At 42.3% G+C, this 58,530-nt stretch overlaps 2 protein-coding genes across 2 annotated transcripts; one reads left to right on the forward strand and one right to left on the reverse strand.

The window, feature by feature from the left end:
- The first annotated feature begins 2,194 nt into the window (after positions 1-2,194).
- LOC137293944 (phospholipase B1, membrane-associated-like) lies at positions 2,195-14,897 on the forward strand. The gene is made up of 13 exons (XM_067824829.1): positions 2,195-2,339; positions 5,868-5,980; positions 6,145-6,208; positions 7,851-7,909; positions 8,319-8,386; positions 8,959-9,002; positions 9,422-9,530; positions 9,928-10,060; positions 10,776-10,933; positions 11,530-11,710; positions 12,078-12,173; positions 12,780-12,845; positions 13,595-14,897. Exons 1-13 carry the CDS (start codon positions 2,255-2,257, stop codon positions 13,640-13,642), a joined length of 1,224 nt encoding a protein of 407 aa, XP_067680930.1. The 5' UTR covers positions 2,195-2,254; the 3' UTR covers positions 13,643-14,897.
- Positions 14,898-18,100: 3,203 nt separating this feature from the next.
- Positions 18,101-57,957, reverse strand: LOC137293578 (zinc finger CCCH domain-containing protein 14-like). Its single transcript, XM_067824214.1, has 16 exons — positions 57,807-57,957; positions 56,044-56,086; positions 55,374-55,488; positions 54,359-54,399; positions 49,412-49,654; positions 48,779-49,062; positions 44,737-44,897; positions 43,949-44,070; positions 42,865-43,074; positions 41,546-41,888; positions 26,286-26,458; positions 25,490-25,610; positions 25,148-25,287; positions 23,586-23,725; positions 22,404-22,516; positions 18,101-21,696 (listed from the first exon to the last, which is right to left on the reverse strand). Exons 1-16 carry the CDS (start codon positions 57,843-57,845, stop codon positions 21,663-21,665), a joined length of 2,322 nt encoding a protein of 773 aa, XP_067680315.1. The 5' UTR covers positions 57,846-57,957; the 3' UTR covers positions 18,101-21,662.
- Positions 57,958-58,530: the final 573 nt, after the last annotated feature.

Below are 58,530 nucleotides of genomic sequence, written 5' to 3' on the forward strand. Positions count from 1 at the left end.
ACCATATTAGCACGATTGTGTTACCGACCCTTTGATCTTGGTCGTACACATTAACTTGTGTTTCCACGCGTAAGTTAGAATGGGTAAGTTGAGTTGAAATAGGCCTTGATGTCGTAACTATTAATATCTCGCGTATATGACAAAGTGCATGCGTGTGTATGCGTGGCTGCTTGCACTTGACCAGACGGACGAACAAGTACCACATACTGACGTCCTTTTGTGTGACGTGACGGGAGATGGAACCCGCGATCTTCAGTTCTCCGGCGGACGCTCTAAGCACAACACCGCTGAGGCGGTCCGGTGAAAATGGAAGTTAAACCACCGAGGTAACGGATACCTTTCTACCTCCTGTTTCACATGGGGTGACGTGTGTATGGACATGTCAACCATTTTATTACATAAATACAACATTAATATCACGTAAGGAGCTTACAATATATAACCATAACATTTACAGGTGTTCCCTTATTTCTTTCGCTGAGTATACCCTGTGCCGGAACCGTGAGACAAGTGCTAATACAATGACGAGGACAAGAGAATCATTCTGCCCTCGTACCATGACACAGTTTATATACATAGGCATGATGGCCGATATCACATGCTGTCACTCAAGATCCTATAATTATAACCGACTAAACCTACTTGAGTATGATCAGCTGATCAGCGTTAGGTAAAGCCGCGTGTAGCAGTAGACTGACACAGTTTCAGCTGGCCGATCATTAGATACCCGAGCAAATACTTGTCTTTATCTCCGTGGCAGCTGCCATGATGTTATTATTTAGTACAGATGTGTGATTTCGGGTCAAACTGTTGTGTAACTGGAAATAGTCAGTTTGTGCAAGGCATTTATAACATTTTTCGCAGTGATATTTTAAGTATTAGAATATTCCCCCGACAATACACCAAAGAAACTTTGCAGATACGGAAAGTGTCATCACTAGTGCGATTGTAACATTTTTTCTTTGGATTTTGAGACAGCAAGAAATCGTGAAACAGACCGTTACTCACGCTTTCAGCCAATAGCTTGTCTGTCCCAGACTCGATTTATCGTAGGTCAGTGTAATATAACTGGAAATTTGATGAGTTGTCGGCGCTCACTTCTTCTGTAAGAGATGCTGTATCCCCTTAAACCTTTAGCAACCTTATCCGTGAAGATCAGGGTTAGAAATGATCTTCAACAAGCCAAGCTTGTCGTAAGAGGCACCTAAAGGCCAGATAGTCGTAAGTTAGTGTTAACGTGTGGCACTTACGACTATCTTAGAGCTAAGAAACCTTCGAAAATCTAGGCCCTGGGACCGGATTCACAAAACCCTCGTAAGCCTAAGATCTCGTAACTTTTCTCGTAGCTCTTGTACCTGGCATACTGTAACATGGGAGGTGCAAATGCTACGAGAAACGTTACGAGATCTTAGGCTTACGAGAGTTTTGTGAAACGGGGCCCAGGGCACTTACGACTGTCATAGCGGTAAGAGAGCTTCGGAATTCTATACCCTGCTGATTTTGTTGACACATGTCATCGTATCATAGTTGTTTAGATCGACGCTCATGCTGTTGTTCATCTGTCTGGTCCAGATTCGATTACGTGCAGACGATTATTGTATAACTTTCCCCATGTACACTGTCCATGACTGTGCAGGAAAAGAAATTACAAAACGTAAACGTATTTTTCATTGCATCATTAATCTCAATCATGATTCTGATTGGATAAACCGAGGTATCCATTTTGCTACTGAAACCAGTTTCTACATTCAGTCTTGTCATATTAATGCGTGCGTATGAACTACATCGACAGCCTATATATTGAACCTATCGAGAGAATACATTAAAGAGGAAATGTTCTACTGAGTATATATATATATTACAAGTACAACAATATACAGGTACAATTTATACACACACCAACATCAATACTGAGTGTAACACTGTCATCAATGTTCACACCTGTTCGAGTCTATATTGTATCGCATAGAGCGTGAGATCGGGCTATGAAATGAACACCACACTTGTTACCAGTCATCATTTTTTGCTTTGAAAGATGAATGGGTTTTCTAATTGTACCAATTATACACATAAAATATTCGTTTCCTTGAGTCACGTTCAAAACAACGCGTGACGAAACACTTGCAAAACCATTGACCGTCTCCCTTGAGAGCACCGCATTGAATCGCATGCCTCTGACAGATCACATGATGCCGATAGCTGGGTCATGTGATCTGTAGTCTTGTTTTGTAAATACGACCGCATTTGGTATCTCATGAGAGAGGTATATCATGTGGATGAGAAGAACGGACTGATGATGATATGGCCACACATTCTCCTCGCAGCCGGACTTGTAACAGGTAAACAGTGACTAATACGTCGTTCTTATTGTTTTATAGTTCTTAAAAAATCGCCCTGCACTTGTTGACAGAGGGTCACGTGTCCCATCGCGATGATTCTGCAGTGTCGAGCAAGACCAATTCAATTCATTGATTCCCTTTGTCCAATACTTTCGAGTTGTTTGTGTATTTTAATTATGACCTGCTTGTGAATATTTGACCGACAAAGATCTAGGGTCGCCTTTGAGGGTCACGTGGGACAGATAACCATGACCGAGTAATATCGTGTACCTGGTTATAAATAGATCCGATCTTTGGACGGGTGTTCCTGTCAACTGGGGTGCATTTATGGGGGTTACTGTCGTACAGTGTACACCTTAGGTCACACAACATAAATTGTACACTCTCTGTACGTCCGCGGCTGAAATCTGTACACAACCGCTGGTCAACCTCACACAAGACTGTACATCACAAGCTGTAATATCGTCAGGGAACTATACACAGCTAGCTACCGTACTTTAAGTGAGTGAGTGAGTTTAGTTTTACGCCACATTCAGCAATATTCCAGCTGTAAGGTTGCGGTCTATACACAATGGAGTCTGAATCAGGCAATCCAGTGATCAACAGCATGAGCATTGATCTGCGCAATTCTAAGCATTGATTTCCCCTGTCTCGTACTTTCGAGCTTTTTGTGTATTTTAATTACGACCTGCTTGTTAATATTCGGCCAGCTAACCGACTAAAATGTAGGGTAGCCTTTGTGTGACTCTCGAGGACAGATAACCGAGCAATATTGTGTACCTGTTTAAAAATAGATCTGGGGTGCATTTATGGGGTCACAGCTGTACAGGTCACACAACATAAATTGTACACTCTTTATGCATCCTCGGCAGAAATCTGTACACAACCGCTGGTCAACCTCACACAAGACAGTACATCACAAGCTGTAATATCGTCAGGGAACTATACACAGCTACCGTACTTTAAGTGAGTGAGTGAGTTTAGTTTTACGCCACATTCAGCAATATTCCAGCTGTAAGGCGGCGGTCTATACACAATTGAGTCTGGATCAGGCAAGCCAGTGATCAACAGCATGAGCATTGATCTGCGCAATTCTAAGCATTGATTTCCCCTGTCTCGTACTTTCGAGCTTTTTGTGTATTTTAATTACGACCTGCTTGTTAATATTCGGCCAGCTAACCGACTAAAATATAGGGTAGCCTTTGTGTGACTCTCGAGGACAGATAACCGAGCAATATTGTGTACCTGTTCTGGGGTGCATTTATGGGGTCACAGCTGTACAGGTCACACAACATAAATTGTACACTCTCTATGCATCCTCGGCAAAAATCTGTACACAACCGCTGGTCAACCTCACACAAGACTGTACATCATAAGCTGTAATATCGTCAGGGAACTATGCACAACCACCGTTCTTAAAGAGTGAGTGAGTTTAGTTTTACGCCACACTCAGCAACATTCCATCTCTATGGCAACGGTCTATATAATGGAGTCTGGATCAGACAATCCAGTGATCAACAGCATGAGCATCGACCTGCGCAACTGGGAATCGATGGCATTTGTCAACCAAGTCACCGAACCTGACCACCCCACCCCGTTAGTCGCATCTTACAACCATGGATTACTGAAGATCAATATCCTAACCCGGACGGTCACGGGCCATGTACTTAAAGGCTGTACACACTCGGTGGAAATATATACACAGCTAAATAAACTGTAAATAACCGTTCTGCACCATCACCGTACAAGAACCTTGACATTCGCTACTCTATGTATAGGAGAAAAGACGCCTCCGAGGTTTTGGTAGACAATGTAAAACCAGATGGGGAGGGAAATCCCGATGGGAGGACAATGTAGAACCGGAGGGTGAGGGAAATCCCGAGTCGGAGCACCGAGGGATTTCCTGACCCCGATGTTTTTACATTGTCTACCACAACCGAGGAGAAGAGTTTTCTCTAACATATATGCCGTCAGCGTTGGATAATTACAATGTAGATGATCATTTAATGAAACTGCATAACAATAACTGAAGCGCGCGTAAAATCAATTTAATGACAGCAACTATAAGTAGTTAATTTAACCCAGTTACCTCCGTCGTAAGGGTGGCCGTGCGGTACAGCGCCTGCCTTCGAGTTTGAGACTTGTGGTTCCTATCTCGCCAGTGAAAACATCGTACTTTGAGATTAATCATGAACGATGTTTTTTCAGTTGCTTTCAAATTCTCATCTATCATTTGAATGCTGATGTTCATATAAAATTAAGAAAAGTAAAACCTGGGAAGCAGTCTTAGTAACCTCAAATGTGGTTATTCTGGGAAAACAAGAGATGACCTAAGATATAGTGAGAAACACACGTGAGGTTTATATTGTGAATCAAATGACGCAGACTCAAGACTGGAATTAATACGGTCACAGGTGGGCTTGTTCGCCGCTGAGACAGAAGGAGGGTTGATATTAAATTCCGCACTATCATGACGAAGACACTTTATCCCCTCAGTCTATGAAAGGGGTTGACCGGGGAATGTCTAGGCTTTTTTTTCATTAGGTGTGAGGGGGGCCCCCCAGGACCACATCTTAAGTCGTTATGTCATAAGTTGGGACATATATGCCGCATTTCTGCTATTGCAAACACCTTATCTAACTGACGCCAAGTATTACGCTACGCCTCCAAAATACAAGCGACACTCGAAATACACCGGTATACCCAAGGTAACAGTTTCCTGTTCTGCACCGCGACATGTTAATGATTGTAATTGACTGATTCCTGCAAACGTATCCAGTGTATGATTGTTGAGTCTGAGGTCTGGTGTTCAAAGAGTGTCAGCATGAAACAGGCGCCAAGACGAAAACTAGCGTGAAACTAATAGACATATGAGGGGGAAATACGGTACTTCTAAAACACTCACTGCATCGAAGACTGATTTCCCCGCTAACCTGAGGGATCCAACTGCAAACCTTATGCTGCACCTGAACTGCATCATTATGCTGAAAAGCATGGTGCCAACAGCAAAGTTTGGGTGTAAAGTTTGGTTGAATTTTTCACTGTTTTTTTTTATCATTTACTGAACTCATTACAAAAACCCTTTCAACGTTTTGAACATGTTTTTCAATACACCAGTTCATGTGTAAACAGTACCTTTAAACAGTATGAAATATTTTGCAAAATTTAGTTGAGGACAGTTGCCTGAAGTAAGTGGCTATATTTCCACCAGTGAGGCTAAAGTTTATGGGAAGAATATACGTTACGACGGTTTGTAAATAATCAAGTCTGGAGCAGACAGTCCATGTGGCATGTGCCAACCAAGTCAGTGAGACTAACAACCTGATCCCGTTAGTCAGCTGTTATGACAAGTATGGGTACAGAAAGCTATACTAACCCTGGCCTACAGGGCTTGGAAGACAGGAAACCTGACCACGTTGTGAAGATGTTGATTTTTGAAGTCTAAGTACACCTTGTCACAATATTATTCGTTACACTCCTGTACTGAGTCTCTGTTAGTAGGTTTATTTAGATTGTTGATTTTTGCAGCGTGTCAAGGGAGCTATGACGACTACAGGGCGTGGCTCTCCAAGGCAGCAAACAACGTCACCGTACAAAAAGACTTCAGAAAACACCTGCATCTCTTCAAGGATGACACTCAGGTAACTCTACCTAAACATACCGGAGGTAGATTCATCTCGGCACATTAAGGATTAAAAGTTTTTAGAGACTTTTCGTTTAATATATGGTGTTATTTTATATAGTTATAGTTAATTTGTGTTATCAAATATAAACTTGAATGTAATCAACTGTTAATAATTCGCAGGATTATGGAACACCTGCGTTTCCATGTACACCCACCCCGGGGTCAGACACCATACCCACTTCAGGTAAGAAAGGTAGCAAAATCCCACAACTCCAGGTAAGGTATAACAATGAACTAATCGTACAGGTCCGTCTTCTGAATTCAGCCAATATTAATATACATGAAAAATGCTTATATAGAATGTGCTTTCGATATATTAACAGAACTAATATTCCATATTTTCACAACAATCACAAAGAATGGCCTCATAATGCAAATTAAAGTTCCGTATAAGTTATATAGTACACTGATATATTAATATATAGTATTCCCAGAAATTATTGAGAATCATGTTGCGTCATGTAACTCATTACGTTTATTAACTTCTGGCGTTTTACTTACATAAACATGTTAAAACATCATCCTTTTACAGTCTCAGTCTTGTTTTAGTACTTTGTTAGACATCCTCGCTCAGCAATGCATGCCTGAATACGCCTAGGCACACTAGTATGACTACCCATCAAAGTTTGTAGGTAATCGTGTGACAGGGTATCCCAATATTGGACCACCTCGGCCTTCATATCTTCAATATTTCTCAGTCCCTTTTGGTTTATTCTGTCCTTCATGACTCCCCACACATTCTCAATTGGGTTTAGGTCTGGGCTGTAACTGGGCCAGTCTAAAACTTGAACATTTTCGCCCGACAACCACTGTTTTGTGTAGCGCGCAGTGTGTTTTGGGTCATTATCATGCTGGAAAATCCAATCATCTTCATACAATGTTTGTGCTGTCGGAAGAAGGTGACCATTTAGAATGTCAACGTATCTTTCTTTTGTCAAGTTTCCCGTGAAAACACACAATGGCGTCACTCCGCGAGCCGATATGCCACCCCACATGTGAAATTTCGGGCTATGTTTTGGTCGCTGGTAGATAGGCTTGACAGTATCTTTGGTCCAAATTTTCACACTATTAGGGAAAAGCCAAACAGAACTTTCATCCGAAAAGAAAACATTATCCCAATCTTGATTTTCATGAGCCCGACACCAGTTTAAACGGTTTTCCTTTTGTGCATCTTTCATCAACGGCGAGGGAATTCCACGTTTTTTCACCCAATTAAGTCTCTGTAATTCCTGCCTAACTGTTTCATTGCATACCTGAGGACTTCCTCTGCTAATCAACACTTTTCAGTTTGCCCCTACTCACAATCTGCCCAAGTCTTCGGCGATCCACAACACTGAATTTCCTAGGCCGACCTGCCCCTGCTTTGTGCTCTATCCCGGTTCCTGTTTGAATATTCTTCAAAGTTCTGTATACTGTAGACAGAGGAATACCATGTCTACAAGCTAACACTTTAGCCTCACCCCTTTCAAAATCATCTAGAATGAGCTTTCTTTTCTCTCTTGCTGTAAATTCTGCCATGTCATCACAGGAAGCCGTCTGCTCAAACAAGGGAGATAACTCTTGACGTAATGAGCTGCCTTCTAAGCCCTCAAGAGTTGTCTCCCTTATTTAGTATGCTTAGTGCATAGTGAAAGCCCTTTTTCCAATCTTAGCATCATTAGAAAAAAAACCCAAAGATTTTCTCAATAATTTCTGGGAACACTGTATAATGTTAATATTTGTATAATGGGATAAAATTGCATTAAATATTGGAATTTCCAAAATACAATCATTTCATGCTTGTTTGTGTATAAATTCTGTTTCATTATGTACTGGTATTGTATCAGTTCACAGACTGACTCCAGCTGATGTCCAAGTGGTCGCGGCTATGGGAGACTCCATCACGGTATGTGAACATGCCGGTCATATATTCTTGGACACCATACTACCTGTAGGAGATATAGTAAGAATGGACCCGTGAAGGTATGGTTTAGAGTTGGTCCTCAGTAACCCATGCTTGTCGGAAGAGGCAACTAACGGGATCAGGTGGTCAGACTCGATGACCTGGTTGAATCATGTCAATCGTATCCCAACAGCATAGATCGATGCTCTTGTTGATCACTAGATTGTCTAATCCAGACTCGGGTATTTACTGACCGCCGCTACATAACTGGAATATTACTGGCTGCGAGGATAAAAAACAAAATAACAAGAAGCAAGAACAGTATTAGACAAATAACTGTTGAATAAGACCGGTATGTCCGTTTTGTGTCTCGTCATATATTTCCAGTCACACGCCGTATTATGTGTTGCAGGCAGGGACGGGAATTACAGCCTGCACCATTATTGGACTGCTATGGCAGGACCGGGGACTGTCTTGGAGGTTGGAAACTTTCACTAACATACATGCTTTTTCTCGGTGCAGTTTGTGTTTCCCCAATGACAGTGGGGTAGCCTAGTGGTTAAAGCGTCAGCTCGTCGCGCTGAACACCCGTTTCGATCCCCCACATAGTTACAATGGTGAAGCTCATTTCTGATGTCCCCCGCCGTGATATTGCTACAACGGCATAAAACCATATTCAGTCAACCATTGTCTTCCCCTTGTTCGGTTCCTGAAATGCATAAACAAACAAAATCGATTGTAACTCCGAAGCTAACAGTCATCGCAAAAAATCAGTTGACTGGAAAATAGATCGTGTTGGATTATCTGTTGAGTTACTATTACTTTACATTTAACGTCCCAGTGATAGTTCGACACATTTCGCAATTTTATTGAATACAAACTTTGTCAATAGTAACTAATTCAACAAGAAGTGGCCATTGTTATAGGTCAATCCTTGTTTAAGTAGTTGTGTCTGTTCTCTTGTACTACACAACCTGTCACATACTGGCAAAGTTGATATAGTAGATGTAGTGAGTAATTATATGCAATAACATGTTGGTGTTTTGTTGCAGCATCGGCGGCGATGGCGACTACAACTACCAACCCACTATTCCAAGTACGACCTCATCACCTTTCTCTCATACAACAGCGCTTTAAGATTTCCTATATATTATAGTTCTAGTTGCTTGGGATACATCGTGTGTCGAACAATAACAGACAATCTCCTGTGTTGTACGGCAGCTGCTGACATGATACAGTATTTAACGGTGCTCAGTGTTGTACTATACTGGAGAATTTACCGTGCTATTGAATTTAGAGTGAGTGAGTTTGGTTTTACGCCGCTTTTAGCAATATTCCAGTGATATCAAGGCTGGGGACACCAGAAAATGGGCCTCACACATTGTACCCATGTGGGGAGTCGAACCCGGGTCTTCGGCGTGACGAGCGAACCACTAGGCTACCCCACCGCCCCTGTTGAATTTACAACAACTGGAGGTATGTCTACTGCCACTCATATATAAACGTGTTCTTCAGATATTGTGAGAAAGTTCAACCCCAACGTGAAAGGGTTCTCCGTGAAGAGCGGTACAGCGAGGAGCAGAAACGCTCACCTCGACGTAGCTGTACCAGGAGCCAAATCAGAGTAAGAGAGTATGTGCGTGTGCGTGTGCGTGTGCGTGTGCGTGTGCGCGAGAGAGCGAAAATGGTCATGAGAGGTGAGGTAGTTGCGACTGTGAAATGATAATCCAAGTTTAAAAAAATGATTTTTTCCCTGAACATTTTGTTAAGTGTCATTAAAAAAGTCGAAAATTTGATAAAATAAAAGGCTCGTACATATGTTTTATCCAAATTTAAGTAATATATTAGCGGATGGTTGAACACATGATGGACTTATGATACTTATTTTAACAGTCAACATGCAGTCAAGAATATTTTTTTCCCTTAAGCACCGAAAAAATAGAATTATAGTCGACAGTTGTCAATGATCAAGTAAAGCTTTTGTCTGGACTGTGTTTATTCACGTATACCTGTATACAAAGGGATATGGTGGAACAAGCACAGTCTCTAGTAGAACGACTGAAGTCAGAACCAGGGGTCGACTTCAAGAACGACTGGAAGCTCATCACCATCTTCATCGGCGGCAATGATCTGTGCGACTTCTGTGATGATAAGGTGAGCATAATTCCGGGCTATTCACACATTAAGAGAGTGAATGAGAGAGTGAGTGAGGTTGTAGGCCGCAATCAGCAATATATGTAGATCCTAGAGGTCCGTATGCCATAGGTTCTCAGCAAGCCATACTTAAACTCGTATTACAAAAAATACCACTGTAAAAAAGGGCAGTGAATTTCATTTGTGTAGCAACAATAACACGCCCTCTGAGTCACAGTATAAGGAAAGGAATGAAGTCCAAATTATTAAATTAAATGTTGGTATCGTTTCTTTTGCCCGTTAGTTCATTGTAGACCCGGAATCTCGACTAGATGAACACATCACCTTTCGACAACGTTTATGTTGACACTCCAACCAATAAACTTCCTAGTACTTGAATGGCTGGGATTTAGCTAGAGAAAATACGGTAAGTTGACGTGGAATTGTTAGGATCAACGAACTCTGGGATATACGTCAAGGGAAATAAGGTTACTTGACGTGGAGTGGTTGGGATACAACGAACGCTGAGATTTAACCTGAGCGGAGACTTGACGCAGGCAGGCAGAGAAGCATTCCTGAACCACGAACACCCAAAACTACGAACCCCAGATGTGGGACGGAATGATGGCGTTATGCTTCACGGGATCATCTCCTGAAGCCTTCAAACCAAACCCTCTGACATTAACGTGACGCGAGTTTCCACATGAGTAGACAGTGGGTTGTTTATTTTCCACAGGGGCGCTACAACGCCAGCAACTACGTCCAGCGTGTACAGAATGCTCTTGACATCCTCCACTCCAACATCCCCCGCGCCTTCGTCAACCTGATGGAGGTGAACCACGTGGACGAGATGAAGAAACTCAACATTGGCCTTGTCTGTTCAGTAGCTCACCTGTAAGATAATTGACATTAGAAAGCCCATTCGTAACTACTCGCCTCTTTCCGTGACCTGCAAGAACGCCATCCGGCTTGCCGGAATGACACGAGTAGCTGCTTGTGGAAAACCATCCTGGAATCTACCGCCCATAAACGATTAGCATAAAATGTAATTTTTTAATGTGAAGAAATTGCGTCAGTACTAGACACAGTTGCATAATTGGTGGGTCTGTATAGAATTATCATTACTTACACAAAGTATGCAATTCCCAGTTTGTTGTTAATTAATAATCTACCGCAGAGAACAGAGGACACATTCACACATTTATTATATCCTACGTGCCTGGTTTTAGTTCAAAGTAGTTTTCCGGTATTCAAGGTTTATATGTCTTGCTTGATAACAGAAGCTACACCGAACCATCGCTCTCACTGTCATACAGAAGTTGTTCATGTATACTGGTCAAAATAAGTTAGGGCTATCGGTATTTTTATGACTGGTATTTTATTAGTATGTCAATGAATAAATACACCTTTATTCATGATTTCAAAGTTGTCAGTATCCCAAACTGTCCAGTAGCTCACCTGTAAGATAATATGTTGTTATCCTTCTTCAGATTTATATGCCGTTGTGGTGCCTACCCTGGCAGCGAAGAGGCGTCACAGCAACTCCATCAGGCAACGGACGACTACGACATCGAGCTGGAGAAGCTGGTGGCCAGTGGACGATACGACGACAGGGACGACTTTACAGTGGTCATACAGCCGTTCTTCAGAGACACGATGCTACCTTTAAAGGTACGCATTGTGAATCTTTAAATCGAATATACACTTCACAATATCCAATATCCAGAAACAATCATCTGTTAGTTTCATTGTGATTATTCAGTTGGCAGTACAGTTTTCATGATCCTCAGGTATTTGTAGACAAAGACAAAGATCAGATCTGATATTGCAACAAGTGAATCATTTATTTAAGGGACGCAACTCTGTAGATATAGATGCGGGGTCCCGTTAGTGAATAGTGTTTTTGTCTAGACCTCAACAATTGTTCATGTGAGATGAGTGCACCTTCCGCCTGATTAGTTTTTGCAGCTCTTCCTGTACCCAAGTTTTGTTTACTGTTGATGCTAGTTGCAAGAATGTTGCTATTCAATGTTTTCAGGACGGCAAGCCTGATCTCACCTTCTTTTCCCCGGACTGTTTCCACTTCAGTAGACGCGCTCACGCCGCTGCCGCCATCGCTTTGTGGAATAACATGGTATTCTACCACATGACTTCCCCACACGTATCACCCGTGAAGATCCGGGTTAAAACTGATCTTCAGCAACTCATGTTTGTCGTAATAGGCAACTAACTTGATCGGGTGGTCACGTTTGCTGGTGTGCTTGACACGGGTCATCGTATCCCAGTTGCGTCGATCAGTGCTCATGATACTGATCACTTGACTGTCTTGTGCAGACTCAGCAATTTACCGACCTCCGTAATATACCTGGAATGTTGCTGATAGAGGCGTGAACGACAAACAAAATCCTACATGTAACAGAAACTCCTTTACGAATCCATTCACATTTGCTGTTGTTTCAGTGGCAGCCATTTGTAAATGTGTATTTAACCTTGCAAGTATTCTGCTAGATTAACGTTGGTCTCTGAAAACACAGATTTTTTAAAGACATAATTTTAACTAAATTGGGAAAATGGGAAATAAGGAACCTGGAGGGAATCTAGACTTCCTTCATTGAAGACTATAGCATTACGGTGGCTAGAACGGGTGGAAATAAAAATAATATGGTCTAGGACTATGAATGGCTTAGTTCTGGCATCTACGGTGACTATAAGCCGATAATCGCTCCTTTTTCGTTTTAAGCTCGAACCAGTCGGCGAGAAAAGAAGGAGCTGGTCGCCCGGTCAGTCGCCCAACTGTCCTACTCCGGTAGGTAGCTGTCACACTCTGAGTGTGTTGTGAGTGAATTGTGTAAATCACAACATTTCTTTCTGAAGTCGGAGAGGGAAAGACGGCACGTAATCGTTTGCCTCATAGGTGCGACCAAATTCATAGGTTACTGTACTGTTGTAAATTCATACTTCAGGAGAGTCTTGTGGTCGAACCCTTTACAAGAGCCCTGTGATGATTATCGTATCCAAATGTAGTTGATCGATGCCCATGACGTTCATCACAGGATTGTCTGCTCCAGACTCGATTATTTACATACCACTGCCATATAGCTGGAACATTGTTGAGTGCAGCGTTAAACAAAGAAACAAAACTTAGCTGATCCTGTCCTGGACGTAACCGCATTGCACAAGGAGTGTTTTGCAGTCCAGTTATGTTTATGTACTACAGTACTAAACGACTGCGACCAAGTACACTTTGGCTCTTCAGGAACTGACACGCAGATGTTTAGAGGGAACACTGATATTTGCTATATATTCCAGTGAGTGCGCTTAACACGTCTTTGGTCAGTTTTGCAAGTTTTGCAAAGCCCGAAGTATCCCAGGTGCTACACATTCACCACTCCGGTGCAAACAGCAAACCCAGGAACATAATTTGGGCTGGATTTGAACCAACGATGATAGAGCATTTTGTTCCCTGCGGGGCCTTTAAGGCGCTGTGAATAAATACATGACCACTAGCGTTTATAAAGTAAGTTGTCTCGTCAATGTGTTATGGTACTATTTCAGGACAACCCCTACTTGTTCACAAACAAAAACAGCCACGACAGAAGGTGAGGGTCTGCACACCCACCCACCCATCTCCCTGGATCCGGTTTTACAGCACAGAAAACAGATTTACTAATCATGTACAATCATTCCTTACAACCCATGTTCAGGTCGTGCCCTTCCACAAAACGTCTGATATGAGCACAACCAAGCACAGCGAATGTTCTCTTGATTTGCAATATACCTCCCTAACAACACCCACGTGTGACCCACATCAAACGTTCACTCGTGCCATTCCGGGACACGTCGCTCTTTCCGGAAAGGGGCGAGTGTGGACGGCTGACTAAACATCTTCACCACAGCGTCAGCAACGAAAAACGTAACAAAACGTACAAGTCTTTCAATTATTATCCAGCATTACTCAAATACTGTCAACCGAAATGATCCCTGTAAATCATGCCTTTACCTATTCCAATGCAATAACTGAAGTGACTCAGAGCTAACGTCCATCGTATGAATTTGTTGTATATCCACAGCAAGAAGCGTGAAACATGTTGCACATGTTTACTTGTTAGACTCGAAAACATGTTGCACATATTTACTTGGTAGACTCGAAAGCATGTTCCACATGTTTATTTGTAAGCCACGAGAACATGGTGCACGTGTTAACTTGTAAACAATGAAAACGTGATGCATGTGTTTAGTTTGTCGTTATGAAAACGTTGCACGTTTTTCCGTGTAAGCAATGAAAATGTGTTGCACGTGTTAACTTGTAAACAATGAAAACGTGATGCATGTGTTTAGTTTGTCGTTATGAAAACGTTGCACGTTTTTCCGTGTAAGCAATGAAAATGTGTTGCACGTGTTAACTTGTAAACAATGAAAACATAATGTTTACAAGTTTTCTTTGTCGTTATGAAAACGTTGCACGTTTTTACGTGTAAGCAATGAAAATATGTTGCACGTGTTAACTTGTAAACAATTAAAACATGATGCATGTGTTTACTATGTCTTTATGAAAACATGTTGCATTTACTTACTTCTTAGCATAGTTGAACGATCACAATTATAAGAAACATTCTCGATATTGTATTGATCATCCTTCGAGTGTTATGGAATCTACCTCTCACACCATGTGCAGATTCTTGGTTTGCTCGTGGTGAACTGCATGTGGTATGCGCAACTGACAATGAATAGGACGTCTCCTGTCCGATTACCATTCTAGTCTAAGGAATGCTAAATGACCTTTGTTATTTTATTTGTAAATTAGACATGTTTGTAACTATAATTTATTTTGAAAATGGTTATTAAATTATTTATGTAAGATCATCGCTTCATTCGTTTGTAGAATATCCGGTTTTATGAATTTGGTTGGTTTATATAGGTTTCCAATCTCAATGTAGCAAACCTACAAATACGGGTCTGTTAGTTTATATCGCCATTTCAGTCTGTGATAATGGTGCATGAATGTTACTGGTTCTTGGTGTCAACTAATCAATCAGTTGATCGATTAATTAATCAGTCAATGCCTAATCCGCATATAATTCACATACAAAAGAAATATATCATTTAGATGCCATGTTGTGTAGAGGCAGAATGACATAGTTTTGCCACTACCATTTTGAAACGTTCTGCATTTTAATTACATATTGAAGGGGAAAAGAAATTATGGTAGCTGCCACTATCATCAATAAAATGTTCTGAGTTTCGATTATATACTGAAGGGAAAAAGAAAAGGATGGTAGCTCCCAGTACCATCTTGGAAGGTTCTGCTGTTTTATTATATCCTGGCGGGAATAAGAAACTATGCTAGCTGGCACTGCCATGTTCAAAAGTTTCTGCACTTTGATTATATACTGAATGGAAAATGAAACGATGGTAGCTGCCACAACCACCTTGAAAGGTTCTACGTTTTAATTATATACTGAAGGGAAAAAGAAACGATGCTCGCTGCCACTACCATCTTGAAAGGTTCTACATTTCAATATACACTGAAGAGAAAAAGAAACGATGGTACCTGTCACTACCATCTTCAGAAGGTTCAGCATTTCTATTATACACTGAAGGGAAAAAGAAACGATGGTAATTAATTATGACACACATAGTGGATACGGATATCGTAGCACTACTGAAAGTCGACATGACGCTATACTGATACTCAGTATGGCACTACTGATAGCAATGTTATACATTACAATGATAATAATAATGGTGTAATACTACTGATAGTCTGAATACAGACATATAACATAGCACTGTTGATAATCGCCATGACGCTATACTGACACTCGGCATGGCACTACTGATAGTTGCCATGGAAGAATATGGATTCTCATATAACACTACTGATAGTCGGTGTAGCACTGTCATGGTACTCGGTGTAACACTAATGCTAGTCGGTGTACAGTGCAGATAGTCGGCGTTACGCTACTGACCGGATGTAACTCTATTTCAGCACTCAGCAAACTGGATTTAGATTGTCGCTGCGCGTCAAGATTGGACATTGATAAAAAGCATGTGATGAGCTCACCAATCTGCAGACCTGCCCAGAATATCAAGTATTAGCAACCGCATTAAACTGGGATCCTGTCAGGGTCACCCATGCCCGTCCAGGACGTCTGTTGTGTTAGAGCGTTTTGTAAGAGGCAATGGATACGCCAGCCACCCACAAGAGATCACGAAGGTGGCGACGAACCTCTGAAACCTACTCGATAGAATCCACAATACACTGCTGTTGTATATAGCCACGAGTGATGATGGTGATGAATTTATTTATTTGTCAGGGAAATGATTGCTTGGATATTAAGGTCAAGTGAAAGTATGACACTTACGGGTAACTAGGCATGTATTTAGTGTGTATGGATCGCCTGCGTGCTCTACACATTGAGCATGATCTTACGTCGCCTTGCCGCAAATTACGGCGAGTAACAGGTGCGGATACAGCTTTTTGAGAAATTGTGTGCGTGCGTGCGTGCGTGCGTGCGTGCGCATCGGCCCCACACTTTCGGTGCATCTTAGGACTTATGTGTCAGCAAATAACAGTAGTCTGGTCACGTGGTGAACAGTAGGCATTTTACAGTGTTCTTCCAACTTTAAAAGATCATCTGACAAACACAGAGATGCCAACTCTATTTTGGGCCTAAGTGTAATACTGGACGACAGAAAGTGTTTTATCTTATCTCACAAGTGAATGTCGTGCCATTCTATCATTTTCAATGTATCCGACTTACACGCGATGTATTATTTTCAATGTACACCGCTTGGAATTCCGAACTCCTCTGGTGCTGCATGGTAGTACTTCTTTGTCTCGAATACCATTGAATCACGCAAGAAGCACGGAAATTACCGATGTTTTGCGATTGCAAATCGATGGAAGGGAGATATCTCTAAATCTGTTTACCTTGTGTCGTCTGCAAAAATGGCGATTCGCCTCGCATTCAATAGAAGTGCATCAAACAGTTCAAAATTAAAATTCAGGTGTTCGGTAAGATAAATATTTTGTTCACTGGTCCCTCGGGGGCCATGGGCTTATGTACCCTCGAGGTTTGTTTATGTTCCTCGAGCCCGCAGTGACCAGTGAACAACTTATAATGCAGATCCAAAAAGTGTAATACTTGTCTTCCGGTCGCTTCGATATAGTGGAGGTTTTCATAAAGGGAATATTCTAGACAGAAATACACCTCAACAATGATTATGCAACTCCATGCATCAAAAATTATTGGTCAGGTGACACAAGATACTTTAATTCCTTACACATCAATTGGAATGAACGCGATTCCAAGAATAAGCGATTTCCATCGGTGCAAGGCCATTTCTTAACCCCTACATTAGTGCGTTACGAAACACTTCCTTGTGAAACTTTATCCAATTTATTAATTTTCCTACAAGCAGTAGGAAAGCGTACTTTTCGCACATTAGGCTGCATAACAATTTCATGTTTCTCGAGCACATCTTTTTCAAAAGTGACGAGGGCGGTATGATATTATTTTTCTTTTTGATAGAAAAAAGGGTGGAATGAACACATTTTCATTTTTTTCTGTCAGAAATACAGCTTGGGAAGTTTAGCACATGTTAATGAGATAAAGATTCAGTCACACTCATTCTGATAGTGGACAAATGGATAATCAGGACGCGGCCAAGTCAATTTTTTTTTCAAATGGCAATAAAAAATTGTTATGCGCACAAAAATAACATTTCACATCTCCTATTTAACCTTAGTGTAATGGCGTAATTAAAACCGGAATAATTACGCCAAAAGCGTAAGGGTTCGCTTCTCTGCAAACATTACTGGCAAAATGACCCTGTTGCAGACCCTGGTCGCTTTGAAACTAAATTATGTGAGTGAGTGTGACTATATGCCACTTTTAGCAACATTCCAACCATATCACAGCGAGGTCACCCAAAATGGGCTTCACACATTGTACCCATGTGAGGAATTAAACTCAGATTTTTTGGGTGATGAGATAATGATTTAACCATTAGATTACCAAAGCACCTCTGGCATAAAGAAAGAGAAAACACGGGGAATTACAAGTAGCATGTTTAATAATGCCTCGGGTTTGACTGGTTTACATCTGTAAAAATAGTAAACAATATTCAAGGAAGCAAACATTGGTTTATGACAATTTTGAAAAGCAAAACCATTATGATCAAATCGTATGTGTTCATCTTCTTCGAACTGCCATCATGATCATTTTCATATCGATCTCATTTTTTCAGGTTTTCATATAGGTTCCCACTGGAAAACACCTACCAATGGAGAGACCCTACTTTTAGTACTTTTGAACTAACTGCTTAGTACAAGAACTTAACATTAACGTGACCACCTGCAATACTATGGTCGCTGACTTGGATAACTAAACTAGTTTCCTTTCACCGACTACATATTATTCCATACCAGATAAGTGAAGTAAAATTAAACAAATTTTAAACTTAAACAAATGTTTTCAGGGATAGAAAAATAGCCTTCTTGAAAATATGATCATAATATTTATGAGATTATGAATAAACACAACTAGATTACTTCAGTATTTGAAGGTTAAACAGGTGATAATACTTGACAAATACAAACCAAATTCAAATTTAGCTGAATAAGAACGTTTTCAAACACAGAAATTTATTCTGAATCGTTTAGTTGTATGTTTACATTGTCTTAAATGGTGGTGTGGTGTGTAGTGTGATGTGTGTGTGTTGTGTGTGTGCATGAGAGAGAGAGAGTGACATTTGCCTTTGAACATTTCAGAGAGGACTAAAATAACAGTGCTATGGATATAAAGTGGTTTTCAATCAGTATTGCATTCAGCATTATATACTAAGCAGGCAAAGGAATGCAAATTGTTTTAAAAAAAATGAAATCTCGCAAAAGTGAGCATTCATGTTTATGGCTTCGAGTTAAACACTTGACGCAAAGGCAGCATTTCTTTTGCTGTTCAGTATAGTAGATTTTAAAAGTACATACCAAGGCCCTTTCTCTTCACACACATCATGCAGTAGGAATGAATAATTTGTATTCTCTCACAATTGTGCAGACATAGCATTGTGCACTTAATAATATCTTCATTCTTCAAATAATAAAGGCATTAAAATCATGACAATTTTGTTTTTTATTTTTCTGACACACTAGCAGCTGTCGCCAATAAATATTTCTCTGAAAAAAAGGAATAGGAAAAGAAATGTGATAACCTGCATTACCATTATTTAACTATTTGAAGTTTTTCCTTTTTTATGTAAACTGATAGTTCCACGAGCTGTGTTAACGATCTGCACATATGCAGATGACAGATGCTTGTCTAACTGATACATACTTGCATTAAAGGTTTATGGAATCTGCTCAAGAATACGGTTCTGATGATTAAATAGAGTTGTAACAGAATGCAAATAGTGGTTGGGTTAAATGTAATTCTTTTATCAGTACTCCTGTAACATATGGCCAGGGCAAGATTAAGTTACAGGTATTGCCTGTGGTATTCTAAAACTTCAGCCTTTTAATCTCGTTATACACAATATCATCTCAAAGTATGGTGTTTAAAGTCTGCAGTTCATTAACAAAGTAATATCAAGACATGGCTGTGTTGACACCATTGACATGTTTACCTCTGATATTACTCAGGGATATATTAGCAAACAGAACAATATTATCAATAATTCTCAATTGAAAGACTCTCTAGCAATGACAGTATACGGAACCTGCGCACATAAATCCTGCAATGGAGTAACTGACCATTCATAACGCATGGCTTCGGGGTCTCATGATAATTTTTATGGAAAGCATGTACAATGTAAATGACCGCCACTAATATTTAAGGACAAACTGAGTGATCCCTCCCAAATCAATGCACGCACGCACGCACGCACGCACGCACGCACGCACGCACCTAATCCCCCTGCCCCACCATCCCCCGAAACCTTGGTGACCTCCCTACCACAAGAAAAAGATGGGTGATGCACCCTTAAAATCATCACTGCACTCCTTGCCATAATTTATGGACGGTCCCTTAAGATAAATAAACTAAAAGCCACAAACATGTCCTTAAAACACTAATGGCAACAGTTTTTATCCTGGCTCAAAATGTTTTCAAGATTTAACACAGAATCAAACACCAACATTCATTATATACTTTTAATAAACACAAAATGTTCTGTGTGAAGAGGTATGATCATAAAATAAGTTGAATACATGGGTGCCTCCCTTCCCAAAATAGCTCCTATTTATATCCTGTAAAGAAGTTGTACATTTTCACTGCTTGTGAGTTAATTGATTCTGGAATAAAGTTGTGTGAGAATCGCTCAACCCAAACAACACAATGTTTTTCCCAACATTTGTCTTTAGGCAGACTAGGCTAGAATTCAAATACAGTAAAAGTCAGTAATACCCCAAGGGACATAACCCTTTGACTTGTCATTCAAAGAATCAGTCCCACCATAATATATTGTTGTGTTTACATATTTTAACTATCACCCTGCAAACCACTCTCAGCATGATAGGTCTGATAAAAAGACAGTTGTTTTTCTCAAATTTATTTGTATTAGTATTTTGATCACAATATTGGTTTGCAAAATACATATGAGTACACAAACTTAAAAAGGATGTTAAGGCCTTACCTCACTACATGAATTTTCACTGATCTCAGCATTCTATATGGCAATATACATACAACAATCCAACAACCGCCAACAACATAACATGTGGCATAAACAACTGATCAACTGGGACAATGCATGGTGTCCTGCAGCCTGTTCTGTCTTAGATAACATCAGTGTCCCATCTCCACATCTAGGACCAGGCCAGTCTCTACAGACCCACAAAGCCAAGTTTCAGACAGAATCCAACACATCGGAGTCATATCTTTTTGTCCACACCCAGCACCTGGACCAGGCAGTCAAACAGACCCACAATGTCAAGCTTCAGATAGAATCAAACACATCACAGTCACATCTTGTCCACACCCAGCACCAGGATCAGGACTGTCTCTACAGATCCACAAATTCAATCTTCAGAGTCATATCACAATCAACATGCATGTACACTTGTCCGAACTAACTTGTACACATCAGCATGTGAGGTGGTTGTTTGGATTATGGATGGCAGTGTATCTGTGGTATTTTCCTTAAAAGTCACTGCCAGCTTCATTTGTCTCCATTTGTCATTGTTGCAAACTGCGTAGCTGCATCTATTACAATGGACATAAAACTTTCTTTCAATCCAAAATCTGTTTCCATCATGTAAGTTCATAGTGAAATAAACTGACAATTTAAAAAAAAAAATTCATATATTCATTAAAACTAATAGACTTTATGTTCCTGACATTTGTAAGGCAGCCAAAACTGTCACATGTTTTTGATTTATCAACGTCTACAGCTTGTAGATGAAATGAACTAGAATAACCTGCCAACACATGAACAACATGTTATTGCTTGTTTGAAAGAGAATGTGAGTTAGGCTCCATAAAAAGCTCATGGTTTGATCACTATGGGAATCTTTGTACTGTTGGTCTTCTCAGCTCAGCGTAAAGTCCTTACAACCACTGACGGCTTCATGAACTGGTCAACATATGTAAAACGCATCCATACAACAGTCACACTGAGAGGATCAAGAAGCCTTGATGCCATCTGGGTTTGTGGCCCTGAAACAGGAGAGAAGATAAATGTCAATACCGCAACTTAGTTATATACACCACTAATAATCACAAAACCAAATACCCACCTTTGGGTGTCTAACAAACACAAACTTTTGTCCCTTTTGAGATCGACCTTCTACTATAAATGAACAGCATGAAAGGTCAAACCATGAAGACCTGGGTTAGAATTGGTCATTAGCAACCCAAGTTTGTTGTAAGAGGCAACTAGCGGGATTGGATGGGTCAGGTTGACATTGCTGACACATCATCATAATCCAGTTGCATAGATCGATGCTCATGCTGTTGGTTACTGGATTGTCTGATCCAGACTCAATTACTTACATAAATATAGTTGGTATATTATTGGCTGCAGTGTTAAACAACAAACCAACAAACCAAGTGTTTAAAAAAGAAACTGAAACTCAACATTAGAGAGGAAAGATTTGCTACTTGACTCGGAAATTCATACTTTCCCCCAAGCAACCTACAAGCATTTTGTGCCTATTAAGCCATCCTATACTGTTATCTAGGTATAAATGCCAAGTGTCATATCTTCTTTGCCTTGCCATGCCAAAAACCCAGGTTCGACTCCCCACTTGGGTACAATGTGTGAAGCCCATTTCTGATGTCCCCTGCCGTGGTGTTGCTGGAATATTGCTAAAAGCGGGGTAAAACTAAACTCACTCACTCTTATTGCCAAAGTTGCAACCTACCTCCTTTGCTCCACATTGCCAGCCTTCCATGTCAGCTTGTCTTTGCTTGGCAGGGCTGGATGAAAGAAAGGGCATGCTGCCTTCTTGGCACAGCTTAACCCATATCTACAAGGCTGCAATATAATGCACAATGATTTATGATTGACAACATCAGGACTAAACCATCAGGCATACAGCTTTGGCAGACATATGAGTGTTTATTACCTACAAGACAAATTTGCAGAATTCTGATTGTTTAATAGCCAAAGTATACAAAACCATGACGTAGGCGGATGAATGACCTTGACCTTGAGATGGAATGTAGCTGCCAAATGGCTGATCGCTTCAAAATGTTAGAGTCTGTGTATACAATTATGAGTATAAACAGAATAATAAAATTCTTGCCATAATTTCTTATTTGTGTCAATAAATACCTTAAAAAAATAAAATGTTTCTGTATTACAAAACCTTAAATTCAATCATTATCATAAGCTAAGTCATCCTGAGTTATCTCCCCTTATGACTGTTCAGGATATATCATGATGAAAGGTTTTGCATCTATTTCTGCCGAAGATTGAATGTTGTTGGTTAGGATAAGCATATTTAAAGGTTCTTATGGGTAACAAATTCGTCACATGGTGTTTTGAAAGGGCGTACGGGACTGTAAGACCCTTGTAAATTCCAAATTCCTTGAGGTGAAAGGGTATACAGCCCTGTATCAGTTATTGCAAATGAATTATGGGAGTTGGAAAAGCAATAGCCATATGAAATATCATTGTAGGAACCTTTGTAGCCCTTTAGATTTACACATATCAACCTTGTAAAGTAGTTATTTAAATAAATTCTGCGAGGACATTGTCGTTTACTTAATTAACTACTGTAGTGAGGGTGATTCAGCAGTTTACACCACGAGCAAATACTTATTTAATGTAATATATTAGGCATGATAAAGACTGTCAAAATAAGTACAATTCTAGTTTTGTAAATAGAAATGACTGCCCAGTAACTGTTAATCAGTTATGCCAATATAACTCTTCCATGAACAAGGGACATAATTTTCCCGAGTGGTTTGATTTTCAAAAAACTGAGACCAGTTGGGCAGTGTGAGATAAACTGACAACCAATCTATATAACCTAATCAATAAGTTATCATGACATAGGGCTTGTTGAACAATAAGCAACATAAAGTCAATATCAACCTACCTTTGGATGTTTAAAGGGACACTTCATGTTGTGACAGTTGGGGAAGAATCTACAGGTAATCTGGCGAGGATGAGTTGATGCCGCAGGTACCGGTGCCATGGGGGCAGCTAGTATTACCTTGGGTTGGGGGATGGCAATAACTGAAACCAACAAAACATGGAACTAATAAGCTGACACTAGCATAACAGTACAAAGACTTACTATGCAACAGGCACATATGAAATAGCAATGTCAATAGGAAAGTGATCAAATGTAACATATGTTATATTTGGGATTACACTTTCTTGGTTCGAGGTGGGATTTGCACCCACATCCTGAGTCAAGCACTTAATCACCAGCACACAAAGTCAGACACCTAGCACAGTGGAAGATGTGGTGGCTGAGTGGACAAGGTGTCTGACTTGGTGTGTTGGTGATTAGCAGTCTAAGTAAACTTAGCCTCAGTACTTTTCGTTACCCTCCACTACTGAGTCTAACAAAATCTGATTGGAGGTCGCGTCAGGTTACCTTTGAGACTGGCCAATCAGAACACAGCTTATCATATCGCGAAAGTGGACATTTCCACATACCTTTTGAACTTTTTATCTCGAAAAAGTTTGTATCCAAATGCTATTTAGCATATGACTGCATCCGGGTGATGCACATGGCACACATTACAACCATGACAACGGTGAGTAAACAGTCACTGAAAACAGTGTTTATGGCAATATTCAAGGATGCCATCTTGAAGAAATAGTAGCTAATGGTAACCATGTCAACAGACACCCAAAAGCGTATATACTGCAGGTCAAATAACTGTGTTATATGTGGATATTTGTTTGTGGGGAGATCTGCGCCAGTGACATGAATACTTTGGAAGTCCCTCCGATCCCTAAGTAGTAGCCGTTGTCTGACTGGTTAAATCTATTTAACTGTCTCGCTTTTGATTGCATGGTCATAGCATGCTCAAAGGTTACCTGACGTGACCTTCTACTAGGGTTTGTTAGACTCAGTGGCAGAGTGTAAAGAATAACACTGAGACTAAGCTTACTTAGACTGGTGATTAGGTGCTTGACTCTGAGGATGTGGGTTCGAATCCCAGATGGGGCTCAAGTGATTGAGTGAGTTTGGGTTTTACACAGATTTTAGCAATATTCCAGCCATAAAACAGGCGCAGGAGCAAAGAAGGGTTTCACACACAGAAGGGACTCAACCTAACAAAAGTACTAGAATCTGTACTTTACTAACGGAGTGTAATCCCAAATATAACATATGTAACAGCCAAATATTTTCCAGAATAGTTGGCAATTTTAACTTGGCAGTACTGGGCACACGAGTCCTTGAGCACATTTTGAATTCAAACCCACATCCAGGAGAATCAGGAGACTAACCTAGAGGCTGAAATGTCTGTGTGAAGGCCATATTTTGCACCCTTGGTCATAATATTGCTGGGTCATTGCTAAATGAGGTCTAAAACCTAACTGAGTGGCTCAATCCACACAGCTCTGCACAGTGAGCTGGCAGTTAGGAAAATCTGAAGATATTGCAGGCATTCTGCAATGTGATGTAGACAATGGTCTTACCTTGTGGAGGTGATGTAGTCATAGGTTTTCTTCTACTTGCATGTGTGAATGGACAATCTGTTTTTGTACACCGGGCATCATATTTACAATTTGGGTGAATGTACAAACATTTGTCACCAAATTTGCAGCTAGGGAATGTTCTGTAAACATACAAAAGTAAAAAATAATCATTAAATGGATGACAACTAGTGAAACTAGAATTTTAAGGCATAAGAATAAACAGGAGCAGTTCAAGGGAGATCAGCATCCCACATTTTATAGTTACTGAAGATTGTTTTCAGCTATATTCAAACCGAGCAGACTATAAAGACTGTGTGTGACAAGACAATGTTTTACACTCACTTGCAAGTGACTGTGGGATGGTGATATTCACATGCATTGCCATTAACACATGCTGGCCAAAATCGACACTTTTCAGCCATTTTTGCCTTCTTCAGTGGGGTCATAGAAGGGTCTTCTTCATCTGTAAGAAAACATGTCCACAGTTAAGATGAGTGAGTGAGCGAGTTCAGTTATACACCACACTTAGACAGAGGTGAGGCTTTGTTTGTTTGTTGTTTACACCGCACTCAACAATATTCCAGCTATAGAGTCTGTAAATAATCAAGTCAGGACCAGACAATCCAGTGATCGGAAGCATGAGCATTGATCTACGCAGCTGAGATATGATGATGTGTTAACTGTTGGTCTGCATTTGTTAGACACCTGATGTCCATTTAATCACAGCCTAAGAAAATTCCATATTTTACATTTATACATAAGTTAAACTCCAAGGGAAAGGTCATAACTAATCACATAACTCTAAACACGGAGATTCCCAGCTTCAATCAACTATTTTCTATTTCTACTTTTTTTAAAATATCAGCATGACCTGGTATCAACCAAATGCTCACAGATACCGGGAATTCCCGTATTTAAGCCCGGGCTTAAATTCGAAAATGCTCATAAATAAAAACAGAAACGTTCATCAACCAGAAAGCTGTAAATATGCACTGAACAATCTAATGTAAATCAAGGCATGTTTGACATTGTGTACTGAGTTACTTCTCATCAATGAGTCATCTGTTAATTTTTTTTTAGTATTTTGTGACACTACCATTCACAAGCTACAAAATTCCTCACTGGGGCATGCACTCACCATCAGAGTCCTTGAGGCTGATAGAGAAAGGTTTGATTCTGGGTGGAGCTACTCGGGATGTGACATCCATGACCCGTGTAGACTCGCCTATGTCCTCCATGTCCACCTCCATGCTCTCATACTGGTCGGGGTCAACACCATCCAGGGTCACAATGAACTTGGTGTTCTTGGAACTGTAGGGAGATAGAAGCACTGAAACACTGTGGTACACTCCGGTACATTTTGGAACATCGGGTTGAGAAAAATGATGGCGATTATGTGGGGCAGTAGGCTCACAAATATCCTGTACATTTTGTAGATCATAAATAACATCATTCTCACCTTGTCACAGCTGCTAGCTTCAGATTGAAAACTGAAGCACTGTGGTACATCGTGTTCAAACAAGAGTCGTAAGAAAATGACAACCACCTGGCCGCAACATATTTCAAAGAACAAATTGCCTGACAGTTACTTACAGTCAACTTGATTTTTTTAACACTAAGCCTAAATTGTTTCCATGGAATTCATGACAATTAAAAATGACAAAAAAGCTGCAAATAGCAAAAAGCACCACTTCAAGATCTGTTTGATATATCTGCAAAGATTTGTTGAAAGACATGGGATGTTTTTTAAATTATGGTCCAGGAAAAGAATTATAATGAACGGATGGACAGACAGACGAGGTGTTGACTATAGTAGTATAGGGAATGATAGTTTTAAAACACTTTCATAAAACCCCTCTACAAAGCCTTATTTACTAAATAAGGCTTTGGTTGGGCCCCTTAGCTCTTGCTACTATTACCCCTACTACAAAATTACTGTGCCTTGGTAGGAGGTAACACTGTGCCGTACGGTACGATCAATAATTCTTCTCTTACAAACCCCCTACCCGGCCCACCCCTCAAGTAGTACAAGTTAGGTTCGTCGGCTTTCATATCCACTTTATCTATGTTGTAAGTTTTGACTGACCATATAGGATCGGTGGCTCGCTTACGGCTATCGCCCCTATGTTATGTTTATATCGAGGAAACAGTTTAACGTGAACCGCCTATGATCTCTTTGGTGTTCGTAATAAAGGCTTGTTGGGCTTTTTGTATCCCCTGTTCTATGTACTTTTTTTTCTCGTCCTCGCTGATAGCAGACTTACGAGACTTGGACCGAATATCTTGTTTCATTCCGTTATATTTTGTGAGTTCAGAGAGGATTGAACGAAACTCCTCTTCTGAGATCTTACTGTCAGAGAGTGCCGTGGAAATTCGCTCACTCACTGTGTTCAGCTTTGCTTCGGCCAGAACCCTGATCTCGTCATGTTTCAATGCCTTACGATTAAGTCTGCGTGATACTAACTTAAGCGCCAACCCTACCAACCCTGTCACCCCAGCCGTTATTTCAATACCTAGCACTATAGGTGCAGCCACGATGGTGGTTAACAACCCAACGCCTGCCGCCCCTAGTCCCATGCTGGTTGCCATAAGGGTAGTGTCAGCCCCGTTCACGATATTGAAAGCTCTATTATACTTTTTACATAGTGCTTTCCGCGTGTCACGGTCTTGTTCTAGTTGACGTTTCACATCACATAACTGCCTCAAGCGGAACCCATCTACGGTTTCCAACGTCTTCGCTACTTCCTCTACGACTGGGTACAGACCCATCCTATAATATATATTTTGAAAGATATTTTAATTGGGGTTCAGTTAATATTCTATCAATTAATTTGAAGTCTATAAGGTCTAGATTACTAGTCAGGGTAATAGGTGAGAGGCTAATAGAATTTCCTGTTGTAATAAAAACCCCACTGAGGTTTATTAAGCGGTTTATAGGGGCCCCGTGGGTATCCTGTTGTATAACAATACGACAATATTTTTTTGTGTGTTCGTCAAACCAGTGTATTGACACCCCGGGTAAAATTTGGTGTACTCTTGAGATGTTTTCATTACCTAAATAGAAAAAGAAGACTTCTATGATGAGTGTGAAAGGGGTGTATATATCAGGCCTTAAGTTAGCAGGATAATTGCTAAATGTTAATTTATTTTTTACTTCACTCCTTAACCTATTTTTTTCGGTATTACTAGTTCCTATGGCTACACTATCCGGAATGAAATCCCCGGCCCAGATGCCGTTGTTCCTAATCTTAGCGACAGTCCCATGTTCGTTTAATGTGATATAAGGTGAGGTGAGTGTTAAGTTGATCAACCATTTGGGCTCTTTAAAATCTGATAACGACACCCGTCTGTACACGTTGTCTTTGAAGTGCAGGATGTATAATTCATCTTCCTCACCAGGCTGATCGAATCCCTCTGTATCTCCCAGGTCGTTAAGTGTAGTGTTGGGATGATGACTGGTCATTATTATACTATTACGATATAATTTCCAACTGGTTTTCTGATAATAATTCAGGGGTTAACTTCATACCCATGAAGTGTATGTTGTCAGGCAGGAAGATATTGATTAGTGATATCTTGTTTTCCACGATCACGTTGACCCCCTGCAGACTGGTGTTGGAGCCGACACCCACCCGCACGTAAACGTTGCAAACTTGAAACTGGTGTCGTTTCACCCACCCGAGTTTGATCCCCTTCACGATCTCGACATCATTCCCCGATGGTTCCCCTAGGTAGACTTTGATGAACAGTGTTGAGTTTGCCGGTAGATCCTCTAGTATCTTGACCACGCCTTCGAATTCAGACACCAACTGCAATTTCACGTTTTGCATGGCCGGTTTACTCGATAGCATGTGGGCTGCTATAGTGTTGACTGGGCTGACGACTATACTACGTCTCTGAGTTGGGACGTAAGCCACGAGCAGGGTTCCATTGTTCACGACTTTGTTTAGGTGGTTGTCTTTGTTATCCGTGAACACGTAAGGGGAGACGAGTTTAATATTGAGAAACCATTTGTTATCGGGTAACAACACCCACTTGTCATCTTCGGTGAAGACGAGCATATATGGTTTGTTTTTGGCGACGGTAGTGCTCTCAACATCGTCTAAGTCGAACAGTTTACCTCCGAACGATGGGTATATTACCCAATTATTATCACCGGTGTTGACAAGGGAGTACTTAGTGTTTACTGTTGCTCTTGTGGTATCTATCATATCACTTAGGGTTCCACCGGAGGGGATTTCAACGCGTTTGTAAATGTTGTTTTTCAGTTGCAAGGCATACGATTTACCATCTACTCCGGGAGCGTCGAAACCGCGTGTGTCTCCGAGGTCGGAGATCCCGATATTGACGCATTTTTTCACTCCGGGCCCTTGTGCGCTGGTCATGTTACATGAAGTGTTAAGCTGAGGTATCCTATATTTACAGGATTATGATTTATATCTAACACCGATATTGTCAGCTCAGGTATGTTGCCCTGGGTTAATCTCTTATACTGCCGTGGTGAAAATGACTCGGTTCTACCGTCGTTGAATTTCTCAGTTTTCACCGGCACTGCTCTCAGTATAGTGGAAGGGTGGCCTCCTTGAATGTTATACGTTGTGCTCACCTGACCGAGATGAATGTATAGCTCTCGGTACGGTACTAGGTCGGGTAACTTCGTGCCTGTGACGGTTGTTGTTGGTTTTATCTCGTCAGGAGACATACCGAGCATCCTTGCTAATGGTCGGCCGAGCCTCAAAGGGTTTATTCCATTGTTGATTAACACCACTGTACCGTTTGAGTCGTTCATCTTGAGTTCGGCTCCCAGGGGTTTGAAGACCTCGTCGTTTAGAGAGCACACGCTGTAGTAGCCGTCAGTTATCTGGCTGCGAGTTCCACTGACGAACAGCTTATTGTTGCTGATATTAATGTTAGTCCATTGCGGTAGGTAGGTGATATCGCAGAGTGCGACTTCGAGTTGACCTGACGTGTTATCGATCGCGTGCGTCAGCTGAACGGCCTCACCGCTCGTTATTCCTGGAAGTGTTATGTACATATTACATATATATTTATTTATATAATAGTTTTAAAATGTATTCCCCTGGTGTGTTTTACCCTAAACTGGATGTAGATTTCTCCCCCATGAAGATCGTGGTTGCTCCTGAGTTGTATTTCAATGCCCAGCTTTTAGATGTGTTCGATAAGTATAAGCTTATGGTGACTAACATTGAGGCAGTCCACGCGTGGTTCAACAACCCTATGCAGTTCTGGCAGAATCAATTCAACTTTGCTGTGTGGTGCGCTACAACGGGGTGTGGTGTGGCATTGGCCGACTCTCAGCGTGGACCGCTGAGTCAGTCTGTGTTCAAGTTCCACGTGTACTACCAGGTCAGACGTATCCTTAAAGAGATCAGTGCCCCCCTCCCACAGGACAAAGCGTGGGACGCAACAAACAACCCATACGATAGACGGGCCTACGAACGTATTTGTAATGAATTCGAAATAAACCCGAAGACGGATTGGCGTTTGCCGGGGCCGAACCACGGGTTGGGTATTCCTTCTGATGGCGTGCGATCAGTGAAAGAACTCAGTGATCTTGTACTGAAACAAGGTAAACTACGCCCGGACTTTGCTTTGTCGAGTAATGAATGGAGGGATGATCGTATGAACTTTAAAGGTGGTGTTGCTTTCACAGTCCAGAAAGTGGAGCAGTCAACCGCAGACGGGTGGAAAATGTTCATGCTGGACACATCGAAAGGATTCACTCGTGCTGGTACAATACGCTTGAACGACTCGATTCGAACGTACGTGTGGTCGCTGTTGGGTGCGCAGTCGCAAACGCGTTCCAACATCATCGGTAAGGGAACTGCTTACGACGCTCAGAAACAGTTCGTTGCCAACGTTGAGGATGCTATTAATTCTCCAGTTGATCTCCCGCGGGCCATCGAACGCTACCAAAACGTGTTAGAATACGCCAGATCGAAAGTCAACTACGTGTTCGGCGTGGGGCTGTACATGTCTCCGAGTGATATGCAACTGAGAATAAAAAAAGTGGTGGGTTATAACAACGAAATAGTCATAGCCACGAAGGATCAAAAGTTGGGTATCAACCCCGATATTAACACCCCACATATCCCACACACCCAACCACGTGAAAAGGGTATAGTGGCGCCACCCCCGGAGCCTAAAGTTCATGTGCCCCCCACACACCCCCATATGCATGTGGGGGTACAGCAGCATATTGATAATAAAACGGCCCTAGTGGTTGGTGGGGTAACTTTGGGACTTATTTGGTTAAAGATTTCTTAGCCGCTACGTACACCAGACCCGCCACGGCGACGATGGCTGCCCACAGGTTTTGACTGAGCCACATGGCAGTTTTAGACAGAGCGCTCAACAACCACGAGACGATGCTACCCAGGATGCCGGGAAGGGCTTCGGCGGCTTTACCAGCCAGTTTAGCTAGGCCTTCCCCGAGTTTTTTAATCCAGTCTTTAACACCCCCACCGCCAGGGGGTGTGGGGGTAACTCCCCCACCGGCAGGCCCCACAGGGGTTCCCCCCGTCAGTGACACCACCAGGGTTGATATGATGAAACCCAATGCAGTCAGAATGCTGGCGATGGTGATCCCTTGCTCCCGGAACAATATCCGAATCCTGTCTGCTAACGTGGTGTCTCGGTAGAGGACTTGATTGATGGTTTCCCGTATACGGTTGACCTGGGATCGAAGCTTTTCTTTGAAGGAGGATGCTGTCTCCAACCAGGTCTGCCTTTCCTCTTCCAAATTACGTATTTGTTTCTCGATGTGGGCTTTCAGAGCCTCGTTATCAGTTTCACCGAGTTTTTTCTTTTCATAGGCGATGTTGTTGTCTAACTCACTTATTTTGGCCGTGCTTTTCGCGAGATGTCCGCGAATGGTTTGCATCGTCAGATCCAACCCCCGCAGTTCCCGAACGGTAAATTCGAGCCCCGGGAAGGGTTTGTTCTCGTAGTCGGCCAACACCTTTTTAATATCATAAGTCATGTTTTGATCTGATATGGCGTCCCTGATACTTTCCAGACCTTGAACTAACTTCGGAGGATACTGCTTAGGTCGCGCGCCACCGTAATCTGTGAAGCCTAGTTCATCTTGGACCAACTGACTTCCATGTTTACCGGCCAATGTTGATAAAGCAAGCGGTTCTCTAGTGCGTTTATTCATGAGATCGATCTCCGGGCGAGACTTCAAACGCAGCGTGCCATTGCTGAGGGTAAAATCGGAATAGTTCCTTCCCAACGGTTTGAGTTTGGATTTATTTTCAACTGCGTTGTAATAATCGTCGACGGCGCCCTTAAGGAGCTCGTCACTTTGCGAGAATGAGGTCTCCTGGTCATCATCGAATGCCTGGGCACTATCGTCCCACATATCATCCATAGGTATGTCTTCATCCATTAGTATTAAAAATATATTTCTTTTATATAACAATGTACGGCAGAAAATTAGATCCTTTCAGAAAATTGAGAGAGCCATTAGGCGCCAGAGCCGTGCGACAGTCGGTGACCATCACCAACAATCCCAGCAAGATAGACCAGAATCAAACTCTGCTGGTTAGATTTCCAAACCTTGGTGAGAATGACCTCTTTGTACCAGGCACTGTTCGACTGGCGTTCAATATCACGTTGACCTCCGACAACGACAAACGCGAGCTAGTGCGGAACGTGGGTCGAGCTATCATCAAGAAAACGACCGTCAAGATCAGCGGTAACGAGGTGCTGAGCATCGACGACAGCGACGTGTTTCACTGCTACAAGGATCTCTGGAAAAGCGATGGAGAACGAGTCAATGATGTGTACCAGGGTATCAGCAAATCAACCCGGGCGCGCATAGGGTATGTCTTCACGCAAGACCAACAAGACAAGCTATCGGCCGGTGAAAAGGCCATCGCTCTAGCATACGGGAATCGATTCTGCGTGCCGCTCGACTTCGAGTTGCTCACGGGACACGCGCCGTTTTACCAGGCCGCGCTGGGTGATAGGCTCGAATACGAGCTCACGTTTAACGACTATAGCAAAGTAGTGCGTACGCCGAACGGTGATGAGGCCAGTTATGCCATAGACAACATCTCTCTGGAGTTCGACATGGTCACTAGCCCGGAGCTGGCCAGGCAGGTTCGAAGTCAGTACTCTGGGAAGATGGCTATCCTATACGATCGCGTACTGAGACATAGATCAGTCGTGCGAGATAAGAGCGACACTGTGTGGAATATCAACCTGAACGTGCCGGCGAGATCGATGAAAGGTATCCTGGTCGTCCCCGTGGAGGATTACGAGCCATTCCAGAGGGACAGCGAGAAGTTTTTCAACCCCGAGATTGAAAAGGTGGAAGTGACCATCGAGGGCGTGCCCAACCAGCTGTTCAGTCATGGTATGAGACCACACCAGCAGTGGGATGAGATAAAAAAGCTACCAGTGGGGGATTACATAATAAAGGACCTGGACCTAAGCTCCGTGCAGATCGGTGAATACCTGACCACCAAGTACGCCCTATGGTTGGACATGCGATCCACGGATGATGATAAACTGCACGGTAGCGGACGTCGTATAGATAACGGCAGCGAAGGGATAACCATCCAGATTACTAAGAAGGCTCAAACCGCTGGTAAGTTGAAATTATATCTGTACGTTATTATGGACGCGCAACTTAATATAGACAATGGGAGATTCGTGCAAGCCATCTACTGATGGGGGGTACCCCCCCACACCCCCCAACAATAAACAAGACCCCCACACCCCCCAGGGGTACCCACAACTACCCACTGACCCACACTGCGCTATCATATGCGGGCAGACTGGCTGTGGGAAGACCGTTTTCGTGTTGGATATGTTGGAGGGTTACTACAAGGATGTGTTCGATAACATCGTTATCATGTGCCCTACTCTGGGCATGAATAAAACGTACGCGCGACCTTGGGTAATGACGGACCCTGACGTACACAAAATCGACCCTGGAACACGCCTGCAGGACTGGTTGAAAGCTCTTCACGAGAAATTTAAAGGGGAACCGACGCTGTTTATACTGGACGACTGCAGCGCTAATCGCGAGATAACAAAAAAGAGAGACATGCTATCGTACCTGGCCTTCTCCGGCCGGCATGCAAATCACAGCGTCTGGGTGCTAACGCAGAAGTTCAACTCGGTGTTGAAAGACCTCAGGGAGCAGACGCGATGGGTGGCCTTATTTCACTGCAAGGACAGGGATTCGTTTGAGGAGTGTTTGAGAGAGAACGATGTGATGAGTAAATTAGAACGGGAACGGGTTAAGAAACAGCTCGCTGAAACTAAACACGCTAAGCTCGTTCTAAAGACCGACCAACCAGTAGCATATATAGTATGCTAAAGCTAAGCAAAGCTAAGCAAAGCTAAGCAAAGCTAAGCAAAGCTAAGCATAGCTATGATATTTGAAGTATTTGTCGTGTGCAACTTAACCTTCATTTCTCTGTGTTTTGTCTGCATCGGGTATTATATAGTTAAAACTAAATCTTACTTGTTATATTATAAGATGGAGTGTGAGGAATTGCTCGAACAATTGTCGTTGGAGGGTTCCCCCACTGGGGATTCCCCCAAGCGAGAGAAACTGGTGGCGTTGGCTGTTGGCGGCAAAGCCAAACATTACTTTGGAGACTACACCCCGGATAAAATTCACAAAATGTCAGCCGAAGAAATCGATAAGCTGTACGCTAGATACGAGTCCCGGCTCGGAGCAGAAATGACAAAGACAATAGGATCGGCTATGACCCAGATATACACCGGTATTGTGTCACATTTCCTTCCCATTCCACCAGAGCGCCGACTTTACCTGTGGGAGGACCTCGAGAAAGACCCTTCTATCGAACACGCCGTGAGCTCTATCAGCTGCGGGCTGTACCACAAATATGGTATGTTGTTGGCTCCAGTGACGGCGGCGATTATCACGGCAAAACATTGCCAATTTGAGAGAAAGAATAATAATAATAGTATAGATGGATGCTGCACAGGAAACCCCAGTGGAGGAGACCCCAGTGGTGGTACCCCCCACACCCCAAACAGTGAGTTCACAGGAACCAGTGACGGTGGAGACCACTGCAACAGTAACCAGGCAGAAGAATCCTAAGAGAGTAGCTGCCGGTAAAAAACGGTGGTGTAACCAACATAAAGTGACCAACCCAACCCGACTGTTGTTGGCTGTAGGTGTAACTGCTGCCTTGGCTATCTCGTGGTTATATACACGTGAGGGAAACCCTCACCGTGAGGTGGTACCTGAGGTGGTAACCCCCACTGTTGGGGGTGTGGGGGGTACCCCCACCGTCGACCCGCATATCATGTTATAATTTTAATATTTTTATATCATATACATAATGTCTGAGGGGAAAACGTTCGTCAACGACGCATACCACGCCACAGTGGTAGCCAGTCTAGCTGTAGGGTACGCTCGGTTGACTAAAATGGTGCTTAAACAACCAACTATCAAGCTAGATTTCAACCTGCAGGATATGGGTATGCTCATAATGAACCTTGGTATGGCGATGGCCACAAAAGACATCCTAGTAAAACAAGGAATAATACCTGATAATATAATGAAATAAATATAGGGATGGCCACGATAGCTATGATGGTCGGTGGGGCGTTAGTGAATGCCCTGGCATTTTCCGGGAGTAATTACCTCTTCTCGAAACTACGAGATGATCACGCGGCTGAAATACAGGAAGAAAGGAAGCGACACGATCTCGCTACTGAGAAATTACAAAGAGCACAGGACGAGTACGTTAAAAAACGCCTCCAGAGGATCGATTTTATTAATGAACAGCTCAAGCGTGAAAACCATGCCATTAAAACATTCTACGATGTCGATGAAGCAATGAAAGAATACTATCTACTAACTGGTAAACAATTGGAACCGCTCAATAAACCCACACTCGCTCAGTACTACACACCATCCAAGGGACAAATGAATCGTGAACTGGGCTTCATAGTGTTGGGTATAGCAGCTACTGCGTTGGTTGCAAAGCAATTAAACTAAAATACCTATATAAGTAAACATGAGACCCGCTCCATACCGATGCGAATATATACTTATGGGGAAGACCGAGGCCTGTGGTAGGAAATGCAGGAATCAGGGGTTCTGTTGTTTCCATATGGGAAGTCCTAACTACACGTGTTCTGTGTGTGGTATCGGGGTTAAAGGGCACTACTGTTTATGTAAAGCTCACGGAGCGAACGTAGTCAGACATCAACTCATATACGAGAATAAAAAAGGCTACATAAAAGAACGTAGGCGACTGCTCAAGATAGCCACTTAAGAGTTACCTCCCCTTACTGTGAACCAATTAGACATTAGTTCTCTTAGGTGTAAACACGATGTCTACTGTAAGCGAGCTCAAGAGGGCCGCAAAACAGAGAGGTGTTATCGGGTATTCTCGAATGCGGAAGCCAGCATTGTTGAGATTACTAGGTTTAGAAGCCCCTCCTACAGTAAAACAATTAAAAGCTCAAGCAAAACAGCTTGGACACACGGGTTATTCAAACCTGGGGAGAGCCGGGTTAACCGCATTGTTATCACATGCCCCCGTAGCAAAACCTCCCACTGTAAAACAACTGAAAGCCGAGGCACACGATTTGGGTTTAGGCGGGTATTCCCGTATGAGAAAACCACAGCTTGTAGAATTATTACGACAGAATAGAGCTATTGACCTACAGTTCGTGCGCACTGAGCGCGCTGTAGGTAACTATTTGAGAGGTTGGCGCATGCACGTTGATAGAAACATAGACATTACAGATATCAAGCCTCTGATAGCTGATAAGGTCAACCAGGAACTAAATAACCTAGGAAGTATCAAGTTTCAGATCACAGTGAAAATGTCGCTCGATAAGCAGGTTGGGAGTACCACTGAGTATGTTCAGCCTTACTTCCGAGGTCAACAAGAGGTCGTCACACATGCAGAGACCATTGACACATCAATCGATACAAGTTTTCAGCAGATACGAGAATACCTAGAACGCTACACACACTTGGGGTCCGGGTGGGCTGTAGATAAAATCGATAATGTCTATCTAGACATAGCTAACTACGTGCCGTTCAGAGGCGGGTCATACCTAGCCTTGCCTCCCTACTATAGGAACAAACATGCCATAGTAAACGTTAAGAATAGAGGAAACGATTGCCTTAGGTTAGCTATCAGGTCAGCCTTATTTCCAGCTGACACTAATCCAAACAGGCCTTCTAATTATCCCCAAGACGATGGGCTTAATTGGGATGGTATAGATGAACCCACCCCCATATCCCAGATCACTAAAGTAGAAAAACAGAATAATCTGGCTATAAATGTCTTTGGGCACGAAGGTAACACAACAATAGTACACAGGGTCAGCCCGGTGAAGGATCGCCAAGTTATCAATATATTCATGATCCAGCGAGGTGAAAAGTATCACTACACGTGGATAAAACATCTCAGCCGGTTGTTGCACGACCAGTCGAAACACGTTGGGGAAAAACACTTTTGTGTACGATGCCTACACGGTTTCAGTCGAGCTGATTTATTAGAATCCCACCGGGATGATTGCCAAGGTGTGGGGCAGACGGCCATACGAGTCGACATGCCTAAGGAAGGTGATAATATCCTACAATTCAGTAACCACAAGAACCAAATGTCTGTACCTTATATCATATACGCCGACTTCGAAGCCTTAGTTGTGGGTGGGGATTCCCCCAGTGGTAGCTTCACCCACAAGACACAAGAGCATAAAGCCTGTTCGTTTGGATACATTGTCGTCCGTTGTGACGGGGAAACGAAAGCTCCGGTAGTGTATAGGGGCCCTGACGCGGCTGAAAGGTTTCTAAAGTGTTTGCAGGAGGAAGAAAAAATTATTAGGAATGCATTGTATAGAATCGCTCCCATGCGTATGACCCGAGCCGACAGGCTAGCTCACGCTAGTAGCACTAACTGTCACGTGTGCGACTCACCACTTAACGGTGATTCGGTGAGAGATCACTGTCACATAACTGGTAAGTATAGAGGCGCCGCTCACAACGCGTGCAACCTCAAGCTTAAAATCAACCCTAAGACAATAAACATCCCCGTTGTCTTTCACAACTTGAGAGGGTACGACTCACACTTGATCATGCAGGCCATCGCGAAAATCGATGGTAATATAACGTGTATCCCCAACAACATGGAGAGATACATCTCCTTCAGCTTAAACGGACTTAGGTTCATTGACTCGTTTCAGTTCCTCCTGTCGTCACTCGACAGTCTGGTCAAGGCCAACAATACCTTCCCTATCACCGATCGATACACAGACGCTGAGACTAGACCCCTGCTTATGAGGAAGGGTGTGTACCCCTATGAGTACATGGATAGTTGGGCCAAGTTCACCGAGACCAGACTACCCCCTATTGACTGCTTTTATAGCAAGCTGAATGAGGCGTCCGTCTCACGAGATGATTACTCGCACGCGACTAACGTATGGAATAAACTGGGTTGTAAGAACCTGGGTGATTATCACGACCTGTACTTGAGGACAGATGTACTGTTGTTAGCCGACGTGTTTGAAACGTTTCGGCAGACATGTTTAAAGCAGTATAAACTCGACCCCGCATGGTATTACACCAGCCCAGGTCTGTCGTGGGACGCCTTGCTTAAAAAGACCGGAGTTAATTTGGAATTGCTCACAGATTACGACATGCACCTGTTCATTGAGAAAGGTTTGCGAGGTGGGATTTCCATGGCATCCAAACGATACGCGAAAGCAAATAATCAATACGTGAAAGGTTACGATCCTAACAAACCAACCAATCACATTCTCTACCTCGACGCAAACAACCTGTACGGCTGGGCCATGAGTCAGTATCTACCTACAGGGGGATTCGAATGGGTACCCCACGTTGATGTTATGGGGGTTGCACCAGATTCGAACAAAGGTTATATCCTCGAGGTTGACCTAGAGTATCCCAAGGAATTACACACATCGCACAACAGCTACCCCCTGGCCCCCGAACGTATGAGGGTTAACCCAGACTGGATGTCTGAGTACCAACATAACTTGTCAGGTGGTCGTGTGACAGACGTTGAAAAACTCGTGCCTAACTTAATGAATAAGACCAAGTACATCGTTCACTATCGCAACCTACAGCTGTACCTGTCGTTGGGTATGAGGCTGACCAAAATACACAGGGTGCTCATGTTCGACCAGAGCCCATGGATGGAGCCCTACATCAGAATGAACACAGACCTACGAAAAAAAGCCACCAGTGATTTTGAGAAAAATCTCTACAAGCTCATGAACAACTCGGTGTTTGGTAAGACTATGGAGAACCTGAGGAAACGCGTGACCGTGAAGCTGGTTAGATCTAGTGAGGAAGACAAGCTCAGGAAATTGATAGCCAGTCCGGCATTCAACCGTAATAAAATATTTACAGACGACCTGGTTGCCATACACATGAAGAAAAGCCACATAAAATTCAACCGGCCTGTTTACGTGGGGATGAGCATCCTCGATTTATCCAAACACCTGACTTTTACTACAACGAGCTCAAGAAACAGTACGGCGACAGGTGTGAAGTGCTGTACACTGACACGGATTCCCTGCTGATGGAGATTCGAACCGAGGACGTGTACGAGGACATGAAAAAACACCTCGATTTATACGACACCAGCGACTACCCTAAGACCCATACCCTACACAGCACGGTAAATAAAAAGGTCCTAGGTAAGATGAAGGACGAGTGTGCTGGCACGCCCATAGCCGAGTACATAGGTTTGAGACCTAAGATGTACTCCATACTGAAAGCCGACAATAGTGAGATCCGGAAGGCTAAGGGGGTTAAGAAGTATGTGGTGAAACAACACATCAAACACGCCAGATTCAAGGAAGCCCTGTTCAAGACCCGTACCTTTAGACATAAAATGAACACACTTAGAAGTGATGGGCATAAGATATACGGACTGACTATAAACAAGACGTCCCTATCGCCTATGGACACGAAACGTTGGATAGCTATTGATGGAATAAACACATACGCGTATGGACATGAAAAAATTTGAGGCTATTTACTACAGCCCGCGTGGGTACTGGAAAGGAGCTAGCGCAGTAGATAAGCTAGCTAAACTAGCGCGAGTACCCCCGGAGGAAGCCAAAGCGTGGCTTGAAAAACAAGCCCTGTGGCAGATCTATTTGCCGGCACCACGCTACGTGCCTAGAAGGAGGTTCGGTATTAACATACCTAATAGCATTCACCAGGCAGACCTACTGTTCCTACCCCACGACAAGAGGTACAAGTATGCCTTAACCGTAGTGGATGTAGCCAGTCGTTACAAGGAAGCCGAACCCTTGACCACGAAAGATTCTGCCCAGGTAGCCAGAGGATTTGAACGCATATACAAACGCAGCCCACTGACGTGGCCAACAGAGCTACAAGTTGACCCCGGACGGGAGTTCATGGGTGCCGTGTCACAACTGCTAGCCAAACACGATACAAAGGTCAGGCGTGGCACGGCCGGAGCCCATCGCAGTCAAGCCATAGTTGAGAGATTTAATAGGACTTTGGCTGAGCGCTTGTTCGGCTATCAGTATGCTAGGGAGATGGCCACCCCTGGAAAACGATCGACTGAATGGGTCACGAGGTTACCCAAGGTGGTGTCGGCAATCAACCATGAAGTCACCCGTCTCACCGGTAAGAAACCGGCAGACGCTATCAAACTAAAATCAATAGTTGCAGAGTCGGCCGCTCCATTGCGTGGGAAGGAGAAACAAATACCAGATAGGGCCCTAGTGAGGTATCTATACCAGCCGGGGGAACACGAGGGCGATAGCCGTAAGCGAGCCACCGATCCTATATGGTCAGTCAAAACTTACAACATAGATAAAGTGGATATGAAAGCCGACGAACCTAACTTGTACTACTTGAGGGATGGGCCGGGTAGGGGATTTGTAAGAGAAGAATTATTGATCGTACCGTACGGCACAGTGTTACCTCCTACCAAGGCACAGTAATTTTGTAGTAGGGGTAATAGTAGCAAGAGCTAAGGGGCCCAACCAAAGCCTTATTTAGTAAATAAGGCTTTGTAGAGGGGTTTTATGAAAGTGTTTTAAAACTATCATTCCCTATACTACTACTATATTCCCCGCATTACATGCTGGGAAGATAAAAACTGATGATGGCTTTAGAGTCAGTGGCATATATCATAATTCAAATCATCATCATTATGTCATAGTCCCAAGCTTAAGAAAGAAGGTCATTCTAATAACCCACTCAGAATAAAACAGAAGACAATTAATTTTTCAGTATAACCACGGTAGCCATCAATTATTTCATTTCAAGCAAACTAAATGCAATTTGGTAATCTGTAGCAGCCAACACAAATATATTGGTGCATACAAGACAAAAAGTCTTCTTGTATGACTTACTTGTCTTTGACAACCCTGGAGTTGCCGTCACCCTCCTCCTCTGCCATGGCCTCTTCCTGTTCCTGTAGCCTGCCTTGAACCTGACTCCCTTCAGTGTCCAAAATGTGGCGGAACTCATCGTTAGCCACATCCTCCAGGATAACAGGTATCTCTACTTCCACTTGCTCTGTCTCCTCCTCATTCCCGACACCAACTGCATCCTCTTCCTCCACCACTGTCTCCGCCTCAGCCCCAGGGTCAGAGTCAGATGCCCCCACCACTGCTTCTGGACTGGACACTACCTCCTCCACCTCCTCCTCTGGGTCTACCTCAACAACTCGGTTGTCAGGCACCGGCTCCTCCTCTGCAGACAAGTTATTCTTCATATAGTCGTGTTACTTATCATGCTTATACATGATTGGGTGTGTAGGTTTAACCCTTTTAAGAAACATTTCAGCAATATTATGGCAGGGGACACCATACAAGTGCTTCAGACATTGTGCCCATATGGCAGGGGACACCAGAGAAGTGCTTGAGACACTGATCATATAGGGATTCGAACTCTTCTCTTCGGCATGACTACTAAATGCTTTAACCATGAGGCTAACTCAGTGCTGCTATACATCACTGAAGTGATCAGTAAGGGCATCTCAGCTTTGATGAGCTTCATGGAACCAGTCTTGTTTTCTTTCACTCAGCAAATTATTGCAACTATTGTATTTCATCTTGCAACTGTTCATAATTCTAGAAAGAGGTCAGTTTACTTTGGCAAATGGTATGTGTGTAGTTTTAATGTTATGGTATGTATCACTATGTCAGCTTGATGAGTGAGGAAAGTCTCAAGTGATGACCTTAGCAAAGAATGCAAACTTTGCAAACTGTTCTTAATTTATAACGCGGTGGTGGGGTAACCTAGTAGTCAAAGTATTCGCTCATAACACCAAAGACCAGGTGCAATCCCCAACATAGGCAAAATAAGAGAAGCCAATTTCTGGTGTCCCCCACAGGTGATATTGCTAGAATATTGCTCAAAGCGACGTAAAAACAAGCCTCCTTCACACACATTTAATTTATAATGACATAATGAAATCATATTAAAACACACGTCCCACTTCTGACACATACAGTCAAGTCTCGCTAATCCAACATCGTCTGTTGCACAGCAACTTGTTGGATTAACAAGTATGTCAGTCTACATAAATGAGACTAAATAACGTTTATTCAAAATGTAACTAACAAAAGCGTCAGATAAATGGATATCAGATTAACAAGACTTGACTGTACTGAAAATAACTGTTATCATTCCTTCAGTTAAGCTTTGGAAGTTGCAGAAAACCTACCAGAGCCTGGTTCTTCTGGTGAATCATTGGGTGACTTGACTTCAATTGTGTACTTCATCTTCCTCATGATCTCCTCCTTCTTGGACCGAGACACCAGGCTCGGCCGAGTGGGCTTGTAGGATCGAGTGGGGTTGTAAGATCGTGTCACATTTTTATCAGCTAATACTGCACCCCTAATGCTGTTGTACTGAGATCGCTGCTGGCTTCGTTCTGGCAAAGAAACACAAAGTGAGAACTCTTCGTCATTTGAGTAATTTGTCATCAATAGTTGTCTTGTTGCTGCATATAGCGTAAATATACCCTAGTCATTGTTAATGAAAGCAAATAAAACACCAATATAAAATAAAGCAACTTCCCTTATCATTTTTCACTCCAAACTCTACATCAGTGTTTCTCATCTTCATTACCTATAGGCATTACCTTCCATCTGTCCTGTGACGAGTTTACATGGGTTTTCTTGCAGTTATTAGTACTGGGTTGGACAAAGTAAATCATACAAGATGTTTCAAGAGAGCTCTGTACCTATCAGACAATTAGCTTCATCTGATGCTTTTGTTGGTAACAAACTGAATGAATGTAATTTAGTGCCATTTACTTAGTCTGACAACCTTGTTAATCCAACAATTTACTGTGCAATGGACAATGTTGGATTAACAAGACTTGACTGTATAAGCAAGATGATATTGATCTGAAACGTCTTTCTACAAACTGATTTACAACTTATCTACTTGTCCAGTGTAAAGTGACATAGAAAAATTTAATTTATGGTTGAAAGGAAAACCTGATCCATGTATATCATGATCAGTTTCAGGTAGAGTAGAGGGAGTGCAGGCAGTGACATGCTCATCTGCAGTTGATTGATTACTTGAGAGGAATGTAAAAGTTCTGTAGCAGTCAAATAGAGTTTTACCTTTTCTCATTATAACACAGAATTGCATGGTTGTCCTTTCAGTTTCAGTGGGGCAGTTGTTTTGCAGTTTACATAAAGTAGTAAGGAAAGAGCAAATAAATCATCAGACATTTCAAAACTACAAGAATTATGCCAGCAGCAACTGGTCATGCTGATATGGTCTCTGAACCATACCTGGTTTGTTGTCTGCCACTGTCACTGACCGCTTGCCAGTGGTAGTGACAGATTTCTCTGCATCTGTCATCGCCTTCATCAGCAGCATCTTGTTGGCTTGGAGTGATCTGGGTACACTGGACCTAGGACAGAAATACACGGTGTACAGTTGGTTGCTTCACATGTGCACCGTGCCCACTCAGAAAATGCCCTATAAAAGCTTGGATTACAAAGTTCCCTCGGTAGGTAAAAATGGGAAATCTCCAGTGAAATATATGTTACTACTACAGATAAGTGGTTATCGTGGACTATAACTTAAACTGCATGGATCAGGTTAACTGTGATTCCAATCTGGGAAATATCATATCATTGGTCGCAGCCTAGGGCAGAGCATCAGCATTTGTGCAGATCTTGATTCATGCCTGAACCGATGCTAGAAAACTAGGTTGCATCAGGTTATTTCTGTTTGTTCACACTGTCCTTGAGATTGAGGAATGAAAGGGTCACTTGTTTCTACCAAGAATTTAGAGGCCTCTAAAATGTTTGAATTCACCTCATGGATCCATTGAAGAAGGTATGGCAGATGAGACTGGCAAAACAATTTTATGACAGAACATGTTTAAAAATTAGACAAATGCACAGATTCGAACAATAACATATCCAAACATGCATAGTTACATCTTGAGCATATACTTCCAAAGAGTAGATAAAGAAGGAATTTACCCAGATCAAACACCAGGAGTAAGCTCACAGCACAATTCCAGCAGTAGCAGGGACCCAGACAATGCCTCACAGCCTAATATACTCACTTCCTTGCCGTGACTCGCACTACACTGGCAACGCTGCCCACAGATGGATTGTGAGGGTCGTATTCCTCCTCCTCCTCCTCTGCACGGCTAGACATGGGCTTCACCACGGAACTGGGGGCTTTCCGCTTCAGAGCTACACTGGAAGACTTTAAAACTGTTGTCTGCAAAACATTGATAGTAAACATGGTGAAAGTGTTCACACTAGGGTTATGAAATGAAATTGGTGAGTGAGTGAGTGAGTGAGTGAGTGAGTTGAGTTTTAAGGTGCACTCAGCAATATTCCAGCTATATGGTGGTGGTCTGTAAATAATGGAGCCTGGAAAAAACAATCCAGTGATCAACAGCATGAGCTTCATTCTGCTCAGCTGAGAACCAATGCCAAACAAGTCAGTGAACCTGACGACACAAACCCTTTAGCCGCCTCTTCCCACAAGCACAGTCACCTTTTGGGGCAAACATGGGTTGCCTAAGACCTATTCTACCCCAGTTCTTCACTTGGTGACAAGAAATAAGTGAAATGATATTAAAAAAAGTGATGACACATTTGTTCAGAATGATGACTGTCAGTCTAAGTAAACTTAGTCTCAGTACTTTTATAATCCACAATAACCACTTTTTCAGGTATGTACGAATGTCTACTTTTGCGATTTGGTAAGCTGTGTTCTGATCAGTCAATCTCAAAGGTTACCTGACGTGACCTCTGATAAGGTTTTGTTAGACTCAGTAGTGGAGAGTAATGAAAAGTACCGAGACTAAGTTTACTTAGACTGGAAGACTGTACATGGAATGTAATTCCTCTTGACTATTGTGAATCTTAATCCTGTGATCTTATTTTTGTAATGCCAACCATACTACTAGTCAACAGTATCAGCAAACTCCTTATGAATTTTCTAGGGCAATGTGATAGAGAGGGTGATCAGTGTTGCCATTTCATAAATGAACGCTTTTGGCCACTGGGCTCGTAAAATGTCTTCTGACCCCAATTTCTCAAAACAAACTTAACTTTGAAATAGATGAATTTTCAACTCAACAGCACTTTTAAAATATAAAAGCCCAAATAACTTAGGTAATCTATCCATCAAACTAAAATTGTCTGCTATGTTTGAGTTCAATGTCAATTTCAGTTTATTCTGGTAAATGCATTTTCTCAAAATTGGGTAAAAGCTCTAACATAGGTCAAAACTCTGACTAAGTTTGTTTTGAGAAATCAGGGCCTGTGCTCCGTTGTTCAAATCAACCTTATCTCTAAGGTCAACCTTATCTCTAAGATTTCAACCTTAGACCTTTACTAAGGTTAGCCTCCCGTTGCACGAAACAGCCTCAACTAAGGTTAACCTTAAGTTAAGGTTGATAACTAAGGTTGGTCCGACCCAACCTTAGCGTCTCTAAGGTTGGGAAGGGAATATGGTGGCTGCTTTTATTTTCTACGAGACTCAGATGTCTGAAGAAGCAGAGAGTGTACAGAATGTCAAAAATAGCATATTAATGCTCACTGATATCAAGTTTGCATGAAAACCAATTATGATAATTCTGAAACGTCGCAGATGAACCAAAAATTAGTTGGGATGTTTTCAAAAATACACTTACACGAACGCCGAAGTGCGCTTTCCGCCATATTGGATAGTGTTTACAAAATCACATTTCGACAAGGCCGATATTGAGACACCTATTACATCATGTTTACTTCATAGTCTGCTGAGACAAATGCATCATTGAATTCTCCACACATCATAGAATCAAATTATAAAAGGTCTTTGTCACCAACACCAACTGTCTACATAAAATGAATGAGAACGAACGCGGTGCTCGAAAGACTGTGCGTTTCAAACGTAAACAAAGAAAAAATCCGATTTTACACTACGTGGCATTTTCGGAAATTTTCCAGCGTCCAGCCGTGTAATCATTGCTTACAATGGTTAAGTACACCTAGAATATTGAGTTGAAGAGTATCGCAGCAAGAAATAGCAACTTAAAAAAATATACAATGCAATCATTTAATGATTCATAAGCAACTGTCAAAGTTTCCGTGCAGCGTGACGCCATGACTGACGCAAAATCAAGCAGAACGACAACGGTACTTATCTGCATTTCTGGCTTCTTCCGTCATTTACATTGTAAACGATAAAAACATATAACAATACACAGATAGAATAATTCTGATTACTTACATCTCATATTTATGTTTAAATGATCCCTGAATCAAGGCAAGAGTCCTCACAAAATCCGATGTACCCTTGTCAGCGAAGCCGCCATTTTGAAAGAAATCGGTCATGGGTAGTCATGTCACACGTCAACATTGTTGCACATATTAGGCAATTTCTTTGAGAAGGTCGGTTGAAAAAGAGTAAACACAATGGCCATATCATTCCGATTCCACTTTCAGTATTGTGATGCATATTTTGCGTATTTTGACCAGGTGCGAGTTTGTCAAAAACGTTTTGAAACATATTTTGATAGCAACTAGCTATAGGATATCTAACTCAATATTTATATGAAAAGTGCTTAAGAATATATAACAGGTCATGTCTTAATTTGGACAAACCTGACGTACACAATCTAATAGTTCTCTCTTTTTACCTTTCATTACATACTTATGAAGAGAAATAACATAATCATAAATGTTTATATCCTAAATGAATATTCATTTACGCTAAATTGATGCCAGGCAGGTGCGCGTGTTGCTCGCAATAAGATACGTAGTAAAACCATCTAATTGTTGATATATTCAGGACACTATTTCGTTTTGTCTAAAGTGTGTTGAATTCTGGCATAGAAGCCGAGACCTTTGACATATTCAATGCAAAACTGGGTGAGATATATACTAATCAGCAAAGCAGTGTCGTCTTTATCTGACGTCACAAAATGCACAAAACATGTCATGACGTCAACTAATTTGTTGCATCATTTTCAGTTATGTTATTATATAATGTCATTACATTTGAAGATGTGTCTGTTACTCCGCTAATAGTGATGCAAAATTAATCAAAATACATCTACACAAACAGGAGAATTTGGGAATCTAAGAACTAAATTATGTATTGCCATCCAAATCGCTTTCTCATGTAGTACATTGGTATCTTTCCTTATAAACTGTGAAACTACCAAAAAGCCTCCGCTCACATTGGGAAACTTTGTATTGGAATTGGTATGTTCACTGTGTACAAAACATTACGAAAATATACTGTCCGTATTCACAGAAAATTCTCTCCATGTGATCTTAGTTACACTGACCTGATGTAAAGCAGGGTTATGCCCCCTTATCTTTATGCGTGCATCATCTCCCTGTGGACGTCATAGAAGAGAATCCATTTTTGACATTTATTGCGGGCCATTTTTAATAATGAGCGTATAACGTTGTGCATTAACACATAAATCCATTTCATACACACTTATGTCGTTTTGACATTAGGCTGTATTTTCTTCACTCACACGTTTCGTAAGGATGATAAATGTAAAAAATCGTAGCGGAGTGCTTTTATTGGTACACGATGAAAACGGAGAAATTTACTGATTTTTAACGCACACAAAAGTTCTGGACAACATTTAGCAGCATCTATTTCTCAAACCCCTGAGGTTGTCGCAGTTATATTTATACCAACGGATAGGAAATTAAATATTCCACATTTCTGTGTAATTTTATAGCCGTACAGAGATCCAGGAGCACGCTAGCGTAATTCTCGCACAACATTCACTTTTCAAACCTTATGAAAATGTGCGCCTGAAAAAAAACTCGGCATCCACGGGGTTAAGGTTACGGCTAAGGTTGGAGTCCAAGTTAAGGTTTCATTAAGGTTGTTTTTTGCAACAGGTGTATCTATTTCTTAAGGTGATCGTAACTCTAACCTTAGTGCTTAAGGTTGATCTTAGCTAAGGTTGTTTTGAACACCGGGGCACTGGTCTTTAAGAATCCGTGTACTAATCCATGCACTAAGACAAAATTCACTGAAAATAATGGTAAAATACAGGTTCTAATACATAGACTCAAAAGTACTTGACAGATTGAGATAATAACAGTGACCACAGGTACAGAACAGTGACTCACCCTTCTGACAACTTGGGCTGGTTTTTCTGAAGACACAACAGATCTCCCCTCGTGTCGAGACTCTGACCGCACAACAGTCTTTCTGTCACTGAGTCGGGACACAGCACTAGCGGTAGGTCGGACCACTGGTGGCTCCTTCACTATGGTTACGGGAGCTGGTGGGGTGGTGACTACAGGCTTAGGGGTGGTGATTACTACAGGGGGAGCAGTGGTTGTTGGCTGGGTGGGGGCTCTCTTTGCTTCGGCCTGCTTCTCTATCTCTTTCATTTCTTCGCTGAATTCATCTGAAAGAATATATACATATGTATTAACACATGACAAAACTTTCAATCTGTTGGTTTTACTCTCCTTGTTTTATTCCACCTGGTTATTTTACGTGTACACTAGTGAAGATCTTGCTGAGAACTGGTTGTTAACAACCCATGCTTGTCATAGAGGCGACTAACAGTATTTGATGGTCAGGCTCACTCACTTGGTTGGCATTGTATCCCAACAGCATAGATCGATGCTAATGATGTCAGGACTGTCTTGTCCAGACATGAATATTTACAGACTGCCACCATATAGCTGGAATACTGAGTGTGGCATTCAGTACACAAATCACATCACACATCACACAAACCAAAGCCTTACCTGTATCTGCCCTGACAGTAAACTCGGGTTCTTCTAGCTCTGGCACAGGCGAGGGCTCCTTCTGTTGAACTACCTCCTTCACTTTGTTGACTTTAGGCTTGACTGTCTCCTTCTGGACAGCAGGTGCCTTTTCAATCTTCTTAACTTGTACAGCAGCTGGGACATCATTCGAGCTCACTTTCTTCTTTTCTGTGGATTTTTTTCTATCCTTCTCCTTCTTTTCTTTGTCATCTGATACTGTTTCTGAAAGATAATTATGATACAGCCATTACTCCCTCTATATGTGCTGATGTACAAAAATTCATTACTTAACAAGTGTTCAAAAGCAAAGGGGACCATAGGTTCACCGGCAATTAGTCTGGTGACTCCATCAATCTTTAACTTTTATCAATACGCATACAATGAAAACCCTCTGAAATTCGTGTCTGATTTTAAACGTTGTCTTCCAGTCCAAGTATTCAAAATAGTTTTCACATTTCCATATGCTTTGCAGTACAAGTCTGACTGTGATTCAGTAAAAATTTTAAAATATACATTGTGCTGTGATAGGCATTATCACTAAATGCAGATAAATGTATTTCAATTCATATTGTATTTTTTCCCATTCTGATGATCAATGATCATGATGGTTGTGCCAATTCACTTTGAAATTTCCAATTTTATTAAAATCTAAATATTTAAGATATTTACATACTTACCTTACCATAGGGCTTATGCATATTACCTCAAGCATCGATTAGAAGAGATCAGACAGTCGTTGATACACTATTCTACCGAATGGCTACCTCATGTATCGACGAGTGTATAGGAACGGAAGTGACGCGATCTCACTAATCCAAAACTTCACTTTTACCGAAAACGAAATGAAGTCTGAAGAAGTCCAGCGTGGGGAGGAAAAATATCCATTGTTGGGTGGGCGTAACCTCCCTATGGTAAGGTAAGTATGTAAATATCTAAAATATTTAGATTTTAATAAATTTTTAACTTACCTTACCATAGGGCTTACGCATGAGAATTTGACAGAAAGGATGGAGGTGTCGGACTTCGGAGGGCCAATCAATGATGAATCGATCTTGTCGGAGAAAAGGCAAACCGAGAAAGCTAGCCGACAACTGGAAGAAGTGACAGATAGTAAATCCTCGGTAAAAACCAACTCCAAACACGCAACCATGAAATAACATGTCACCAAAACATACGCTTCCTTAAGACCCCAAGGTAAGAAATTCACAAGTACCTAGTGGGTGGAAGGTCGGGTGAGTTGCTGCGCCACCATCAAAGGACTGGAACCCCTCCACATCTTCAACCGCAACATCACAAAGGTAATGGCTTGCGAAGACTGTGGAAGATCGCCAGTAGTATCCCTCCATAATTGCCGGAACGGAACAATTCCTGTGTAAGGCCATGGTGGACGCCAAAGCACGAATTTCATGAGGATTGCTGGCCGACGGATGTGGTAGGTGTTGAGCATAATAAGCAGCCAGAATAGTGGCTCGTAACCAGAGTGCTATCGCGTTCCTGGAAACCTCTGCTTTTACGGACGCAGCAAACGGAATAAACAGTCTCTTCTGAGTCCGTCTTCGAGAGGCTGACTTGGAGATATAAAGCTTCAATGCCCGAACCCGGCACAAAAGTAGTTCGTCTGAGTCCTGAGAGCCAACAACGGAGGGATGGAGAACAATCTGTCCGGTTGTCCAGGCAGATGATTCTTTGCGATAAAGTCCCATAAAAGTCCTAAGTGAGCTCGACCATGCGGAGTCTGCTCAAACTTGACATGGGTGACATCCAAAGCGTGAATTTCACTGAACCCTAGCCGCAGTGGCTGGCGCCAGTAGAAAAACTGTCGTATTTGAAAGATTTTCAAAAGAAGCTTGCTCCAAGGGTTCATAAGGAGGGCCGCGGAGATGGTCCAGAACGATGTTGAAGTCCCAGGCAGGTGGATGAAATTTCACCTTCTGATCCTCCAACTTGAACGCTTTTAACATGGCGAGTAGTTCTGGCACCTTGGAAACTCGCCAGTTGCACTTGACTGCTAGGACGGAGTTCAGCCCTGAAAGATACCTCGCAATGGTGCTACCTCGCAAGTGTTTAGATCTTCTCAGGTATAGAAAAAATTCCGCCAGAAACTGAGGAGAAGCTGATAACGGATTCTGCTTCCTGAGTGTACAAAATTTCTCAAAAGACGTCCACTTGTTGTCATAAATAGATGTCGTAGATACCCGGTGCGCATGCGCAATGACCTTTGTCAACCAAGTAGAATAGACCTTAGCCCTTCGAGCTTTCTGTAAATGGTCCAGACGTGAAGACAAAACCTCACTGAATCGTGATGGTGAAGACGACTGTGTGGATGGCGGAGTAATTGCGGCCAATCTGGTGTCCCTGTCGGCGAGACGACGCAAGTCGGGGAACCACGTTCTGGCTGGCCGGCCACCAGGGCGAGACCAAAAGCAGATGAATCCGCCGGGTCTGATTGATCTTGGCCACCAGCGCTGGTAGAAGCACTGGTGGAGGGAACGCATACGCGTCCAGCCCCTCCCATGACAGGGACATGGCATCTGTCACCCAAGCCTGAGGATCCGGAACGGGAGACACGTACAATGGAAGTTGATTGTTGAGTTGTGTCGTGAACAGGTCGATGAGCGACTGACCGTGTTGTTGACACAACAGACGAAATGCCTCCGGGTGCAGCATCCACTCTGTTGGCGATGGTCTGCCTGGTCTGGAGAGGGCATCTGCTAGTACGTTTCTGCAACCCGGGATGTGACGAACCTGAACTCGAACATTACCGTCGTCGAGAATGTTGGCCAGCTGAAACATCTGCTCCAACAACCGTCAAGATCTCATGGTGCCCTGATTCGTGGTGACCCAAATGACCGTGGAATTGTCGGAAGCTATCAGTAGGCATGTGTTCTGCAAAACAGACATCCAATGCTGAACTGCGAGAATGACCGCTTGAAACTCTAGGCTGTTGATGTGCCACCCGCGTTCGACGTCGGACCACAGCCCCGAGACTGTCTGACCGTTGGGGTGAGCGCCCCAACCTAGAAGGGAAGTGCCAACAAAAAGTTTGTCGCCGGGTGTCAAGCCTGTCAAGGAGCCGCCGATGCTAACGTTCGACTCTAGAGTCCACCATCGCAGATACCGGTGAAGATGATCTGGTAGAGGGAACTTGATATGAAGGTCGTCAGCTTGTATGTATGGCAGGAGAAAACGCTGTAACGGCCGAAGCATTAGACGACCCCGTAGCGTCAAATCTTGAGCTGACATAAGAAGGCCTAGCAGGGACTGCCACTCCCTGAGAGACATCGGCTGAGTGAGTCCGCGATCGGTGAAGGCTGCTATCTTGACCCAACGTGCCGGTGGGATTCTGAAAAGGTTGGAATGAGTCAGAAACAACCCCCCTGATCAACGTCAACTCCTGGGACGGCTCCATATGGGACTTCTCTCTGTTGACGATCCACCCCAGTTGTTCCAGGAGGCACGTGGCAAACTCAACTGTCTGTGTAGCCACTGAGGATCGGTATGATTGAGGAGACAGTCGTCTATGTAAGGATCAAAGTTGATGTTCCGGAGATGGAGGAAACAGGTGATCGGCGCAGTGATACGAGTGAAAAGCCACGGGGCCGTGGAAATGCCAAATGAGAGTACCTTCCATTGGTAGTGACGGTTGGCGAACACAAAGCGCAGGAACTTCCTGTGCGGCCGATAAATCAGGACATGAAGATAAGCATCCTGCAGGTCGAGGCTGGCTAGCCATGACCTGGGTCCGAGCTTGGTCCGCAGTTGTCCTAGAGAGATCTTGTGGAAGTGAGGTGGCTCTTGAAGATACAGCCGGTTGAATGTCGCCATGTTGTGTATCATGTGCAATTTCCCAAAATCCTTCTTGGGTACAAGGAAGATGGGTGAGTAGAACCCCGGGGACTGTTGGGGGTCTAGCACTGTCTCTATGGCATTCTTGTCTAGTACCGCTTGAATGTCCTCGGTTAACAAAACACTTTGGGTTGGAGAATACATGCGCGACTGGGGTGTTGATGTCAGAGGCAGCGACACGGTAAGGGGGAGCGAAGAGAGCTGCAATCCACGCGTCATGATACACACGCCTGTGCACATGATACACAACAACTGCACAGTCCAGACACCAGGAATGGGGATCCTTTGCCGACTTCTGCACCTTACAGAGTGTGCAAAATTGTCGGGGCATAATAAGGCTGCAACATGCAGAAAAGCAAGTAACATTGAGAACCACGTCATAAATAAACTGTTAAAAAGAAAAAACCCCTATAGTAGAAAAAATGGAGCAACACTCCCGTAGAACAAATGAGCATGCCCTAGCGGCAAGACAACAGAGAGAAACCAACATGGCTGCCCCCATTGAAACACGCACAGCGTCAGAAGAAAAAACGACGATAAAATGAATAATAACAACAATATCTACACATGGCAAAGCACATAGGCAAAGGGAACGGCTTGGGAACCAAACGTTACCCACATATGCGAAGAAAAAGGACAAACAGCATGGAAAACTAAGGATAACGATGTGAGTTGAAAACACGAGGTAGCCAGGTAAGTGAAGTAAAATTACTGCAAACTTCACCACTCGTAAGGGAAAAAATGGTAGAAAACCATACCTACCAGTACAAAAAGCACTTTAATATCAAACACAGTGGCAAATAGCGTAACAAAAAAAAAAAAACACGTCTGACGTGTGAGACACTTGAAGTAAAAGTGAAGTTTCGGACTGCTCTCATACTTGCGATTAGTGAGATCACGTCACTTCTGTTAATCACTCGTCGATACATGAGGTGGCCACTTGACAGAATGGCATATCAACGACTGTCTGATCTCTTCTAAGCGATGCTTGAGGTAATATGCATAAGCCCTATGGTAAGGTAAGTTAAAAATTATGGTTTAACTGAGACTGTTTGTTGACCTTGTCATTACATGCCTTACCACTTGATATAGACTGCAGTTTGTTGATCAGGTTGTGGAGCCTGCAAACAAACAATTAATATCAGCTTGTTATCTAATTCTAAACATAAGGGGTCAGTTCAACAAATTTAGATTTTATTCAACAAAGTACACATACAATCATAGACCAGCATGATCAAGATGAAAACACTATACAGTATACAGGCCCCCCTAAGTAACTGAATGAATTACGGCAAATTTGAAAGAATTGCATCTCAAATGTAAACAAACGCAGCCCACTCTCGAAACAATTGCAGTGATATCAGTAGTTTAGCAGTAACAACATAAACACAACACCCCTATTGGAAACAATGTCAGTAATACTTGAAACACGCTCGGCCATCTTCGGAGATTTCTCGGCTCAGTTCCGTGATTTGTCGGTCGTGTCCTGAAACTCACACATCAAAACATGGCGTCACTGGAAGGAGCACCCATCTCGGTGAGTTTTGTTTTTAGTTTCTACTGTTTTCATTTTTATAATTATCCATCTTTGACCACCCGTATTGAATGGGTTCAGGTATGAGGTGTTGTCGGAGCTATAAATAATTTTATTAGGAAAAGATCGTCACTGCAAAAGAGCGTCATAAGTCATGTTTACGTCTGAACATCAGAAGCATCCGGGGGGCACGATTCCGATAGGGGCGCTGTGTTTATGTTTTTACCTTTAAACTACCGATATCACTGCAATTGTTTCGCGACTGGGCTGCGTTTGTTTACATTTGAGATGCAATTCCTTCAAATCTGCTGTAATTCCTTCCATTACTTAGGGGGCCCTGACTATAGCAAGACTTATTTATACCTCGTCATGCAACATGCATATTGTTGAAAATCCTTATTTCAAAACAAGAACATAGAAGAGGCGAAGAGATCACATCATCACAGTAATATTCAACAGATTATCTATGAAACAGACAAAGCCTGCTGCCAGTGCCATGGTAACTATTTAACATTTCTCAGTTCTTTAAAAAATACATCAGTTTAAAGAAATCAAGTTTACCATGTGGTGAACTTCTCTGTGTTTGAACCAAGGAAGAGATTTAGGTCCTCTGTCATCTGTAAACTGTTCTTCTTGTTGGCCACCATGACCATAATGTAGTCTGGGAGTTCTTCATCTACATCACAAATACACAAAATCTTCATCACAACTACACACAATCTTCATCACAACTACACACAATCTACATCACAAATACACACAATCTACATTACAAATACACACAATCAACACCACAAATACACACAATCTACATCACAAATACTCTACATCAGAAATATGCACAATCTTCACAACAGCAATTGTTGAGATTACAAATTTATTTACAAGATACAACATTACAATATGAACCATAAATCATGGTAACTATTTAATGCACCCATAAAAAATCTAAAACACATATGTATTTATTACTATCAAGATTATTTTGATTACATAAACATAAGTCTCTAGGAAGGATAGCAATATATGGATGAAGAACTTTACTGCTGAGAGACTTTTCAAAGTAGGGTTCCAACACCATTATCAAGAAAGTGATGAACAACATAAGGATAGAAAAGCATATATACAGGTTAGAGGAGATGTTTGTCCAGTACAATGAGAGGCATTGACAAGTGAAGCAGTGTTGAAAACATAACAATCTGATGAAAAATCACAACACAGAATTACGTACCTACATAAGCTCCAAGTTCAACCAGTTTTGCCTTAATAGCAGACTGAAAAAGAAACAACACACATTTCACTGGTTACAAAAGTACATACATGTACAATAAGACTTAACATGCATACTGTCCATGAGACAACATAAACACCACAGATGAAGGTGCTGGAAAGATCATCATGATCCTTACCCTCTAACACTCTAGTCCCTGCAGTGCAAAGACGATGAAACTGGGAGAAATGATAGATTATATAATTTATAACATAACACAGTTATCATGCCTTATACACTGTTATCACCTGGTTATGGGCATAAAATAAACATTGTTTGAACCATACTGACCTTCCATATGAAAACTGAGTTAGCACACAAAAAAAATGCCTGTCACTGGATTGTTTGGTCTAGGCATAACTGCTGCCGGGTGCAATGTATCTCAGTGTGGCGTTAAACAACAAACAGGGCAAATGAACCCAAATGACTTCATAGAGGAATTTCCTTCCCTTGTTATTCCCCACCCACACAAGTCTCTCTCCAGTAACCATGGTAATGGGTTACATTATGTAAAATATGTGTTAAGCAGGTGAATTCTGTCCCTTTGACCATTAAGCTGACTGTTATATTTCTTGGGAGCCTGAAGCATTTTCAACACAAAGCATGTAACAAAGACAGGGAAGTGCTGGTGTTGACATTGGCATTGGAGAATTGGGGCCAGTCTGACATTCCTTGTGAGCACAAATGTAAAGCTTTGGCAAGTATGGGGCAAAGAGTTTGAAGTTGAATGTTTGCAAATGAACCACTGACAGATGGACCAAGAAGGGTAAGAGTTGTGTCTGTAACCCCTGCTTAGAATGTGTTCTATTTGTTATGATTATTTCCAGGGGTTAGGGTTTGGGTTTAGGGTTTAGATTTAGTATTATCTTAGGTTTAGAGTTAGGTAAAGGGTAGGCTTTCTCTTACATAGGTTTGTTCTTATTTATAGGGGAGACTTTCCATTAAAACATCTATTCTCATGCGTAGAATGATAAAATAGGGGGGGGGGGGTACGGGTGGAAACCTTTCCCCAAGTAGATCTGCATAAAAATGAAATGAGGACAGATGGAAAACGACTCCATATATTCACTGGATCAGGCTGTTTTAATAGTAGCATCAAAACTAACTTGAATTTTGCCAACTAAGGAACTATTTATGAATAAACTCATCAGAGCTGGAATATGATAAAAAAATAATTGATCATGTCAGTGGAATAATCTTGATTGGGGGCTAAGCCAAAAATGGAGCTTGTCCAATCTGAATTTTCACCCATTGGGTCATCATCATGTGCCATAGAAACTGCATTGAACACGTTGACTGTTCGCCTTCACCAAGAAACCCAATCATTTTCATTAATATCCAGATGAAATCCCTCTCGCGTGATACTTTCAATAGTTTCATCTGTGTTACAAAACACAACCTCAAAAAATGCAAGTGTTGTTCAATGGCAGAACCGGCGACAATAAGACATGCCTTCAGGTGTTAGTTTACACCAGACATCGAACATATTGGATGAGATATGACAGTGTTGCATTATACTTGACATACGACTTATCCTTTCGTTTCTACGGTGATGGCAATCATTTAGCCAGCGCATGAGATGAAGACCTCGTCGACTAGAAGGCAAGTAAAAACTACCACGAAATTAGGGTACGCACGTACGTTTCTTTCCTTGAACGCGACTGACATTAAATGTATGCTGTATGCATAGTCAGTCTACAACGCATATAGGCGAAGAATCTTACCCGGATCTTGTGACTAATCTCAGATCCAATTTCCATCATCTTACATCAGAATTGTCCAATGTTTACAACCTGAAAATGAATCCACTTTTCCTCATGCGGACGACGATAAGTCGTTTACGGTTTGCGCCACCTTGTCAAGGGCAAATAACTCGAGATTGGTAGCCCGCTAATCAATCGATTTAACTGAATTTTCCTGACAAAATTAGAGCCCCTACGCCTTTTTATCTCCCTCTTTCTGTTAAGGAGGTTAACCCAAGGACAGAGCATTTTCTAACACAACTAACTTAAAGACCAAAGAGGCTCGATCTAATACGTGTTAACCGACACTATAAGTTGAAGGGGATGAAATTCATGTTGGCTTTTTTAGTAAATAACTCTTTGTCCAACGATCCAATCGATCTCAAAACTTGCAAGTGGATGTTTTGTCAGACAGCCTAAATCGCCGATTTTGTGCATTTGTATGAAAGGATCTGTCTATGTAACTGTCAACAAATTATACAGCAGAAGAACGCAGACTGCTTGTAGTGGGAGAGAGCCAATGACCTGTAACAGTGGCAGTGTTGGGTCAAAAAGGTCAACGTTTATCAATGTAAGTCAGCTCTGCACGTGACAGGTATGCAGAGGTGTCACAGGTTCATTTCTAGCAAATAGCCGGCGAATGACATCGTTGATGACCCTGATGGCAAAAGAATCTAACTTTGGATGCCTACCTTTTTGTACAAGG

The sequence above is a fragment of the Haliotis asinina genome, chromosome 8 (assembly GCF_037392515.1).
Source record: "Haliotis asinina isolate JCU_RB_2024 chromosome 8, JCU_Hal_asi_v2, whole genome shotgun sequence".
NCBI classification, from domain to species: domain Eukaryota; kingdom Metazoa; phylum Mollusca; class Gastropoda; order Lepetellida; family Haliotidae; genus Haliotis; species Haliotis asinina.

Coding starts and splice junctions, on each gene's coding strand:
- LOC137293944 (XM_067824829.1), top strand. CDS start 2,255: ATGAGAGAGGTATATCATGTGGATGAGAAGAACGGACTGATGATGATA. Junction 2,340..5,867: donor CGCAGCCGGACTTGTAACAG/GTAAACAGTGAC, acceptor TGATTTTTGCAG/CGTGTCAAGGGAGCTATGAC. Junction 10,934..11,529: donor GTCTGTTCAGTAGCTCACCT/GTAAGATAATTG, acceptor ATCCTTCTTCAG/ATTTATATGCCGTTGTGGTG.
- LOC137293578 (XM_067824214.1), bottom strand. CDS start 57,845: ATGATGGAAATTGGATCTGAGATTAGTCACAAGATCCGG. Junction 44,898..48,778: donor CAGCCCAAGTTGTCAGAAGG/GTGAGTCACTGT, acceptor AATGTTTTGCAG/ACAACAGTTTTAAAGTCTTC. Junction 23,726..25,147: donor GACTACATCACCTCCACAAG/GTAAGACCATTG, acceptor TGTTGGTTTCAG/TTATTGCCATCCCCCAACCC.